Genomic DNA, 72089 nt, shown 5'->3' with positions numbered 1-72089 from the left:
TTTTTAACTTTTCGACAAAAATGGTATGAACTGAAATTGTTCCAAATAAATCGTATTTACAATTATTATTTCTTTTTAACAATTTTTGTCGTGAGGTCGATATTTGAGTTAATTGTACTTACAGTAGACACCTATATTTTTGACTATGATATTGCATGTAACTTTTTTGGTATTGTAATATAATTCATATCCTTCTAACCACTACTATGTTTTGGCTATCTGTGGGCAAATTTTCAGCCAAATCGATTAGGATGTATTTTGGGAATGGGGGACAATGTAAAAAAACGGTATTTTAACGTTTTCTACACTATAAAATTTGATCAAAAACTTGTTTTGAATCAAAATAACTTGTTATAGTGACATTTTTAGGTCCCTTATTAAAATATGTTTTCAAAAATGCAAATTTGTTTAAATAAACACCAAATCACTGTAAAATTGCATAAAATAACATTTTGAGAAAAAAAAGACTTTTTGACTTTAAATATCTTATTTTTACGTCCCACAGAAACTATAATACCAATTTTCACACAAATCTGAGATCCAAAATTGAATGATTTGAGATGGAATCACCCGTTTACTTACATTACAAAAAAATTTCAGGTTCTAGGAGAAGACCTACTACTGGGAAGAAAAAGAGATTTACTCATTGAATGTGTTAATAAAATTGATATAGCCATGGGCTTGAATATACTAAACATTTTTTTTCTTTTTCAGAGGTGGCGGTGGTCGTGATGGCGGCGACCGAGGAGGTGATAGGAGACCCCGGCCATATTAAAAGATTAATGTCCTTCCTTTTGTATGTTGTAACATTGCCGAGTGTAATGGTTTTTATTCAGTGATAATTGCACATTTTTCGGACAATTTATTAACAGTATTAGACAGCGCTAATGATTCATATAGATGAATACCTATTTAAAATTAAGAAAAGATACTGAATGTTTGAAAATTGGCTGCCTGTCTAAAATTGTTCTTCTGAATACATGTAATATTTATATTACGTGAGTGTAAAATCAAATTTTATTTTCCACAGTGGATGTACAAGACTTATTTATAATTTCAGTATGTAAAGTAATAAAATAGGTTAAGTTCAATCAATAATTTCGTTTATTGTGATCTCCACCTTACTTATCCCCACAATGTGTCTTATTATGGTATAGTTTGGTGTTCAGAATTAATTGCCAAGGCACAAGAACACTTATGCATTAGATTTTTTCATACAAAAAGATACTACAAGTCTGAAAGAAAGTCCAAAGGAAGATATTTTCACAAAAACAGTATGAAAATATGGGTATAATCATGAATCTGTTAATTGTAAAGAGGCATCGATCTCAGAATTAGTTGATGGGCTGGTCATGTAACGAAAAAGAAGTTCAAAAAGAGCCTAGATCAGCGATACTCAACCTTTTTTTTTCCCTGGGCCACATAGTAGCTATTGCCACAGCTTGCGGGCCGCAATCTAGGTGAAATATACAGTATGATGCAAATGAAAGGAATAAATTCGTTATTTCGTAAATTGGCTACATTTTTAAATTATGATTTTTTGACATATATGTTATACTAGTGACGTCATCCATCTGAGTGTGATGACGTAATCGATGATTTTTTTAAATAAGAATAAAGTTCGTCTGCTAGCTCATTTGAAAGGTTATTAAAGTCTCTATTCAGCAATTAAACATTTTTTCATTCGCACAGGCATGATCAAGCAAACAACGTGAAAAGCAAGTAAGCGCAACTTATAGTTATTCGGTGTTAATTTCCAGAATTCTCAATATTGATTTGTGTCTCTTTTTTCTTTAAAAATTGCCTCCAGATTTGTATCATCTTTAAAATCCATTAGTTCATCTGACAAATTTGCGCTATTAAATCCCAATGCCGCAAATTGTGTAGTAGCGGCTACTTCTAAGTGCCGGGGATTTTCCACTAATAGAAGATATTTTTCGCAAATCATTAAATCTTTCCTGAAATTCATCGCTCAAGAAAACTAAGTAATTAGAAATAGTAGCAAAGTTTTCTGGAGATACATTAATTCCATCTTGTTGACTTTTTACCTATGTCGAAAAGTTTACAGATTTTTATATTGATTTCCTCGATATACCTACATCTTTGGCTTGTCCTCGAAAGCAAATACTTTATTCTTTAACTGCGAAATAATTTTATTTTAATTATTACCTTTTAATTTGTAAACGACGAAGTTCGCCAAGTTTTCCTGGTATATCGCAGATAAATGCTAAAAGCCACCACCAACTATCTTATCAAGATCAAAATAATTTGATCGTTTACAGAGCCCTTAAGTTTGCCTTCGGGCCACAAAAACTCCAGGTTGAGTATCACTGGCCTAGATAGTGAAATGCAAGGCGCCAGAATAAGTAGTCTACAATATGTGAGATGATGAGTGATTGCAAAATTTGCTAGGCGTGTGAACTGGGAGCAGATCGATAAGGTTGGAAATTGGGGCTCGATTTAGGCTGTTGTACCTATACTAAACTTACAGTCAAGATGCAGTACAGTGCCGTTTTATGCACTGGGCGCTTGGGGCGGGGGCCCGTAAGGACCCGTTCAACTTTTACTTAGGCTACGGCTCCACGGGCGGGAAATTGATGCTAGCAGTTGCAGTAAAATGAACTTAAGGTTCCGCGGAACGGAATGGGAATAGCCGAACTGAACCGACTACCCACAAGTCCTGTAGCCGGTACAGTTCGGCTATTCCGTTCCGCGGAACCTTAAATTCATTTTACTGCTAGCGTCAATTTCCCGCCCGTGGAGCCGTAGCCTTAGTCCTCTAAATAATCTACGTATTTTCCAAAATAGAAAAAAAAAAAGACGACGAAATACCTGCGTTTTCGAAATGGTCTGATTTTAAGACTGATTACTTTATAAAAACTGTGAACTTTTAAACAAAAAAGTGATTCCTTACAACATTGTAAAAAAGTGTTTGAAGATGGAGAAAGTCGTCGCTGGGCCATCGAGGTGTAAACATCGTTAAAGCGCTCCGAAAAACCGGTGATTAAGAATTCTAATTATCTTATCAACAACAATAAAAAAAAACCCATTAGCAATAAGTGAGAAAAACAAAACAATATGTTCCCTTCGGGGAATCTTATTGGGTTCAGAAATGGACAACCAGTTTATCAACAACAAAACATACAGAGTGATCCAATAAATTTACAAATACCACAAGCAACCAATAACCAACTACAGTGGCAGCCAACAATGATGAAGCAACCAGAAAATGCAATGAACATGAATATGCCAACTATGCAACAACAGTATCATACAACTCCTATACAGACAGTAAATACCAACCAGTTCAGCAGCAAATGCCGACATCAAGTAAAAATAGTGCAAATATCGAAGACAGAGAAACTCACTATATGACATCAACCAGTGAAGATGAAGAAGAAAATCAGACAAACAGTAAAAACGCTTGGCAAGTCATGGGAAGCAATAAAAGAAAGAAAATACATAACAACAAACCAAATCCAAGCGAAATTGAAACGGGTAACCGATTCCAACCGCTGTCGAAAGAAACAGAAGAAAATATTGGAAACGTCGAAACCAGCAAAATACCAAAACCTCCACCAATATTTGTACACGGGGTACAGGATTTCAAAGAGATGACAAAGCAATTAGAGGAAATAGCCAAAAAAGAAGAATACCAGACAAAAAGTTTAATAAACAACGTTGTCAAAATAAATTGTGAAACACCAGAAATATACCGAAAATTGGTTAAGGAGTTCAAGGAAAAAAATATATACCATCACACGTACCAACTAAAAGAAGAACGAGCCTACAGAATCGTGATCAGATACTTACATCACTCAACCAATACTGATGACATAAAAAGTGAGCTATCTCAGTTAGGGCACAAAGTGAGAAACATAGTTAATGTAAAACAACAAAAAACCAAAGAACCACTTAATCTCTTCTTTGTAGATTTAGAACCCGCGCAAAACAACAAAGATGTCTATAATATAACAGGCCTACAGAACAGAGTAGTACACATAGAACCTCCACGAACTCAAAAAAACAGTATAATACAGTGCATGAGATGCCAACAATATGGACATTCCAAATCATATTGTAATAAACCATACGTCTGTGTAAAATGCGGAGGCTCACACAATACCACCACGTGCAAAAAGTCAAAGGAGACGCCAGCCATATGTGCGTTATGCAATGGAGGCCACCCAGCCAATTACAAGGGATGTGATCACTATAAGAAACTTACCAAAGGAAGCAATAAAAACAATGGAGAGCATCAAAACCCATCAGCAATCTACACAAATGATATATACACAAGAAACACACAACAACTATCCAATCCACTGCCCCAGGGCATGAGCTATGCTGAAGTAACTAAACGCAACCAAACAGAAGATACAACCACTGTGTTAAACAAGTTTTTGGAAGAATTCAAGAATCTATTCAACCAACTAATCCAACAAAATAGCATGGTCCTCAACATGCTTACCATGCTTATGAACAAAATGAAATAAATGGCTAAGTTTCTTCGAATAGCCCAATGGAATGCCAACGGCCTTCCAAGCCATACAGAAGAAGTGAAACACACTTCACAAACAGAACTTATTTTAACATACCTAAATATAAACTATATCATACTGAGCATCCTGACGGCACAGCCCACGGAGGTACAGCAATACTCATCAAAGAAAATATTAAACATCATGAACTACTGAAGTACAAAGAAGAACACATACAAGCAACGACAGTAAGCGTTGAAGCACTTCCATATAATGTCAACGTAACAGCTGTGTACTGCCCTCCTCGCCATAATCTAAAACGAGAACACTATGAAGAATTTTTCCAAACTTTAGGACCAAAATTCATTGCTGGGGGAGATTACAACAGCAAGCATACCTTGTGGGGGTCACGACTTATAACAACAAAAGGCAGAGAACTGGCACATGTTATACAAAATAAGAATTACTCATTTATCTCAACGGGAACACCAACATACTGGCCGACCGATCCCAACAAAAAACCAGATTTATTGGACTTCTTCATAACAAACGGTATCGGTATAACTTATACAGATATAACACCAAGCTATGACCTAACTACTGACCATAGCCCAATAATAGCAACGGTAAGTACAACAGTTATCACTAAAAAACCAAAACTCCACCTGCACAACAATAAAACAAACTGGGACACTTACCGACAAATAATTCACGATACTATCGAAATAACAACGAGGCTGAAAAAACCGGAAGAAATAGAAGAGGACTATAACAAATTTATAAACATACTACAGTATGCAGCTAAATCAGCTACCCCACAAAGTAGTCCCAACAGAAACATAAGTAATATACCTTTAGAAATAAAAAAACTGGTAGCTGAAAAAAGAAAGGCCAGATCTGCATGGCAACGAACACACACACCATACAGCAGAACAAGATACAATCGCATCAGCAACAAATTAAAATCAAAGCTGCAAGAAGTCAAAAATGAGTCATTTACGAATTATATCACCAATCTTTCAAGACAAGACAACTCTATATGGAAGCCCATAAAAAGTAAGAGAAAGCCAATAACAGCATTACCTCCAATACGTAAAAATTCAACACCACCAGGACCATGGGCAAAAAGTGATAAAGAAAAGGCTGACCTATTTGCCGAGTATTTAGCAGAAGTTTTTACTCCACTAAATGACGACCAAGTACCAGAAGCGAACCAAATATTAGAAGAACCACTACAGATACAGGACCGAATAAAACTATTTACTCCAAAAGAAATTAGAGACGTAATTGCCACCCTAAACCCAAAGAAGGCACCAGGCGAAGATCTGATAACCGCAAAAATGTTAAAAGAAATACCCAAAAAGGGCATAGTTAAACTACTGCACATATTCAATGCAATACTTAGATGTGACTACTGGCCCAAAGCACTCAAAATTGGACAAATAATTATGATACCAAAGCCTGGCAAAAACCCTCTAGATGTCTCATCATATAGGCCTATCAGCTTATTACCAACAATCTCCAAGTTGCTTGAAAGACTTATCCTAAACAGAATAAATGCAGAAATAAATCCACAAAATTGGATCCCAGATCATCAGTTCGGATTTCGACAAAGCCATTCAACGATACAACAATGCCATCGCATAGTCAACGCCATTAACCAGTCACTTGAAAATCAGCAGTACTGCACAGCAGCCTTTATAGACATCAGTCAGGCTTTTGACAAAGTCTGGCATCCAGGCTTGTTATGCAAAATAAAAAGAATTCTTCCAGCAAGTTACTACAACCTACTGAGAGCCTACCTACACGAACGGCAGTTTAAAGTAAAAGTTAATGAAGAAGTCTCGGAATACAAGCCTATTCACTCTGGCGTACCTCAAGGGAGCATACTAGGACCATTATTGTACATACTATATACATATGACTTGCCTACAAATGATAAAACAACCATCGGGACATTTGCAGACGACACTGCTATTTTTGCCAAGCATGACGATCCTATTGCAGCAACACAAAATCTCCAAGAGCATCTAAACTCACTTGAAATATGGCTGAAGAAGTGGAAGTTTAAGGTAAACGAAACAAAATCATCCCATATAACATTCACTCTCCGGACTGGAACCTGCCCACCAGTAACCATCAATCAAATAAAAATACCACAAAGTAATCAAGTCAAATATCTAGGGCTACACTTTGACAATAAACTCAACTGGAAACACCATATAACAAAGAAAAGAATGCAACTTGACCTAAAAACCAAAGAACTTTACTGGCTCATTGGAAGAAATTCCCATCTTTCAATAGAAAACAAATTGCTAATATATAAAGCAGTGATAAAGCCAATCTGGACTTATGGCATTGAACTGTGGGGCTGTGCTAGCAAATCCAATACTGTGATTATCCAGAGAGCGCAATCCAAGATACTTCGAGCAATAGTTAATGCACCATGGTATGTATCAAACCAAACTCTACACACAGATCTAAAAATTCCATATGTAACCGAAGTCATCCGAGAAAACAACAGAAAACACCACAACAAACTAGAAGACCATCCTAATCCACTACTTCATCCACTACTGCAACCTGTCCACAATAGAAGACTAAGAAGAAGCTGGCCCTCCGACCTAAGAGGTAACTGAGGAAACATCGCTGGATGTTTACCTCTCCACGTCACCACATTTACAATAATTTAATTTAATGTAAGACCAACAAATTGACTTATAGATGTTTGTTTTATATCTGATTGTCAATAAAGGGAGATAATAAAAAAAAAAAAAAGATGGAGAAAAAGCTTATTATACAAGATTAAATAAAAGCAACTTTTATAGAGGAAAACCCAATGGAGGCAAAGAAAAGAGAGATTGGCTAATAGACGACGCAAGTGTTAAAGCTGTTTACTGCTACCCGTGCAAATTATTTTCATTTGAAAAAATAGTTTAACTGAGTTTGGATAAACCCACTGGAAACATTTGAATATTTTGCTCAAATCTCACGAAGAAAGTAAATTTCATCGGAACTCTTATGATAACATTAATAATAAGATCATCATTGATTGGAGTTATAGATGCTGCCTTGTAAGAGCAAGTAAAATGCGAAGCTGACTATTGGATAACCGTCCTAAGAAGAGTTCCTACTAAAGAGTCACTACTAAATGACTTGCTTCTCAAGGACCAGCTTTCCGTCGATGCAATGAGGATTTAACGAGTCATCATAAAGGAAATTACTTAAGTTGTCTTGTATACTAGGCTAAATTTGACTACTTCTTAGCTGAGCATTTACAAAGAAATGCGAATAAATGAAAAGGTTCAGTTAGCTATCTGTCTCACCAAATTTGCAATGAATTTTTGGAAGAAATGAAATCAAAGCTTGTAGAAATTTTTGACGCTGTAAATGCTTTAGTTAAAAACTAGGGATCCACCAAACCTATTTTTCCCAGTTAAGCAATAACAGACGAAAAATTAGCAATTAAAAATGATGCCAAGACACTGCAGAATAAAATCTTTGAGACAGCTCTATTGACACTGATTTGGACAGAAACTTTGGAAGGAGTTAATGCAAAAGCAATACGTGAAGAAACTGTGGACTGACACGTGTCAATTGGAGTAGAAATAATGACATCTTTTTTGAGATTTGTTGGAGACATAAGAAATATGTCAAGCGAAATTGAACTAGACGCCAAAAATATATTTTTGCAAAGACGAGGATATAGATATGCTACAAAGATGTTACATCAGCTGTTAGATGATTTTCTACGCCTTAGTCAAGACGTCAATTAATACTTTAATGTGAAATATAAAAAGTATGTTGATGAAACCAAAGAGAACTTGCATAATGAAATTACCCATTCGATAACATTATGCCAAAAGTTGAATAAACATTTATAAAATTTGGTGTCATCCAGGATGTAAAGATTGTAAAGGCAACATTTCCTAATATTTTACCTTTACTGCAAGTTTATTTCACGATACCAACTTCTAATGCATCAGGCGAGCGGTCTTTTTCGGCTTTAAAAAGAATAAAAATATATTTAATGCCAAATTTGGGTCAAGAAAATCTAGACGCATATCACTATTATTGTATTATAGAAAATGAAGACCTGGAGCAACTGAATTGTGATAGCTGACAGATTGCTAATGCCTAGTCAAGCAAAAAAGTGATATAGTTTTTATCGTATGTACTTTTTAGAATATATTTTTTTGTTTGTCATGTGTTGTTTTGTGTAACTTTCTGATTTTTTTTTACATTTTTAAATGTATTTTTTGGAATACTTTTTACGTTTGCTATTCTTCTTGTTTGCTAAAAATTGTGTATGGATTTTACGGGTATAAATACATGAATGTGTTTTCTTGTAAAAAATCTGACAACGAATAGCAATTATTAAGGGGGCCCCTAAATATTCAGCGCCCAGGGCCTGAAGTTAGGTTAAACCGGCACTGATGCAGTAGAAATAAACAAATCGAGACAGGTTAAATGCTACTGGGAGCACTTCCGAATCATAATTTACAATGTATGTAACATTGTAAATCCCAAATCATGATTTCCAAAGTTTATTTGGAATGAAATTTTTCTATAATGAAACAAAGCTGTGAAATATACTAAACAGTAGTAAGAGGAGGTGCTAGAAAAAAGAATGGAACGCAAAATACTGAGAAGCATTTTGGAAGGGATAAGGATGGAGAAGACCAAATTATGAGCGGTACAAGGAGCCTAAAATTTCACTATAGAGGGGAGAGAGACAACTATGAAATCCATAAAAACACCCAAACGGAAATCACCATAATCAAAATAATAATAATTACCCTGATGAGTCCTCTGGGGAAATTATAGAAACAATCTAATGTCTCTGAAATAGATTTTCAAATTAAAAACTAAAAGATACGTTTTTAAAAATCATGGAATAGCACTAAACACTACCCGCGCCCCCTGGTTCATTTCTTAAATTGAATGGAAATCACATTTTTACAAATTAGGATTCTATTATACCTAAAAAATCTGAATCTTTTTTCTATTCGCGATAGATGGCGCTGTAATCAAAGAAAACCAATTCAAATCAGAATAAGTCTGGAAAATCTTTAAATTTAAGGTATTGCAGAATCTGCAATAACAAAGGTGTTCCTATTTAGGATTTCAAAGATTCCGACGGGTGGTCGTAATTTACGTCATTCGATAGATTTTTAAAAATATTGAACTGTTTCCAAGTTTTTAGTTTTTTTATTCCATATAAATTTCGCGAAATATACGGCCGTCCCGCTATTATATGGAACATTATGCTATAAGACAAGCACAAAAAGGGTTGAAATAGCATATTCGAATTAATTAGACCAGTACATTTAGGAAAAAATAAATCGATATAAATACAGCACCTATATAGACTTGCAACTTTTTGCATTGTGCTCAGGATGACGTCAGGAAAAAATCTAAAGTAGAAAAGTGGGTGTAAAATATACCTACATTTTCAGTGCATAAACATGTCAAGATCAGTATGTTAAGAGACAGATTTTGTTACTTGGTGGGTTTTTAGGATCATTGAACATGGATACGCCATCAGAGTCTACCCCCGGAGCACCTGGTGCCGAGGATTACTGCTAATAGGCACATTAATAAACTCTTGAAAAACAACCCAGGCGACCAAGTGACGTCATATAACGTCGAGGAAACGTCAGTTATGATTGAATATATACACGTGTTTGAACATTACGTCATATAGACGTCTTTTATAGGTCATGTTAAATACGTAAGATTAATGACATTAAAATTCGTTTAAAAAACGTTTTCATGTCAGACAGCCTCAGTCTGACGTCACAAAATTGGGAGGAGATTAAAGCTTGTTTGCATTGACTCCAAACAATTTCGTTTATAACGTTGTTCATAAGAAATTTCTCATTTATTGTTTACGTGGTTTGTGTCTTGTGTGATAAAATAAGACTTCTCATTTAGATATTTAGTTGAAGATACGTGTTAATAACCTAAGAGATTTTTATTCGTTTTTGCAAAGTGAGTTAGTTTAATGCAGTAATTCTTCTTGTCAACTATTTGAGGTTATGTTTCTTTGTTTTTGATATATATTTTCTGTTAATGAACTAATTATGTGTTATGGAGTTTAATTAAATTAATTTTTAGCCTACATTTTCATGTTACCTATTTTTTATATTATTTTGAAACATCTGAAAGAGGTCACTTTTTGAAAGTATTAAAGATGTGATTTTACCGACGGCGACGTGTACAAGCCGTCATCTTTTTGACGTTTGAAAATCGTCACAATCTCGACGTGAAAAAAACGTAGGTACGATGACGTTTTAAAATCGTCACAATCTCGACGTGAAAAAACGTAGGTACGATGACGTTTTAAAATCGTCACAATTATGACGTCAAATCGATGAGACAAATACACGCGATTTTCAACGTCAGTATCTACTACGTCATAGAAACACGTCAACTGGTCATTTTTATGACGGTATAGAAACGTCGTTTGGTTGCCTGGGAAACAAGCACATCCTTCCCACTAAAATTTTGTTTTAAGAACCTCAACTTTTTCTTTCAGTCGGCGACCCCCGAGAAAGGCTTCGGGCTTCGAGACCCCATGGGGGGTCGCGACTCGCGACCCACAGATTGAAAAACACTGCTCTAGCTAGAGGTTCTGTGGTGGGCGCTCAATATGAAAGGAGTTTTCAGTGAGTATGTGAATATTGTGGGGAACATGTATGAGAGAGTAACAACTACAGGTATAAGCACAAGTAGATTGTCTTAGTTTAACAACTTTAAGTAGTTCAACAGGCATCTTCTCCAGACTAGGAGCCTATCCTTTTTCCATATTATTCATCTATTATCATTGGTCCGCTGTATGGTTCTTCTCATATTGTTGCCGAGTCGTTCATCATCTTGAAAGATGCCTTCTATTATTATATCCTTGTTCGTATTTTTGTTTCGTTGTCTGCTGCTAATTCTTGTAGATTTTCTATATCACATTTCTCTTTCAGCCAATTTTCTTTGTTTCCCTTATTCTTTTTATTTCTCTGTCGGCCTATGTATACACAGAGAATCTTGTCATGTCTTGTTTTGTCATACAGTTTTAATGATCCTTCTGTTCTCCATTTACTTAAGTAGTATGTCATCGGTTATCCAGTCTTTTCTATTTTTCTGGCACTTTTCATTGAGTTTATCTTTACTTATTTATAACAAAAAGTTCCAGAGGTGTAACCCGGTATACTGGGTAATGAGAAAGTGGATGAGTTGGCCAAAGAAGCAATAAAAAATGGTGAGATTCTAACTCAGATCTTCTCGACAGATGCAATAAATGACGTCAAAGCTAGAATAAATAAAATATGAAAAAAACAATGGAAAAATATTTCAAGCATATCAAAAAATTTATATTTTTCTTTACATCAAGAACTTCCTCCGCCACCTGAATACATATTTAAGTATAACCTGCCAAAGCAAGATATTTCTTCTATCGTCAGATTAAAAACTCGACACGGAAAATATGAGGCACATCTGCACAAATTAGGAATAGTTAATTCATCAGTCTGTTTTTGTGATAATGTTTCGATTAGAGATTTGAACCATATTTTCTTTGAATGCAAAATTAACGAGAGATATACATATCAATTATATTACAATTTACGACAAACACAAGTTCATTTTCCAATTAGTATAGAATATCTAATAAGTTGTCATAAAATGGAAATATTTAAATTACTCATTAACTACTTGAGAGAAACAAATATAGTCATTTAAGTGAAATAGGTATAAATATAACAAAACTAATAAATTGAGGTAAAAATAAAATAAAAATCTGTGGCTAACGGACCCGCATCCAAGCCATTTTTTCTCTCACACACACACACAGAGGTGTAACCAGGATGATCCTAAGGGGGGGGGGTGTTACATCTACTTGAAGGTCTCTGGGGGCTATGGAATAATAATGGTGTTAAGTGTATAGAGCTCAAAGTACATCCAAAAGGGGGTTATAACCCCCAAAACTACCCCCTGGTTACGCCTATGAAAAGTTATTCCACTAAATGTTTGCATCATGAGTTTTTTTGTTATCAGTTGTAACTGGCAGTAGTTCTTGTTGTTTCCCTGTTTCTTAATGTCAGAGACATTTTTCTACTCTCTATTTCCTTGAGGCAATGGCCTTTATATGTATATGTGTAGTAATTTGGTTCCTTCATCAATATTGCCCTGGCAAAAGCAAGCAAATAGCCAATAACAAGCCTTGTACCGCTATGTAGGTGTATTTGTAATATACTTACACAAAATTTTTCTCATTATCAGACTTATCAGGCAAATATGCATATTCAGACGTAAGGAATAATATAAAGTATGCATAGATATGCGGAAAAAATTCAAGATAACATTCAACAATAAAACATACTATGAATTTTAAAACATTTGTTAAATATTTGTTTTAAGTCTTGTATTAAGGCCGAAGGGGCGTATTTTAGCAGTTCTGTAGGTATAAAATACTAGGGCCAGTTGCTGTTATATTATTCTCCTTTTTAGCGCATTTCTTATTTCGTTTTCAGATATATATCTGCAACTTTATTTCGTAAGTTAGGGAGTAAAATACATTCAAAAATCATCATCAATCTGCCAATCTCGTCCACTGCTGGACATAGACCTCCCTCAGTTCTTTCCAGTATTCCTCTGCACTGGGCCGCTTATATTGACTCTAGAACTGCTGCGAATAATTTTGGTGAAATATTGTCTCTTTGTCTTACTCCTCGACCTAAGCTGAATTTTTCTGTCTCTTCGTGTAGTCGTCGTGTAGTTGATGTAGCGTTCTCATAATATATGTTTTTGATTAGTGATGTGTAGGTACCTGTAAACTATTCGTCTTTGCTTTAGGCCTTCGAGTACTGTTTCAAACTCTATCGAATAAAAAGCCTTCTCGTAATCGACAAATGCAAGAACCAGTGGTATGTTGTACTTGATGCATTTTTCAATTAATATCTTTATGTCCTCAAGCCTGCCTGTTTTTTGGGCTGATAGAAATCGAGTTTAGATGTAGGTATTAGTGTCAATTGACACTAAACAGACAGTGTCTTAAGAGGCTGATTGATCAATAATTTTCTAATTTATAGACCCATTTAAAAATACTATACATTAAAAACTTTGAAATAGACAAGCCCAGATAAATCAATCAATCAACAAACTAAATAAACTAGATAATAAAAGATAAAGTCAATATGATTATATTTTACTTTAGAAAATTTTTTTCGGTATCTAACATTTTTAGTAGTCCTTATTTACCTATATCGTAGCAAATCAATGTCTAATCAAAATCCAGCTCATGATACACGTATATCTTACAGGACAAATCGATAATTTTCGACCTTGTCCATCCATTGTTTATGAACAATGACTCGGTAAACGTTACGTGTTTTACCTACATATTAACTACTACTCATCGCTACCACGTCATGCACGTAATTATAAGGCCAATAGATTAGTTTCAAAAACGTTCGATTTTTACCAAATTTATAATTAGACCCGGGTATTTAGAATAAAAAACAACGGAATTAAACGTTTTTTAAATACAGCACATTTGAATTGTGTTCTGATGACGTCAGGAAAAATGCATAATTGCATTTCATCATCATCATCATCATTGGCTCGACAGCCCTTTCTGGGTCTTGGCCTGTTCCAGGATTCTTCTCCACTCTGATCTGTTTCGTGCTTTTTTTCTCCAGTTTTTTATTTTTAAGGTTTTTATATCATTTTCTATTTGTTCTAAATATCTCAGCTTCGGTCTTCCTCTTGTTCTTTTTCCTACTGGCATCTGTTTGAATATTTTGTTTGGTATTTCGCCTTCTTCCATTCTTTCTACATGTCCCATCCAACGCAGCCGTCCTATTTTAATAAATGTTATGATATCCGGATCCTGGTATATTTCGTATAGTTCAAAGTTGTACCTTCTTCGCCAAATTCCATTTTCTTTTGTGCCGTTATATATGTGTCGCAAGATTTTTCTTTCATAGGTGGCTAGCAATGTTCCCTCTCTTTTAATGAGTGTCCAGGTTTCTGAGCCGTATGTGAGTACCGGTCTTATTAAGGTTTTGTATATTTGGCATTTTGTTTTCCTTGCGACGTTGTCTGATCTTAGTTGCCGAATTAAGCCATGGTAACTTTTATTGGCAATAAATATTCGCCTCTTCACTTCCTCTGCTACGTTATTATCAGATGTGACTAGGGATCCCAAGTATGTAAAGTTTTTTACCCCCTCAATGTTGTATTCTCCTATTGTTATATTTTGTGGCTGCCTTATTTCTGTGTTTTTACTTATCTGCATATATTTTGTTTTGTTCTGGTTGATTTTAAGGCCACTATTTTGTGCAGCTCGTTCTATTTGATTGAATGCCTCGTTTAATCATTTCTCTTCTTGATCTTGCGATTATGTCAACATCATCTGCAAATGCTAGGATTTGCACGCTTTTATTAATTATTGTTCCTCGAGTATTGACTGTTGTGGCCCTCATTATTTTCTCGAGTACGATGTTGAACAAGATGCATGATAGAGCGTCTCCCTGGCGTAGTCCCTTTTTCACATCTATTGTTTCCGTTAGTTCATTTTGTATCCGGATTTTACTTTCTACTTTTAGAGATTCTTTTATCAGTTCTATTAGTTGTGTTGGTATATTAAATTTTTTCATTGCTTTTATTAAGAATTCTCGGTTTATATTGTCATATGCGCTTTCGAAGTCTATGAAGAGATGATGTGTGTCGATGTTATGTTCACTTGTTTTTTCGAGGATCTGTCGCAGAACAAATATCTGGTCTATTGTTGACTTCTGTCTACAGAAGCGACTTTGGTACCTGCCAACTATTTTTTCAGCGTGTGGTCCAAGTCTTTCATAAATGACGTTAGACATTATTTTGTATGCTGCATTCAGCAGCGTGATTCCACGGTAGTTTCCACATTCTAACTGATTCCCTTTTTTATGTAATGGTACAATAATACCACTATTTCACTCAGCTGGTAGCTGTTTATTTGACCATTATCTTTGTTATCAATTCATGTATTGTTTTCTGTAGTGCGTCTCCTCCTTCCTTCAGTAATTCCGATGCTACTTGATCCGATCCCGGTGATTTATTGTTCTTTAATTTGTCTAATGCATAATTGCATTTACAATGCATAAAACGCATCCAAAAGTGCATAAACATGTCAAAATAAGTGTACTATACTATAAGGCCAGATTTTGTTACTCGGGGGTCTTTTGGAGTCGTTGAACATGAATACGGTATTAAAACCGAAAAAACGGGAAAAATTAGGAAAAACAGGTTTTTTCCAGACCATTGGAAAAACTGGGAAAATTTGAATATTTTTTAATGGAGATTTGAAACGTGAAAAAATACAAATTTTAAAGTTTTTTAAATATATTTTGTAAAAATCTGCAAAAAAAATTCAGAGTGTGAGCTGCACAACCAACACAAGATATATGATGATATGTTGCATTTACAATATGCCAAGAAGCTTTCATATTGCTCGAATTGTCAGTCACTATTAAATATTAAAAAAAAATTGTGGTCCTATTTCTTGAATAACTTTGATAGGTTCATTACTTATATACGTTCCCGTTTCTTTTTCAGTGCCACGATAAACAGTTTTGTAAAATAAAAGGTATAGGCGTACATATAACAATATTGATTAATCCATCTCCGACTACATTTGTCCAACCATCTGTTACTATTGATAAACTATCGGATTCAGAAAGCTTTTGACTTCGGTTTATCTGTATGTACACGTTCATACTCGGCATTAAGTAAGTTTGTTGACAGAGCATAGGGGCTATAGGTATTTGGTATGACGGTCTTAACATTTTAAAAACCTCTTCCCAATATTTATTTTTGAAAAGAGAAAAAGGAGCACCAGAAGCATAAAGAGCCCTAGCTAATGTTTCATCAATTTTAGCAGACTCTGAAACGGCTATCTTATCGAAAAACCCGCTCAATGTTTGTTGGCAGCTAGCTTTCTTGCATTTTACTGGTGCTATTACTAGAGATTCGGAAGATGATGACATATATGACGTGTCTTAGAGATTCGGAAGATGATGACGTGTTTTTGCTACTTGAAGGGAGGCTGCCCACATAACAATTTCATGTTCTTAGTAGATTCATAGAACATACCAGAAAAAGTATATACTGAGAATGTGCGTAATTACCATTGCGAATGTGCAGAGCAGATACTGAGTATATACTACATTACAGTACTTAAACGTTCTATGTATATACTTAGAATGTACTACCGCACTTCTTTTCAGTATATACCAAGAATGTTCTTTTTAGAACATTCCAAGGACGTGCTATAAACCTTCATGTGTATACTTAGAACATACTACCGCACATCTTTTTAGTTTATACCAAGAAGGTACTTTTTAGAATATTCCAAGGAAGTGCTATAAACCTTCTATTTATATACTAAGAACGTACTACCGCACATCTTTGTATGGGAAGAATATTATATTTTTAAGAATATTCTAAGAAAGTGCTATCAAGTGCTATATTGCTTAGAAGTATGTTTTCAGCATCACCTAATCTCATCTTAGGTTCTACTGGTTCTACCAAATATCTATTTACATATTTTAATTGCAAATGAGAATGTAGTTAGTACCTACATTCTACAATATTACTTAAAAAGTAAGTACATATTTATAAATTTTAGTTATTTATATAAATCATTATATAATATTTAGCTAAACTAAACTATGCATAATGAGTAACTAAAATTTATATAATACTTATATGTACTTACCTATTTAAGTAATATTGAGTTATCAAAATAGATTATATGTATTTTAACTATTTAGAATGGGAAATAATGTATTTTGAAGCACCGCAAACAAAATAAACAGATTATGTATGTTCTTTAGTCCTAGTACTACATCATTCGCCTTCATCCTTAACACTGCATAGATCCATAGATGATACAAATAATGAAATAATGCCTGTTTTCTTTTTCATATTTTACGGTTTTTTCCTATCCCTGATCCATTCAGGTAAGAATAGAAATATGGTCAGAATATGATGGGGGGGGGGGGGGTATGAATGTATTGTGGAATAACAAAATCGGTGGTCAGTGTTGCCAAACGGAGAGAAATTTCCCTTTTTGCGGGAATTTTCAACATAAAAGGTGATAAAGGGAAAAAGTTAACTCAAAAGGGAATTATTGTTCCAGTCCAAATTGTAAAATATTAAGAAAAATTCAAAATATTTGAAAATAATTCAACATATCTTCTCAGATTTTGTAAACAGGAGGGAAGTTTTTTTTATAAAAGTGGGAATTTTTAAGGTAAGTTGACGGAAAAAGCTTACTCGACGGTTGGCAACGCCAAAGACTTTGGTTGCTTTGGTTGTGCAGTTTGGCACGTTTTGGTTCTGCGAAATGGCCTATTGAATTGAATGTACCTAAATTCAAATTCCAAGGATGTAAAAATACTAATGATTCATGATAAACTCGAAATGGTAAAGTCATTTCAATTATGAAAACGAATTTTTAATAGTATCCCTAATAACACAAAACATTCCATGAATGTTCCTAGAATGTACACACAGGACATTGAAAACATTCCTGGAATGTCCCCAAATGCACACGAATGTCCCTGGAAAGTCCCAGGAAAGTGCTGTGTCAGCATTTTAAATATTCTTAGAATGTTCTGTTGGAACATTCCATGAATGTCTACGAATGTTCTTTGGACATTCACAGTCTATTTTTTAGACTGAATGTCTTGTTGGAACATTCCATGAATGTTCTTTGGACATTCACAGTATATTTTTAGACTGAATGTCTTGTTAGAACATTCCATGAATGTCTACGAACGTTCTTTGAACATTCACAGAATATTTTTTAGACATTCACTGAAATATATCGTCAGTAATGTGACAATACCTCCTATGTTTTTTCATGAGGTTTGCAGGAGACGAAAAACATTTTTTAAGGTCACTTTCTGTTTTCGTACGTATTCTGACTTTTTTGTAGTAAATAGATAGTTATTTACTGCAAAACAAGTCAAAAAATATATGAAAACAGGAGGTGGCCGAAACAAGTTTTTAGTCTTACAAATCTCTTGAAAAAAACAGATAGGAGGTATTGTCACATCACTGACGATATGTGGCCATACCAAATAATACATCCTTGATAAATATAAACATTTTTATTGCAAAAAATCTTTACATACATTTTTTAATGTAATTTACTGACATTCCTAAATATTATAAAAAAATGTGTCACATTTGCTTTGTAAACCTTTCTTTTGCTTTTCGTAGCCACATATTCTGTTTCCTTTCTGGTTTTTTGTAGACCACTTCTCTCAGCTGATTCTAAAAGAAAATAAAATAAAAGGTAATTTTTCTATCCTTTACAATTAACAATCAGAAGAAATATTATTTACAGGTAATAATACGCATAAATAATAATAATAAAAAAATAAATATTAAATAATATTTAAATAAATAATAAATAATATTTAATAAATAAAATAATAATAATGAACATTTTGTATTTTGACAACGACATCCGACGTGGAAGTAGAAACCTTAATAAAATTATTTTTTCAAGTAAATTGTGGCTTATTTCCTCATTAGAATAGTTAATTACAAAAAAGCCACAAAGAAATAGATTTTTCACAAACAAATAAGTATTTAGTATTCATTATATTTATTGTTTTTATTATTTACTTTAATGTCCTACTGGTACATTATTTGACAAATAATGACATTTCGAAGTCTGTTAAGTATGATATAACGCCCTTGGGCATTAAATTTAAATAACGACTTAGATACTGTCAAGTTGACAAATATCAACCTAAGTAAAACTATGGTTACCACAATTATGTTACTACTGTTACTGGTAAATGTACTTATTTAAAAACTAATCAATTCAAAATTCATTCAAATTTTTCGCATATAAAGAATAATTTAGTCAGACATTAAACGTTGAAGGCACCACAGGTATTATAATAATAACGCTTTCGGTCAACGTATATCCCTCAGGCCCTTGTTAAAAACACCATTGACCTCAAGCGTTATTATCCTTATAATACCCTTGGTACCTTAATAACTGTAACATAAGATTATACCTTAATTCTTTGGATTATTAACACATGGATACATTGAATATTAATCTGTTTTGTTGTATAATCTACTTCGCAATAATTATGTGATATATTTGACTTAAAATGAATTCAAAAATTTTTTGCAGTTGGGCAACAATGTCAACTTAGATCTCCGATGTAGATAATGAATTACAACAGTATCTATATTGTACAGACTGTATTATTAATTAGGTTATTTATTTATTTATTTATTGAAATATACATCCACCAGGTATAAACCCATAAAGGTGTACATAAGAAAACTACATACATTGACTGAACACTTGATGACAAAATATAAAATAAAATAAAAGAATAACCAAAAATGTTTCTGTTGTTAATACACATACACAATAATAATAAACAAAGACCTTAATAAAGAAAAATAACATGGCATCAATTCGATAAGCTATTGCGTATTTCGCGTTTAAAGATGTTAAAACCAAGAAAAAAAAATGCATATACCTGTGTGACATAAGCTATTGGAACAGCACAGTCTCTTAAACGAACAGATGAAAGTGAAGTTCTGTCAATATCTTTTTCTAAAAAGTGTTTTGAACATACTCCTCTATTAACAAATCTGATCTATACTTCATGTCTTCTTCGCAGGATCTTCTGGAAAGCTAAAAATACAAAATATATGCATTACTAAGCATTATTAACAAATTTTAGTTTTAAATAAAAAATATGATTAATGGACTCACAAAATATTATAAAACAGCTTAGAAATTGTTTATTAGTATAGTCGGTTCCCCAAACTCTGACACAACTGGCTACCCAAGTAGCAATTTGTCGAGGCGACAACGTTGTCTACTGCGTGGCAACGTTTTCTTACAACGTTGTTATTGCCTAAAAGACGACCCTATTCTGCACTGATTTGGTGGACGATTTTTGAGTTGTCTTGACGTTGCCTAGGCAACCTCCTGTTTTAGCAACATCGTTTCGTAACCGTTGCATAAGACAACTGAAGCGACTATAAAAAGCACCTGCGCGTGCAATGGTTGCTCAAGGAGTCAGACTAGTTATGTTTTTTTACCTATATTTTTAACAACTGTATGGTGAATGCGAAAACCAAAAAGTAAACTGTTTTGACATCGTATTGGGTATTTAAATTTATATGATATAAATACATAAAGGACTTATTACCAGATGTGAAATTTATAAACGCATCTCAGATTACCGTCAAATATGGATATTTCACCTTTAAAAAACACACGCGCTGCTTTTTTTATGACATTTTTGACAAAAAATATGCAAATTTAAAAAATCAAATTTTAATATAAAAGTCAAAATTTATGTTAAAGATGTTCTGTATAAATTTAATGTATTGATGGTGCTTTTAAAGTTATCAGAAAATGCCTGCATTTTTATATTCCGTGTTTTCATTTTCTTTACATCCCAAAAATCTCAAGTAAAACCAAAATGGCGCATTAAACAATATTACCAATATTACTAAAAAATACCTAATTACCAACCTTAGACGGATAGACAACTTAGAAGTCCAATCGCCAACAAACCCGGCAGCGCCGACTATCAAAACCATTTTAGAACGCACCCTCTTATTGAGTGACAGAGGTCATGTGACCAGTGTCAAAAGTATATTATTCTCATTAACAGCGTTGCCACATTTAGTAGATTTCTACTTTTTTGGTAGATTTTTGATATTTTTTAAAAAATTCTAGTAGGCAATATTTTTTAGTAGATTTTTGGTATATTTCAACAGAATTTGATCCATTTTTTTCGAATCATCAGGAAACTATAATAAGTCTTTTTGAAAAATTTAAACGCAGAATGAAAGACTGCATTATTTAGAAAAACCAAAACGTTTCTTTTGAACGAGATATTTGGAATTAAAAGTCACTAAAATTTTTCTTTTTTTCACCCCTGTAACGTATTAAAATAAACATTATAGAAGTTTTCAGGGACTTTCGGTCCTCGGTAATAACGTAATCTTTCTTTGTGCGTTTAAATTTTTCAAAAATACTTATTAGTTTTCTAAGGATTCGCAAAAAACGAAAACATTTAAAATACATTGAACATTTTAACAGACGACATTTTGCGCCTATCCCCTTAAGTTAGCTGTTGTTTTTATTATAAAAAATCCCAAATATATCCCAAAATACTTAAGTATATTTTAGTTTTTGATTTAGTAGATTTTAGCTAAAAAATGATAATTACCATTTGGTGGTTTGGAATAATTAGGTTTCCAATTTTGTGGAATTGCTCTTGGGACATTTAAGACGGATGTGCATATCACTGTATTACTGTATATTTACATGGCCTAAAAAGAATCTACTGATTTTGTGAAAACAAAACTACTGAAAGAGTTAAAACTGACCGGGCAACCCTGTCTACCAAAGCAGATACAAAGATGGTTATCAAATCTCAAATCTACTGATAAAACAATGGAATGGAAACCAGCTATTAAAAAAACAAATAAACAGGTTGTTAAATAAATCGAAAATTTCTATCAAAATAAAATATATAATAATTAGTTTAGCATTATAACATTTTTAAGTCGTTGCGATTGTTGAAAAAACTGAATTGTGATATGTAGTTGTCAAAATGGTAATAAATTAGTTGCCCGTATAACTACAGGTTGTAACATCGTAATGTCAGTCGGGGTAGGGGACGTTGGCCGAAACAACTGAAAATGCTCTCGGGCAACGTTGTAGACAGTGCATTTGTTTGTACTGACAACCAATGCGTCAAAAAATTGCTACTTGGGTAGTGATTTTAGTAGGTAATTTTTTTTGTTTTTGGCCAATTTTGCCAAAATTACAGTAATTATTAACTATTTAGTTATTATTTTTTTTTTTGCCAATTTTACCAAATTGGCAAAATTATTTACTAAAATCACTAGCCAGTTGTGTCTGAGACTCAGTAGTACTGAGACTGAGTTTAGCAAATCAACTATAATATTCTGTGTATTCATTAGTTGGTACTGCATATTATAGTGTGTGGTCTACCATCCTATTTATAAAGGCATACATTAGCAAAAACGCAAAAAGAATTACTTTAGTTTTACAAATCCTATTGTTATTATCTCTATTTACTATTTTAGTTAGGAATAAGGGAAGTTTGTGGCTTATTCACAATTATTATTAAAATAATAAATGGATATGACCAATTATTAACTTATAAAATAAAATAATAATTCTTCTGATTTATGCCTTTTATTCACTTTGTTATATCTAGGTTACTTAAAAGATTTTTTATGAATACAGTGGAACCTCGATAAGTCGGATTAATCGGGACCGTGGCTGGTTCGGGTTATCGAAAATCCGGGTTAGCTGGAGAATATCGTAAAAACTAATAAATTACGGTATACTAACAGATAAACTTCATTATTGCAAAAACATGAAATACATATTATGCACAGTACATCTAAATTACGTACAGTTGCATACAGTATTGTTCATATCTGGGTAAACAACTCAGTCGAACCGAGAAAATGTTTATTTTGTCTGATGAAAATCGTTCCGGGTTAGCCGAACTTCCGAGTTATCGGAGGCCGACTTAACGGGGTTCCACTGTAGTATTATTAGGGTATTAATAGTATTAATTTATTTTCTGAAATACAGGGCATGCCTTCGTTTACATATTTGCATACTAACCTTTTAATAGGGCTTTTCATTCAGTCATTTGTTTGGAGCTTCTGTCATAATTGAAACGTTATTCCTGCAGATTTTTTTATCTACATTTGTTTCTGCTACTCCAACTGCGTTAAAAACAGGACACCATTTTATTCACTATGTTAATAATACTATTAAAGCTATTATAAAAGTATCCGAATTAAAAAAATATTCTTAAAAAGCACAAATAATAGAAACAACGATCCACCCACGGCAAAGCAAGGTGGCCAAGATGAAGATGCCAAGATGGCCGAAGCGAGGTCGTTGGTTGGTCGTTTTTAGTCACGTGATGCCCTCTCAAGCGCCATGCACAAAAATATATGCACGGCGAATTTGAAAATGAACGCAAAAGAAATAAATATAAATGCCTCTCTTGGGTTTTGCATAAGTTATAAGTATTTTTTTTATTAACAAAATCGCATTCCAAATTGAATATTCGCGAACAATAATTTTTATTACATTTGTATGTTTATAATATTGTATTAATTGAACTTGGGAAACTCTTTAAATTTGACATATTATTGCACTGTAGGCCTAAAGTGTCACTTAGTTTGTCTGGTATGTTATAAGTAATGTTGTATCTGTTACACGTATGTATTATTTCGCAACTTAAAATATAGGAACATTGGTAGTATGTTCACAGAATGTCTTATGGTAACATTCCAGGAATAATTTAAACAGATGTTCACCGAATGTTCCCTAAATGTCCAGGACATTCAAATATTGATAGAACTTTGGTAGTACATTCCTGGAATGTTGTGTGTTGTTAGGGATCTATGTAAACGTTAATACAATTAATGTTTAAACTTTTTTACCCTACAACAATTTTGAAATGAAATTCGTCCAATACTACCTACATACATAAATTTTATTAATTATGTATTCTAAAAAATAACGAAGTTGATAATCTATAAGGCTAATATTATACTTCCTATACATACAAATTATTTTTAAGATATTTTAAAAGTATCTACTTATAAGTATGTGTTAAGAATGTACTTATAAGTATGTGTTAAGAATATTCGATAAAGGTATATTCTAAGAATAAACTTTTACGAATATTCCGAGATCCTACGTACACGAATATACTTAGTATATTCGGTACGAGAATATACTTTGAAGTATATGCAAAGAACATGAAATTTAGAATGTTTTTTAAGGTAGATGCTATGCTTGTACTACACATATACTAAAAAGAATATACTCCGACGAATGTTGGTAGTATATGCTTAGAACATGATGCGAACATCATTGTTATGTGGGTGGTATCATTTAATATTTCTAGCAGGATATTATCTTTGCCACTTATTTCTTTTTTTCTGCCGTTGAAAACTTCGAACTCGATTGTATTCCATTGCCATATTTTTGTTTAATTTCCAGAGGACACTTTGAACATTGGTTTAATATATGATTCGTCATATGTGAGTTGCGTTTGGAAAGGCATATTTAAAACAACAAAACTTACACACAGCCTTGGATTTTTTATCTATTTTTTCAATATTAAATATAATGTCCAAATATCTGAAGATGGTCGAACCATATTGTAAATAAAATATCTTGCTGCACTTCATCAACTGATCAAATTCTCATTGTAATTGAATGAGTATACAGTATATTATACAGAATGAGTATACAGTATATATGTCATACAGATAATTTAAATCTTCAAAATTAGTAATAGTAATAAAAATATGCATGGAAACTGAAATCACACCTTCAAAACACTAAAAGCTATTCCAAATTTATAAAATATTTACTTATCACCAGAATAAACCAGAATAAACACTTTGGTCAAAAACTAACAATTTTCAAAAAGATAATCAATTTTTACAGCAAAGTTTCACTTATTGTTCACGCATCGACTGCGGATAAGGCTAAACTACTAAAATGCGAGCGTTAAAATTAACAAAACATGCCATTCTTGAAGAATCTCCGAAATTAACCATAGTTTTCCCGGAATCACCGAAAATAGAGGGGTATTTTATTTACCGAGAACTAATCCTACAGAGCCGTACCTTGCAAGTACTTCTGTTTGATTCACATTAATGATAAATTCAGTACTAACTAAAACACTTTTATCGTGTATATAACAAATTTCAATTTTTTCTGGTTTTTCCGGAAAAAAACAGGTTTTTTTCCGGCACCCAATTTTTCCGGAAATTTTAAATCTCTAGATACGTCGCTGACTGCTAAGCACGTCATCTTCTGGAGTTTCGAGGGTTTTCGGCAATAAATTGATACAAACCGATTACTCGTTTTTGGAGTTGTTGAAAAAAATGCGCCCGCATGGAACCGACCTCGGAGCATCTGATGCCTAGAGACACTCTGCCAAGGCACGTCATCTTCTCGAATTTCGAGCGTTTTCGGAGGTCGATTGTGATGGAGTATTCGTGTTCAGCAACCCGCGCCAACAATTCCCGAGTAATCTATTTGCATCAATTTAGTGTCGAAATTATAGGTGACGTGCATATCAGTCAACCTGGGCATTTTTGGTGCTTCGCGGGTCGGTTCTGAGAAGATGACGTGCCTCAATAGTGACCCTGAGCACCAGGGGTCAATTCTGAAGACGTATTCATGTTCAGCGATCCCAAAAACCCTGGAGTAATCTGTATGAATTAATTTAGTGCTGAAACCACTCAAAACTCCAGACGATATATAACTTTTAAATTGAATCTCATCAAGATAAGTTCATTACTATGCTAACGACAAGAAGAAGTGCATTAGCACCAATATGTCACATCCAATATGGCTTTCAAATGGCAAAACATGATCTTCTAAAATGTTTTCAATGTACATATCAGTTGGCATTCGCCTAATCACCTTCACGTGTTTGGTATGTCCTTTCAAAGCAATACCGCTCCATATAGCACTATGTCGCCACCACCAAAACTAACGTTCTGTATGAGGTTACAACTGACATATTACTGTTCGCCAACTCTTCTGTAGACGAAGTCTTGTAAATCTTGCTTCCATATGGTGAACGGTATGCTAGATGTAACCTCATACGGAGGGTAAATTTTGGTGGCGGCGGCATAGTGCTATGGAGTGGTATTTCTTGGTAAGGAGATATTGAACTTGTGGAGGTGATTGGGTGAATGACAGCTGATATGTACATTAAAAACATTTTAGAACATCATGTTTTGTCATTTACCAGCCATGTTGAATAACAAATTCGTGTACAATGACGCAGGTCTTAATGTCGGTAGAATAGTGAATACTTACCTTGATGAGATTCAATTTAAAAATTATATAGCACACATTAAATTTAAATCCGAGTATACCAGTTATATGGAACATTAAAACATCGGATTCTGAAAGGAAATCCTATTTCTATGACACTGGGGGCAGCACAAATTTTTTTATTTCACACGTTAATTTCAAAATATGCAAAATTTTTGTCCGTGAGTGTATATTAGTTTATTTTTCAAATTGGCGCCTAATTTAAGCTTGTATGTCGTGTTTATATATACTAATAATATCATTAAATTGAATAAAGTATATTTTTATACTCACACCCGGAAAAAGAGCACTATCACAAAAGCGTCTAAAAGTGTCAAAAAACGGAAAAAAATCATTTTCAAAGCCTCAAAAAGTGGTCTTAGAGTAGTCAGAAAAATCTGAAAAAAATCCAGGCTAATGTATTAATGTCCCCAAAACTACTTCTGATAGTTTTTGACAGAAAAAAATATTGGAAATACAATATGAATTTCAATCGATGTAAAATACTTACGGAATAGTAGAGCTTTGTGCAGAAAAAATGCAATTCGCGCTTAATTAAAAAAAGAACGTGCTGCGATTTCGCTCTCAGTGAATTTTGACTAAAGAATTATTAATGTTGACGCCGGAAAATTCCCAGTGACAAGACCTCCCACGATAACCCCCCTTCCCGGGAACCGTGCCTCTTTATACTGTGGTACTACCTTAGCAGTTGGAGCCTGTCGATCAAGAAAACGGTGTGTCCAGGATATGTTTGGCATTGTCGTTTTTATTTTGCAATGAGTCCGCTATTTTTGCCAGTCATAGCTCCAGCGCCATGCATCGCTACAAATAGTGATACATTTTTTTCAATCAATATTGTAGTGGCGTGCTTTCTAAAAGCTTATCGTACAAACAATGGCCAGTAGTGATTGCAGGAAGTGCTTTGCAAAATAAGATTTCTTCCGTGATACTGTCATCTGCTGCTTCAAAGCGCACAAATACTACAAACTGTGCACAGTCGGAAACATTTGTAGATTCGTCAACCAGCAAAGCAAAATGTTGGCTGTTCTTTAATTGTTGGCCCGCGAGAATAAAAGATAAACGTACCAAAATAGGAAAAAAATATTACCTAACGTATTTAGTTTTTAATTAATTTATTTCTTTGGTTTTCTATGACACCAGGGCCAGGGGTCGCCAGAATATTTCAACCTCTAAAGGGGTTGCGAAATCAAAAAGATTGAAAAAGACTGAGCGAGATGAACTCTATCACGCACTTTCTCAAGATAAATGAATACCATTTGAGCTTAAGCGTTTGCGTCAGTATCCCTGTATTTTTGCACCAGCTGTTTTTCACCTGTTATTGATATGCATCTAACCTATAATTGTTCTTCGAAAATAGTCGCACCCTGTAAACCGATTTTCTGATTTATTTGAATATTTATTATTAATGCACCGATAGGGTGAAAACTTACCCACTTGGTGTTAGTCGATATATTCCTATCTGATATTATTTCAAGTTTTTCAAACATTCAGTATTGTGGCTATTTATATGATAACCAAATACCAGTTTACCTTCTTTTTATTATTTTCTGTATCGGTCGTTAGTATAATTGGTTCGTTGAAGGTCACTAACTATAACGAAGCAAAGCTCTGCAGTAGTTTAGATAAGAAAGTTATTTCATTGTGCTTTTTTTTTAGAAATTCCATAAATTGGAAATGCTAAACGAAATATTTTGCATATTTGTCTCATTGTGTTCTGTTTATTATGGGATTAAGTTTGTGCCATTCTGATGGGGTATAATAAATATCTTCTTACCGGTCGTTATTTATTCATGCACAATTACCCCTTAAAGTTTGCCATAATTATTTAAAAACACCCTGTATTGATGAAACACATGGCTAGTTATTAAAGTACCTAACTTTTGTATGGTCCAACATAAGCGAATGAATCAAAAATAGAATGTTATTGAGCGATAGCCTTTATGACCATCCTGAGGCTCAAAGCAAACAATACTTGGAGGCCAAATTATGTATTGAATAACCACACAAACATTACTGGGACTATACTTGAGGAATACATCTTTATGATGAACTTAGATATGATATGACACCAGAACTAATCTTCACTGAGAAGATTAACACAATTATACCATCTAGAGAACAAAAAGTCCCAAACATTAATGGAGACTTAATATGGTTCACTGATGGATCTAAAACTGCCCATGGTACTGGATCAGGAGTCTTTGGGCAAACATGTAACTATAATAAATCTTACAGCCTAGGTCAACATACAACGGTGTTCCAGGCTGAAGTTTTTGCTTTGGTGGCCTGCATTGATGAAATAATTGATGAGGACCCTAAAGCTAAGAGAATCAACATTTACACAGATAGCCAATCGGCTATTCTGGCTGTAAAGAACCCTCTCACCAAATCAAAACTGGTGAGAAACTGCAAAGATCTCCTCAATAACCTGGCAAAAGACAACAAAGTGTCTTTAATATGGGTGCCGGGTCATTAAGGGGTGCATGGGAACGAACGAGCAGATATGTTAGCGAAACAAGGCTCGAGAAAAACTTTTGAAGACCCAGAACCTTTCTGTGGCATCACTAAAGATGCTATGAAAAACGAGGTTCAGAAATGGCTGATAAAGAATCATCAAAATAAATGGAGAACCACTCAAGGGCAAATCCAGACTAAAAAAATAATCAAGAATATTGATAAAAAACTCTCGAACAGTTTGATAAACCTCAATAAACGAGAGATCAAAACGGTCACTGAAATGGTGACTGGACATTGTCGTTAAAGAAATCACCTATACAAACTAGGTAAGGTGAATGAACCATGGTGCAGAAAGTGCGAAATGGAAGAAGAAACTGCCATACACATACTATGCTATTGCAGTGTGCTAGGTGATGTAAGGCAGAACTTCACTGGTCAAATGAGGTTTGAACCAGAAGAGATCTGAAAACTACCAATAAGAAAACTGTTGGCCTTCGTTGAGGCCACAGGACTTATTAAAGTTTAAGGAGAAGAACAGGGTTTGGTACAAAGGTCTTATGACCAAGTGCCAGAGACTAACGAGTCTCGCCTGAGTTAAGAAGAAGAAGAAGAATGTTATTGAGAAAACATGAAGCTAGATTTGGGTTTTAATTTCGTAGGAATACAATACAATTTACCTGTCTAGCAATAATATTATTACAGTGATATTGTTAAAGAATAAGGCTATAACTTATTAAAAAAGAATGTGTGTGTACTTTGTACGCACGTAAGAAGATATTCTTCTATTATATAATAGGTAATTTAAACGAAGTAAATATACTTAAAAGGTTATTTGTACTTATTTTATTTAAAAATCAAACTCACTTTCTTATCTACCACTTTCAAAAAAGAAGAATATCTTCAAAAATTATATAATAACATACTTACAATCATAAAATCTATAAAAAAAATAATAACTTGCTTGGGGCTTGAAACCACTTCACGTCTACCGCGCCGTACGAAAGTTGACGGTATTTCAAACTGCACCACATTCGCGTATACGTCATGTGGGAATATACACAAACTAAACGTTTACACCATAAATTTATATGAATTTAATAAAATTATTAGTTTGATTTTTGTCGAAATAAAATACAACAAAATATTAGAGTAAGAAAACGATATATGAGATGGAGATTTGAAGAAAGTTTGTTCGTAATCAGATTATGTAAATTAAAGCATTGCCTACTAATAGGTAACTACATTATTTTGTTTACATTTTCCAAATAGATAGGTATTGAAACTATTAGGTATTTCCAACTGAAACATTTAGAATTACGTGCCTGCGGCTTTTCAAAACTATTTAAAAAGTCACTATAATTGTAAATTTGATTTTATTTCTGTCCACACATCAATAAAAACTAATATTATACAATTTTTTTGTTTACCGATAACCTCCATATTGAACAATTATTGACAGATCATTTCAAAATTTCAACACCCAATCAGAGCCCGTATAACGATTAATACCATACTGTCGGTGTGCGCATACGCGCGGATCAATCAAATTTTACCCTCAATCGATTCGCCGCTAAAGAAGAATATCTTCAAAAATCACTTAGGGAGCGTTCAAGTATTACGTAACGCGATTTTTGAAGATTTTTAACGCCCCCCCACCCCCTTCTCAACTATTTCGTAACGCAATTTTTGAAGATTTTTAACCACCCCCCCCCCCCCAACCTGCGTTACGTAATACTTGAACGGTCCCTTAAGGGGATGGGTACGTATTTTCGGCTGCAATGCTATTCAAATGGGATTCATTTTTTTCGAATCCTGAGAAAACTAATAAGTATTTTTGAAAAATTTAAACGCAGAATGAAAGATTACGTTATTAGCGAGGGCGAAAGTCCCTGAGAACTTCTATAATGTTTATTTTAATAAGTTACAGGGGTGAAAAACTAATGAGAAAATTTAGTGAGATTTTTAATTTCAAATATCTCATTCAAAATAAACTTTTTATTTATTCTAAGGAACTTTCGCCCCTCGGTAATAATTTAGTCTTTCATTATGCGCTTAAATTTTTCAAAAATATAAGTATTGGTTTTTTCAGAATTCGAAAAAAATGAACACAATGTCCATGGTAATATTTTCCAAATATATCTTTGTCTTGCAACGCACTCAGTCGAATATAATATTGTCAGTCAGACGGTGACAATCAGTGATAATTTTGAATATTTGACATGGCATTGGGAATATTTCGAGTTGTTTATTAAATAATATTGATATACAGTGTATTTGATAAATAATTGATTTAAGACGTGAACTTAATAAAAAGTTATTTATTGTGTATTATTTGTGGAAGATCCAAGCAGAGAATACATCAGGATAATATATTCTGTGATCCAAGTATTTTGTTGTTAAAGATGTTCAAAATTGTAAGCGTTCCATAGTAACGATATATTATTAAAAAGTCACTTGTAAAACTTTTCCTCTTTTCTCGATTGAGTATTAGTTTTTGTTGTACATATAGATTATTACAATCACTGAATACATAGTTGGTGAAAAAATTATCACATTTATTAACTGAATTAATAATTTGCAATTATACAAATAACAGTTATCCAAGAACATTCAAAAGCCATCTCTTTAAGTTGAATGATGCCATTTTCAAGTAGAATGATATTCTAGTAATGTTTACATATCCATACCAGTGTGAATTTTACTACAAGTAATTTGCCGTGTAAAGACAGAAAAAGTAGGGATAGCCGTAAAATATTTGCGAATTATGTACCGATGGCCTTAAATCAGACAGGTTTAGGAAATTCGAGACATCAAAAATGACTCATTTTTAAGGTGGGTGGTTAATTTTGCCGTTGAGTGTATGTTTAATTACTTATAGATGAGGAGTTCAAAAACTGTTTTGTTTCTAACTAGGATTTGGAGAGGCCAAACGAATCTTCAGAAATTGAAGACAACTTAGAAAAGATTTTAGAGAACATTTACAAGATTGCAGTCAATTCGGAAGATGAAAACGAGATATGTAATTCCAAGTGACATTCAAGATGTTTATTTTCAAAGATGATACAATTTGGTTTAAGGAACCGTTTCCTTGAACTTCATTTGACCACCACAGTCTCTTTATTCTCATAACTTCTTTTCTGAGGTTTTTCCCAATATTCCAGAATTTGACCAGCAAGTCTCATTCTTCTTCTTTAATTCTTTAGGCCTTTGTTCTAGAAAGAAAAATCATAATGTAAAGCAGAAACTCTGTTGAATTTGAGGCAATTGAATTCCCTCTGTGTCTCTTAATTTCCTTTCTCTCTTGTGCAAGAAGTCCTGAAGTCTTGTATTTTGTCGATCTGTTTATTTTTGAGTAAACTAAAACTTCCATTTTCCATTACAGCCCAGAACCCTCTTATCTTTATTTACATACAGTACCTTATTTATATCTTTCATTGTATTTTTAAGTTTGCTAAGATATGTATCTCTATAATAACTTATCACCAATTCACCTAGCTCTAAATAAAAATGCCACAAATATTACAAAACCCAAACTTTATTTAAATAAATACATCACTTACAATATAAGGATTAATAAAAAATATACACACATAAGAAACAACATTTATTGGAGTTCTAGTGATGATTATTTATTGACAGATATTATATGATCACAATGTAATCCATCCTTTCATCACATTCGCTCACTTGCAACCTCCTTCCTCATTCAGTTCAGTCTCTACGCTTTTTACGTTGTGCCTCCTGTTCCTGAAACAAAGAAAGCAAACTGTCAATAACATTAAAACGACTATTACTAAAAACTTTTTGTATAATATATGTATTAACGAAACAGAACTGATGAAAACAGAGGATAAAAAGAACCCTCAGGAGAATATCATCACCCCCTACAACAAAGAGTTGCTAAGAAACCAAGAAGATCTAACAGGCAGACTAGGTAATATAGCAACGTTACAAAAGTATTCAGAATGGCGATGATGACAGACCCTCGACTAGATCAGGCTCAAGCAGACCTGATCATTAACAAACTAAACAAGCAGTTGATGAGGTTCCTATCGAAGGTCAGAATTGACTTCTGCAGTTCCATAAAATGAAGCTCAACTCGGGACATTTGACAGAAAGATACTGAGAAAAGTACAGGGTGGTTCATCTTATTCGCCTCGGTCTCTGTACGGAAAACCACTTGATATTTTAAAAAAATTTCTTCACAGAAATATACACGGCCTTTAATACTACAATCTAAAAATTATGTGAATTATACAGGGTGCTCCAAGAAAGAGTGGTATATCAAAGTTATATTTTTTCTTATGGAATGCCCTATATCTGATGACATTATTGAATTAACCTTAAAAAATAAGCTATACTTTCATAAGGGTTCCCTATACCTAAATACAGGGTGTTTTGATTTATTTAGATTTTTATAAAAATGTAAGGTTTTAGAAAAAAATAAATATTTACGAATCTAAGAAGCAGTAACAAATTATTTCTTGGATCTTAATAACAGACTATTTAGCATACTTAAACAGATGCTTATGCAACAAAATTTCTTACAGGGTGGTCAAAATATGAGATTGTTCTATTAACAAATTCAAGCTGTAATAACTTACTTATTTTAACACCCTGTATCTTACTAGTCTATCGCGTAAAAAATTTACTTAGCTTTCAATTTGTATTAGGGTTTCCTATACCTATTTTTTACAGGGCGGTCAAAATATTAGATTGTTCTATTAACAAATTCAAGCTGTAATAACTTACTTATTTTAAATGGAACACCCTGTATCTTACTAGTCTATTGCGTATAAAATTTACTTAGCTTTCAATTCTTATTAGGGTTTCCTATACCTATCTCCCTTCATTTTTTAAATATTCAAAGATTTCCTAATTTGTAAGCTTTAAAAATCAGAATTAAATACCTATGTCGTGGTTATGTACAACACATCATCAACACCTCCAATATACTTAAATATCTTAGTCAAAATAGTTTCATTAATAAAATTCACATTATTATCATTTAATCACACAGAGTGTTCTTATTTTAAATGACATACTCGATATTCTATTCTTTATAATGGAAGATACTTAAAATCTCTACAATTCCATGTAAATATTCTCAATACACATGTTATTCTGTAAATATAAATTCCATGTTATTCTGTAAATACCCATTTTTACATATTTTTGTACAATAGGCTCGTTTTCGTCAAAGTAGCCATTGCATTTAATTGTTTGTAATTGTGATTCAAAGATTCAAACAAAAAGTGGTGTTCTTAAATTTACTTAATAACCGTTGGGTCAAGATATGGAAAATATTTATATGGAATGAAATATACTTTAAATATCTTCCAGAATACGGCATCTAATATAGGGTGTGCAGTTTAATATAAACATATTATTCAATGTCACATGTAGGCCAAAATCAACTAAAATAATACAACACTCTGTGTGATTACATGATAACAATGAAAATTTTATTAATGACAGTATCTTGTCTAAGTATATTGCCGGTGTTGGTGATGTGTTGTACATAAACACGACATAGGTACTTAATTCTAATTTTTAAAGCTTACAAATTAGGAAATCTTTAAATATTAAAAAAATGAAGGGAGATAGGTATAGGAAACCCTAATAAGAATTGAAAGCTAAGTAAATTTTCTACGCGATAGACTAGTAAGATATAGTGTGTTCCATTTAAAATAAGTAAGTTATTACAGCTTGAATTTGTTAATAGAACAATCTAATATTTTGACCACCCTGTAAAAAGATAGGTATAGGAAACCCTAATAAGAATTGAAAGCTAAGTAAATTTTCTACGCGATAGACTAGTATTATACAGGGTGTTCCTTTTAAAATAAGTAAGTTATTACAGCTTGAATTTGTTAATAGAACAATCTAATATTTTGACCACCCTGTAAAAAGATAGGTATAGGAAACCCTAATAAGAATTGAAAGCTAAGTATATTTTCTGCGCGATAGACTAGTAAGATATAGGGTGTTCTATTTAAAATAAGTGAGTTATTACAGCTTGAATTTGTTAATAGAACAATCTAATATTTTGACCACCCTGTAAAAAGATAGGTATAGGAAACCCTAATACAAATTGAAAGCTAATTAAATTTTCTACGCGATATACTAGTAAGATACAGGGTGTTCCATTTAAAATAAGTAAGTTATTACAGCTTGAATTTGTTAATAGAACAATCTCATATTTTGACCACCCTGTAAGAAATTTTGTTGCATTAAGCATCTGTTTAAGTATGCTAAATAGTATATTATTAAGATTCAAGAAAGAATTGGTTACTGCTTCTTAGATTCGTAGATATTTATTTTTTTCTAAAACCTTACATTTTTATAAAAATCGAAATAAATCAAAACACCCTGTATTTAGGTATAGGGAACCCTTATGAAAGTATAGCTTATTTTTTAAGGTCAATTTAATAATGTCATCAGATATAGGGCATTCCATAAGAAAATATATAACTTTGATATACCACTCTTTTTTGGAACACCCTGTACATAATTCACATTATTTTTAGGTTGTAGTATTAAAGGCCCTGTATATTTCTGTGAAGAAATTTTTTTAAAATATCAAGTGGTTTTCCGTACAGAGACCGAGGCGAATAAGATGAACCACCCTGTATATGGCCAGTTGCAAGAGGAAGATGGCACATGAAAAATCAAGAGAAACGATGAGATTAATGAATTGAATTGAGGGTATGATATTGTAAGATTTGTGAAAAGTCAAAGACTGTCATGGCTGAGATATGTCCAGAGACAAGGTGCAAAAATAGCAAAAAAAAATATTACAATGGAAGCCGATAGGAAGACGAAAAAAAGGAAGGCTCAGAATGAGATGGTTCTGGGCCTTCCTTCCATCCATCTGGATGATGCAACCTGAAAACCATGAATATAGGACAATGGAGGAAAAGGGCATGAGAGATCTGAATGGAAGGACATAGCGAAACAGGTACATCCAGGCTTATGAATCCAAAAGAAGATGGAAATGAAAGGTATCTGTCATAACAATCAGCATGCTATTTGAAGTAACAGATTAAACATGAGGTTGCTTCCATATTATTCCAGATGTTTATTATACGATCATTAAAAAGTTAATTTTTTTTACTTGATCAAATAAGTATACCATTGTTTGAATGAAAAATTAATTACAATGAATGTTTTAATATCTTTTATCAGTCCTATGTTTTTAAAATGTTATCTATATAGAAATTTAGTTATTTATTATATTTAATTCTGTATAAACATATACTATAGATAGTAAAATGCTGTAATTGTAATCTTCATCATACTAAAAACAAGTTTTTAAAGCAAGTTTTGTACATATTTTTCTGTTATATGTTATCAACACTAATTAGCATGTTTTTATTACATTCTACATTACATGTTCAGAATACAAAATGATCTCGTTGTTTGTGTTTAATTTTTTTGATGATCCTTTTTGACCTGGGAGGGTAATACATATTTAATTGTGTTCAAATTCCATTGAGGTACAGTTACCCCAGGCTATCAGTAAAAAATTATCAATTTTACCTAAAAACCTCATAAGGGTTTTTGAAGGTTTTAAAAGATATATGAGGGATAGCTGTTGACAAATTCTTGAAGATGTACAGATGATTTTTGATCGTTTTTTAACAATCATAAGAAATGAAAAATATTGTTTTTTTGGCGTTAAAAACGTTTCTTATATGTTCTAGAGGAACTGTTGTAGATCTTCAATTTGAGTTTCTAAATTAAAATACATAAATGATTGACTGAGGTAATAGCAAAAAACCCTTATTTTATAAATGTTAATAATTCTGTTTCTTGAATAATGACATGTAATATAACCACTTACAATGAGTATTATTGACAATGACAATTAGTAAGTTATTGAAGGCAAAGACACAAAGATCCATGGAAAGACAAATGCTGAACATTAAACTATCAGACATGAAAAGAAACAAATGGATCAGTAACAAAACAAAAGTGAAAGATGTCTCAACCCAAGTAGCAATTCTAGCAAAGCTTAAATGGACGGGATTCTGCAGAAAAAAACCAAACCACAAATATGTATTTTTCCTATTAACAGTCTCATAGGTTCTAAAATACCCCGTAGATACTTGTGCAGAAAAGAACCAAGCTACATACGATATATATAGTGCCCTCTATGAGCGAAAGAACCAACCAACATTATCGTTGCAGCATGACAGCGTTCTGCAGAAAAGATCCATGTCGGTTGGTTCCTTTATGCAAATTAACTTGTTATTTTGCAGAAGGGAACCAAGCTACAAAAGTGGATTTTTCTTAAGACAACTGTTTTCTTGAATTCACGAGACTCCAGAACAAATTATTAAATCCCAGTAATTTCATATTATTATATTATATTATACGCCTGATTATGTAACTCAATAATGGAAAATAAATGTTTGTTAACTTTGAATTCACTTAAGTTGTTTTGCAGAAGGGAACCAAGCAACAAAAGTGGATTTTTTGTTTAAAACAACTGTTTTCTTGAATCAAACAGTATGTCTGAAATCAAATCTAATGCATATATTGATGATTTTAATGTTAAACCATGATTCTTTTTAATAGAGAATTTTAAATTTTATTCAAAATGTTCAATTTTAATTCATAATATTAAAAAAAATCAACATTGTTATTAAAAAAAAAAGTTTGAAAAAGGACTGGTTTTTTAGCTTTTAACCATTTATAATAACTATGATATTTTTTATGTAAGTAGGCTCACCTAAAAGATGGTGAAAAAACACAGTACCTATTTAAAAAAGAACCTTCTATGGTCAATAGAAAACAGGATAGCATTTTTTCTTAAATCTTATTTCTATTGTTTATTAACATTAAGAGCTGAAAACTAACCAGATTATAAGTGATCTAAATTTTATGGTCCAGTTTAGAGATATCATACAGAAAGGAGTAAAAAGGTATAAACCATAAGTTTTGGTACTACATTAAATAAATAAATAAATTTTATGAAACAAAATGGTTACTATTAATTTGTATTTATAATAACTTCATAATTGAAAAAAGAAAAGAACAAAAAAGAGAAAAAGAAAAGCAAAAAAAAAGAAAAAAAAACAGAAAAAGCAAAACAAAAGCAAAAAAAAACTAAGAAGATGTAAACCTCCGCGAGGTTGAATCGGGTTTACGTCTTAGCGTAGTAAAAAAAAACAAATTATAAAAAATAACAATAAAAAAAAATAATAAAAAAAAACAAATTAACAATACAAAAAAATACAACAAAAAATACAAAAAAAATAAAAATTTACAAAAAAAATGAACAACCAAAACAGAGTATTATTTAGATAATAATTGTAGATAATAATGTTAGTTTGTTATGTATTTAGAGTTAGAAATACAGAAAAAAATTCCTCTGATTGAAAAATCAAATTTGTTTGTTTTTAAAATAACAAAATGTCTGGCTAATTGGCTCGGCCAAGGCCATCAAATTCACTCAAAAAAAAAATAACTTCAAAATTAACTTTGTATTTATAACAAACAATGGGGTAAAGTTAAACTATATTGAAAATTAGATAGTTATATTTACTCACCCTTTGTGTTAAGATGACCAGCAGTCTTCTGAAGATTCCAATGAAATCAACAAACAAGTCCAATGAATGTGCTACGAAATCTCTGCTTCCCAATCTACGTTTCTCGATGATCATTTGGGTATCATAAAGCACAAATCCACACATAGCCAACAATCCCAAATACAGCTGCGTCTGATAGATCCACATGGCTCCAAAGAAGATATTTGCGAGTGAAAGAACCATCAACGTAGTCAACATAGTCATCAAAGTACCTCCCAAATATAACCATCTTCCTCTCTCAGACAACATGGATGCTGCTGAGAATGATACAAATACTGTTGAGGTAGCTACGAAAGCTGTTATGATAATACTGGGTTCTACCAAGATAACATGTTCTAGCAGTGGTCCTAGGCCAACTCCTGTGAGAAAAGTGAACCCAAGGAGGTATCCTACTCTTGTCGTCATTGATTTGCCATTGTCATCGGGTGTGTTTACTAAGAGGAAGAAGAATACCAAAGCTCCTATTGCTGATAGAAATCCTGCTTGCATGATGTTGGTGAAGAGATGGACTGCTGCGCCAAGGGCAGCAGACATTGTGGACATGGCCAAACAGGCGTATACATTTTTGAGATGTTGTCGGACTGGTTGTTCTCTAAAAAAGATAAAATATAATCAACATCAAAAGTCTTTGGTGTTCACCAACTGCTATGTACACCAGGTGGTGAATCATAAAACAGGCCATAGGAAACTCAATGTAAAATTCTAAACTGTTGAATTCCTGCTTCTCTAATTATTTTACATTAAAAGTCATGAGGAACTATTTGTAAAAGGTTGAAATCTGTATTAAAAACAAAAGTTAAAATTGTTCTACCATTTAAACACATTCCAAAATTTTGATTTGCCTCAATAGGTATGTGTGTAAAAGTTAGGCCACATATTATTTGACTGACAGTGCACATACTATTGACTGAATAAAATACCTTTATTATTAATACTTTCTCCTCAACTGAGGATATCTTATTAACTTTATTGTTTTTTAGACAATATACAAGTAATGACATAATGACAGTTTAAATGTGGTTAATATAATAACTTCATTGTGACTGAACACAACCATTACACACATTAGGCGCGTTCCAAGTGACATGAAAACCGTCCTTCGTACTGCCCTCGTCATGCGCATTATAAAAAATGCGTTCCAAGCGAACATGAACGATGATTGGTATCGTACACCGTGTTGTTCCAAGCGATCCATGTACTGGTTCGAAATCAGTAACTGAACGGCCCTTTTGATACATGCCTTCAAGCAGAAACTATTTGTACTGACTTGTGCAGTTAGGATTGTTTTTATTTTTACTGGTCACTGCTATGAGATCAGCTGATGATTCAATAATAGAATAATCCACAATTTACGCTATTAGTACCTGTGAATCTTGATTTCCGTTTAAATAATTATTAATTCTTTTTTTTTTCAAATTAATCTTATAAAAATGGATAATTTATTATTTTCTTTTTTCATAGAAGACAACGATTTAATGTCAGATATCGATTCTGGGGAAGGTTTTGAAGCTGAAGTGATGTTTAATGAACATGTTAAGTCCACTTTACATCAACAATAAATTGAACAAGAAATTGACAAAGTTATTTAAGGTCAAATTTGGCTTATACAAAACAAAATTCTACATCCAATTTTGCCGTGAATAAAAAGAAAATTGACAAAATAAAACATATCCAATTGTTCTATTTCATCAAATTATTTCACTTTCTTTTACAAACCATACATTTTGTACTCGTCAAATTTGGTATTGAATAACTTTGTCAATTTCTTATTCAATTTATTGTTGATGTAAAGTGGACATTAGAAATATTAATTTTTAACCATAACCATCTAGCAAACTACTAGTGGTACAGTGGTACTCGCACTGAAAATGGCTCAGGCGCAACTCGAACTTGAAATGGTACACGAATTCGTTCCAAGAGGGTTACGTACCGGTAATCGGATCGAGATCGAAAGAAAACCGTTCAAGGGCGATTCTGCGCATTAAAACAGTCCAATCGATTTCGTGGCGGTTCAAGGGATCGTACAAATGTGTCGTCTTGGAACGAACCTATTATTACACTGTCTGTGGCCTAACTTTGGCGCGATACTCTGAAAAATGAATTACATTTTTACAAAATTTTGGAATAGGTTTAATTCGTAGAACCATTTTAACATGTTTTCAATCCAGACTTCAATCCTCTACAAATAGTTTCGCATGTCTGTTGATGTAAAATAATTAGGGAAGCAGGAATTCAACAGATTAGAATTTTACATTTGAGTTTCCTATGGCCCGTTTCCAATTCACCACCTGGTAGATCTCTGAAAATTTTATTTTTTTCAATCCTTAAAATTTTTTTAAATACTAAGTTAAGTATAGTATTTTTACTACAAAAGCGATATTACGTAGGTCAAAATTTTTGACATAAGAGAACTGTCAAAACATTAGAATGTGACTTTTCATTATTGCCATGTTTATAATAAACATGACAATAATGAAAAGTCACATTCTAATGTTTTGACAGTTCTCTTATGTCAAAAATTTTGACCTACGTAATATCGCTTTTGTAGTGAAAATACTATATCGAATAATTGTAAAGTATATGGACATAACTCATTGAAGCATTTGAAAGCTTATTCTATTCAGCTACAACTTTTGGGTTTTTTTGTGGAAGTAGTGGCTACTGTAGTCTGTGCAATTTTTGATTTTATACTGATAAAACAATCGGTATACTGAATTTGCTCTATCGAGATTCACTTTGACACTGACGTTAGTAATTTCTTTTTTGGGAAATTCAGTTGTCAGAAGTGACTGGAAATTACTACAAAACCAACGCACCTGCTCATATCCAATATTATTAATAGTAAACAGACATAAAAATAACATAAACCTTACGCCAATCAATAATTATTTATTTGCACCATTATAATGTATTGATAGCAAATGAGAAAATTATTTATTGTGCAAAATAAAAATATTTTGTAGAAATAAACTTCACAAAATTTTATGAGATTTGTAGACACTCCCATATTTCTAATAATTCTTCTTTTTTTAATGAAAGATTAAGTTGATTTGAGTCGATTTTAGCAGTTAATAGTGTGAGGTACGAATTTTTGTGTTGTATGTTTCCTATTCCGAATGTGTCAAAAAAAATCTCACGACAGGAATGTAGTATAAAAATGATTGCAAAAGATTGCAAACATTTGTGCTTAGGATTAAGAGTAGTACAGTCAAACCTGCCTATTAGAATACTGGTTATAGGAATATCCCAGTTTAAAGAATAGAAATTTGAGGTCCCGAAACGTTTCTACTAGCCACCAATGATCTTCTTCTTCTTCATGCACCATGTTTTTTTAGAACATTGATTACCATCATAGCTATCTTAATTTTATTCACTGCCACCCTAAATAACACTCTTGTATCAACAAATCAACACCATATTACTCTTATAAGTTCCTAAACCACGAAGTCTTTCTTCGTCTTTTACTGTGGTTTCCTTCTATTTTCCCTTGCATAATATTTTGTAGCAACCTATGTTTGGGACCTCTCATTACATGTCCGAAATACTCCAGCTTTCTATAAACGCCCAGTGATCTATTTATAGAACGGGCCACAATTTAAAAATGCAAATATTTAAGACAACTCTGTGAATATTTCCATATTGGGAACAATATTATTAATATTTAAGTATATATAAGTAAGATTTTGAAATTTGAAAAAAAAATAACTTGGGAGGTTATGGGTTAAAATTTGTTTTTCAACATTGATACAGCAATGTGAATTTGAAAGTTGGACATTGAAACAAGAACACATAAATAAGCTAGTCATTTGAAATGTGTTGTTACAGAAGGATGTTTAGAATAGCACAGGCACAAAAAAAGACGAAAGAAGTATTGCGAGAAATATGCAAAATAATAAACAATAAAAAAAAAGAAAGTTACAATATCTAGGACAAGTAATATCAGCAATACTTATAGAGGCGAGAGCAATATCAAATGGTAAGACTGATAATACAGGGATAGAGAAGAGGAGGAAAGAATGGGTGAGTTGAGACGACCACAGCAGCTGGACAGCTGAGCCAGCAGTAGCTGTTAGACGTCAGCCGCTGAGAGATTTACTAGCTTTCCCTATCACGGCTGGATACAACCACTCGGCCGATTTCTGCTGACAGCCAGCCGCTATGGTCGTCCGAACGCACCCAATATAGGAAGTAGAGTGTCATGGTTGAAAAATTTAAGGGACTGGTTTAAATGCAGTCCTATAGAACTCTTCAGAGCAGTGGTAGATAGAGTAAAGATAGTGATGTGATGATGATATCCAACCTTGATTGTAAGATTTCACCTAAAGAAGAAGGGTTAACATATTCATAGCCACTTTCTCCAAGCGAATATTGTTTTTGTTGTCAATCTTCAATGTCATGATTTAAAGGGGTTTACAGTTTTGTGACAAACGTCATGTTATGACTCATGTCATTACTAGTGAAAAAATTGTAATTTTTGAAAAATATGACACAAAGATTTTGGACTACAATTATTGTTTTAACATAAAATCTTGGTTTGAATGAATACAAATGTCGAAACATTATGGCACAGTATAATATGAATCTAAAAATAGCATTATGGTGCTCCTAGCATCTAGTGACTCTGGCCAATTTTAAATAATTTCTCTTGCTAGTTTAATTTCATCGTTACTTTAAAATTGTAGAAACAGACAAAATAAGCCTTTGAATATAAATAGTTTACAAATTCAGTACTTACAGTTTTGCATTAAACGAATTTAGAAATGCGTTTGGGCTGAAACGCACGTATTCTGTCGCCATAATGAAAATGATAGATCACTTGTTCGAATTTCAACTGTTTCTCAACGATTCACAATGCTATTGTTCTACTTTATTTTACTTCACTTTAATTTTAATACAATGTTTCACCTTCTCTTTGAAATCGTAACTGCGTTTTGATTGAAGTTAACGATGGTAGATAAACAACCAAAGATATATGAACACGTCATTTATTTCTAGATTTCTCTAGTTTGCGGAGTTTGCCCGTCGTTGTCTTTTGCTATTGGTCCATAAATGTCACGTGATAACAGGTGTTTCTCTTGAACTTATGATTGGGTATTTTTCCTACAAAATGTCAAAATATTATTTAGAATTAATAATAAATAATTTTACAGATGGATTCTATTTAAATTATGAAATCATTAAATGTAAACTTAAAGTATAATTAGAACTCCTTTTAAGTAGAGTAGAAATAGAATTGATATGAGGATGGCCTAACGCTTAACGACTAATAGCTAGATAATCCCAAATACGAACACTTGTAATCATGGTTGTCTACAATAAAGTATTTATAACAAAATGACAGAAGCGTTTTGAATTTCTTATAGATATTTCCAGCCCTCTATTTTAATTATGAGATATTTTGGGCATAAAATAGGACTCGACTAAGATTTAGGAAATTTTTAATAGATGTTTTTACTAATAAATATCGAGTATGTAAAATATTTTTATTTTTTGATAGACCTCTCGTGGACAAATGCTGAAAGTTTAGTTTGTGGTTTAAATCTTGCCTAACAATTGTTGGGATCTCAGCTAAAAATTTAGCTATTTCTCTATAGAGAGCACCACAGTAGAAATCAAGATTTCGGATAATGTACTAATGAATAAATTCATTATTCATTAAAACAATAATAATTATTATTATTGTTTGGATTTTTAAGTTAAAATATTTATGTTTAAACTGCACCCTTTTTGAAAAAAAACTGATGATGGAATACTGTTTACATCTCAGCTAAACATTTTGTTGTTTTTCAATACCTAGATAACGCTTTTCTATTGAAAATTTTGCTTCTATTGCTTGCATTTTCTATTTTAATTTTGTCATTTTTTAATTGTATAGTTTTGTGTTTTAATAATAGATAGGTGCAGAAAATAAAAACCTTTAATTCCTTGCAAGTCTTTAGTGTCTGACTTCGCCAATAAAACTGATCGAGTCATTTACAACACGGAGAAAAACGAAAATAAATAAAATATAGTAATCCATGACCTGAATGATTAATTAAATTATTTTGTTGTTAATATTATTTGACTATAAAAACAACTATAAAAAAGAATATTTTCATTTTATTCCTAGTATCTATGCAACCAGTAATACGAGTCCGAAAAAATAAAATTTTGTGACCTGTAGGTATCTAGAACGGGAAAGGCGAATCCGCCAAAATTTAGACTCAAAATAATTTATGCAACCAGCAATGCATTACTTCCACTGCCAGATTTTTAATTGACATTGACAACTGATTTAACCTTAAATATTACACGTGCAATTTGCAAGTAAATATTAACAGAGTGTGGTATTTTTTACATAGTAATAGTAAATGAGAACGAAAACATAAAATGGGGCAAAAAAAGAAAGTGGGAAAACAGCGGAGAGATAAGTTTTATCATCTAGCTAAAGAAACAGGTTTCAGATCAAGAGCCGCGTTTAAATTGATCCAGTTGAATCGCAAGTTTGAGTTTTTACAAAAGTCGCGAGTATGTGTGGATCTATGTGCGGCCCCAGGAGGTTGGATGCAGGTGGCCAAACAAAATATGCCTGTATCCAGCGTAGTTGTCGGTGTAGACTTGTTTCCAATAAAACCCATTCCAGGTTGTATAAGTTTAGTCGAAGACATAACAACAGAGAAATGTAAGACGGCCTTGGGAAAGGAACTACAGACGTGGAAAGCAGACGTTGTTCTTCATGATGGTGCCCCAAATGTAGGAAAGAATTGGTTACATGATGCGTACCAACAAGCTTGTCTAACACTGAGTTCGTTAAAATTAGCTACCCAACTCTTAAGGCGTGGTGGATGGTTTGTAACTAAAGTATTTAGATCAAAAGATTACAATGCTCTAATTTGGGTTCTAAAACAATTATTCAAGAAAGTCCATGCTACTAAACCTCAAGCTTCCCGTACAGAGTCAGCGGAAATTTTCGTGGTTTGCCAGAATTACATAGCTCCTGATAAAATTGATCCCAAATTTATGGATGCCAAATATGTGTTTTCTGAATTAGAACTCGAACCAAAGAATAAATTAAATTTCTTTCATCCTGAAAAACAGAAGAAAGCTAAAGCTGAAGGATACGCGGAAAATGATTATACTCTGCACCATAAGTTGAAAGTTTCTGACTTTATTAAACATGAAAATGGAATTGATATACTGCAAAATGCATCAGAAGTAAGATAATATAATTGTTTGTGTATATAATTACAGTAAAACCTCAGTTAACCGAAACATCGTTTAACCGAAATGGCTGACAGTTTCAATAATTTCGTAAATAAACAGTAAATTTAAAAAAAAAAGCAATAAAATTAAGCAAAATGAACATGGTTGGAGTGTTTTTTTTAGAAATCTTCTATTTTCTGTTGTATTTTCCTTTGACAACAATGTTTTGCAGCTATATCTCTTCAATATTATGTAATTTGATACAAGAAGAATACAAAAAACAATGTTATTTTTAACCGAAATTCTTGTTATCCGAAACTGTCTCCTCCCCCCAATTATTTTGGTTAACGGAGGTTTTACTGTATAATCCTTACACTATAATTGAATTGGTCATTTGAGAAACCCAACATGTCCAAAGAAAATCTATTTTCATTTTTCTGCATAATATTTACTAACCTTGGATATAGAGTCACTTGTTTCAAGAGAAACCCAACCCTGTTTAACATTCCAAATGAACCTAGAAAGTTGAAAAATATTTCTGAATCAAGAAAAACCTGGCAACCCCGAGATGTTTTTTGTACTTTTCCACAACTTTGCTTTTGTGGGACATGTTGGGTTTCTCAAACGACAGATTTAATTGTGTTAAACATATTTAAGCTTAACTAACTGGAATCTGATTTGTATTTACATCCGAGCATTATTCATTCATTCATTAAGAGTTATAATCTCTAGGGATTATAGCTAATGCTATTGAGTTCAAAATCCCATTCTTGAGTGAGATGGATTATTCTTCTATATCATTCATAGCTTTCTACGTGTCTTTGCTACTGCCACAGACTCTTTTCCATTTTTCTAGTCTTTAACATTCATTGCTCTTGTACATTCTTCTACATCATCCAGCCATCTTTTTCTAGGCCTTCCTCTACACCTGAAGCATAGTGGTATCCAGTTATAGTCGGTTTGCTAAACTCAGATACAACTGGCTAGAGATTTTAGTAGTTAATTTTTTTGTTTTTTGTCAATTTTGCCAAAATTGGCAAAATTACTAACTATTTAGTAATTATTTTTTTGCCAATTTTACCAAAGTTGGCAAAATTACTTACTATAATCACTAACCAGTTGTGTCTGAGTTTAGCGAACCGACTATAGTTATCCTTCTCAACATATCTGAGTGTAGGTGTCTCTGTATATTATGTCTTATCCATTCTAAGAGAAGAGATTTTCTGTACCTGACTATATTTTCTCCTTTTAACTCTTCTACAATTTCGGCATTTGTTTTCATTCTTCTTTCTCCCTCTCTTGTTACATTGGGGCTTAATATCATTCTTACCATTTCTCTTTCAAATTTCAGAAGGCTATCTTCCTCTTTCTTGTTAATTGTTATTTTTTTCTATCCCATATGTAACAACAGATCTCATTAAGGTCTTCTCATCTTTGTTCCCTTACTTAGAGTCTTGGTTCTCAGCAGATTTCTATTCATTCCATATGTTTTTCTGCTTTTCAAAATTCTTTCCTCATTTATTTTGTATTGTGCTGATTTATCTCTAGCCCTATTTTCTTTGCTTCCTTATCCAAGTTTTTAATTGCTCTTACACCTAAGTGTCATCTTCATCTTTGCTATGATGACTATACTAAAAGCCACAGTTAGAATGTAGTACGGGTAGCATAGGGCAATGTATTTCTTATCGGAGAACAGCCAACCAACTTTGCCGGTTTGCTCCGAGCGGTGCATTAGGACCGGATTTAAGAATCATATCACTGGAATATACGCGCACACAACAATCGCCTACGGTTGTATACCCTTGTGCCGACATGAGTGGCGGCATCCATGCCCGGCCCAAGACTAACACTGCATTCTAACTCTGGCTTTTACTTTAGATCATCTGTATATGCCATTACTTGAAGTTGATCTATAATAATGCTTTTGTTTACGAAGTTTGTTTAATATTGGGTTAAACAGTATCAGGGAGATAGAGTTACCTTGTTTCATACCTTTGTTTACTTTGATCTCCTTAGAAGTTGTTCAGTTGAATCCTATCTTTGCTTTGATGTTATTTAGACTCACTATTAGCGAATGTCTTAATTTTTCTGGGATTCCAAGATGCTCCAGCTAGCCTAGCTTTTCCATTATTTTCATCCAATTAATTGTATCAAAAGTACTTTTGAGCACTACAGTTAATGCTTAATTTGTTTATTTTATAATAGAATAACTATTATGTGATTATTTTAGATTATTTTTGATGACCCAGCCATCCTAAACCATGCAAAAACAACAAATGAAATAAAGGAATGTGTCAAGGACATAAAGGTCTTGGGCAGAAAAGATCTACGGAATATTTTAGCCTGGTGGAAGATATTAAATGAAGAATACAAGAAAAGCAATTCCACAGAATCAAAAGAAAGTGTTGAGAGTGATGAGGAGATTGGAAAGGAAGAATCAAAATCAGACGATGAAGAAAATCTAGGAGATGTTGATGAACAAATTGCAAATCTACAAGAAGAAGAAATAAGGGACCAAAAACGCAAGAAGAAGAAGGTGTTAAAGGAAAGAAAGAAATTGAATGAGAGATTGAACCTTAAGATGATATTGAAGAATGACGATGGACCTACTATGGAAGGTAACATCCACTAACTTTCCTAATATTATACAGAATAAGTTTTCCTCATATTTTTGTAATTATTTGTAACTGAGTTCACATCAATATCTTGATTCTTGTTTAGTATACATGCAAAATAGTAAGTTCCTGTGATTTTATATAAGTAAATATATTTTAACATATTCACTTTTAACGAAGCTAAGAATTGCTCAATGTAAGATGGAAAGGTTGATGATTGATTTGCATTGTGGGACCATATCTCAAACGAAGAACTACGATTGAGAACAGGAGTCACAGATGGTGTATGTCAGGTGGCTAAACTTAATGGAACTGGGCCGGTCATGTGGCCCTTCTAGCAGATGGGAGATGGACAAAGATGTTGCTCAAGTGGAGACCAAGAGCCAACAAAAGAAGTAGAGGAAGACCACCCACGCGATGGACAGACTATATAAAAAGAATGACCACAAATTCCACAAAAGAAGACAGTGGACTGAAATAGGGGAGGCCTATATCCAGCAGTGGATGCAAAGGGCTGATTGATGATGATGATGAACATGTTCGCTACCAAGAGGGTACTTAAGTTTCATCCTTATAGACCATCTATTTAAATTGCCAGTATGTGCAGTACAATCCCCAGCTCAAGGGTGCGACACTGGTCTATGCAAAAAATCAATGTGGCTTGTATATGAGTCGCTTGGTAGAGAATGTGTTAATGTAATGTTTATTTACAGACTTACCATTTTTACAAATCAACTTAAATTTAACTAAACTATTAAAGCACAATGTGATTACATAGAAAGGTATTTTCAAAATCAATCATTACTATTAAATTTGTTTGCATTTGTACACATTCTCTGTAAGGGTTTATTTACAGTATAAGTTTGATTATGAAATTCTAAATAAAATAAGTCTTGGGATCTGGTGTCTCTACAGGGAGTACGGAAGTAAACCTTTTCCAAAAGAGCACTAGCATCAATGCTTCCTCATATTAATTTATATATAAATGCTACATCTAGCAATATTCGCCTTTCTTCAAGAGTAGGCAATTTAAGTAACGATTGTAAAACAATGTATTCAATTTCATTTACAGGTATTCTCAATTTAAAAGGAATACATCTTAAGAACTTTCTCTGTACTTTTTCTAATAGATCTTTGTAGCAGTTATAATGTGGAGACCAAATGTTCCAACCATATTCTAAAACCGATCTAATAAGGGAACAGTAGATATTTTTGAGACAATAAATATTATCAAATTCAGAGAGACTACGTTTCATGAAACCTAAAAGTTTCTTGGATCTATTAGAAACGTAAGAAAAGTGGTCCCTGAAGCTTACTGTAGGGTCAAAAATTACCACAAGATCCTTAAATGTTGTGATTACGTCCAAAATATTCGGTCCAATATGGTATTCCAATGAAATCGGATGTTTGTTTCTAAAAAATCGCATTACCTTACATTTATTTATGTTCAAATTCAAAGCATTTAAGTTACACCAATCCAATAATCTACTTAAATCATTCTGTAATAAACTACAGTCATTGGAATTTTTTATGACTCTATAAATTTTTAGGTCATCAGCATAGAGAAGAATATTACTATGATAAAAACAATTTTTTCTATTTACAAAACAATTAAAAAGCAGAGGAGATAAATGTCCACTCTGTGCAACACCAGAGGTTACATTGATAGTAGATAACAAAAATTGGTTAATTTTTACAACTTGAGTTCTATCTGTGAGATAGCTCTCCATCCAGCCTAATAATATTCCATGTAAACCAGCAGTATAAAGTTTAGAGATTAGGACAGTATGATTAACTCTATCGAATGCCTTCGAAAAGTCAGTATAAATGACATCAACCTGGTCATACCCTTCAAGAGCATCCAACAAAAATTCTTGTAGAACTAAAAGATTGGTAGTAGTAGAACGTCCTGGAATAAAACCATGTTGGTCGGGCAGTAAAGTAGGATTCAATAATGGACCAAGTTTTGCAGCTGCAAACAAGTGTTAAAAACATTAGTAATGTCTCTAATGTTTTTAGTAGATATCTCAGTAGTGTCTTTTGCACAATAGTTTTAAAAATAATTGCTAATATGACAGAGAGATTTTGTTTCAATTAGAGAGTTTGCTTACCTCAAGTTTGCTCTAAGGATTCCATAAGGATGGAATATGTATAAGCGAATGGTGGTGTCTGTATTGAAATTAAATCTTAACTGTTTGTCATAAATATATTTTAGTTTGTCTGTCACTAAGAACTGTTTAATAAATTGTTTATTTCTTGTCTAGGTGATGATATGTTTGCATTAAAAAAAGTAACTAGTAGTGTAAATAAAATCCTGGACCAGACTCCGGATATGGTGGTTAATTCAGATGATGAGTTTAGTGAACTAAAACCAATGCCAAAATATAAGAAATATGAGAAAGGCGAGGGACATCTAGATAGCACAGGTACATTCTATAAAGATTCTGATTCGGAACTGGAAATGGAGAGTGACGATGAGGAAGATGAAATTAAAGAAGGGTTAGGTAAGTACTATATGTGTTGGAAAGAATTAGAATATAGGAATGAAAGTAAAACAGTGTTTTAATCCTTATTTCACTGTGTAATATTCAGAAGAGTACAATTGAATGGGTCCGCCACATCATTCGTTTTTAAGAAATCGAACACAAAGTGTTAAAATTATAATAGGTATGTAATGGTAAGTTTGTACATTTTAAGGGTTAGTAGTACAGTTTGTAATTACGAATTACAGACTATATTACTTACTCCTAAAATGTATAAATTTGCAATTATTGTAATTTTCACAATTTTTGTTCAATTTCTTAAAAACGAATAATGTTCCACTTACATCGACAGCTTAAACGGTTATTTGCTTTTTTATGGTATAGATGTCTTATGATATAAAAAATTATCAACTTTTTTAAATGTATTTGGGTCAATCCATATCAGATCACCCAGTCAGTGTTGCTTAACATTTTTAATTTTCCTGATTCTTTTATCATGGATTCCCTATAGGTAGATATTCACAAAAATCAATTTGAAAAAAATTTTGTAAGCTATATTTTTTTTGGCAGCCATTTTTAACATGACGGCTCGACGAATTTAATGAAAAACGGGGTTTGCGAAGAATTTAATTGCCAAGTCATTTTTCAAGATATCAGCATAATCTAAACACCAGTGTGTTCAGCATCAAATTCCCTTCAAAAATATGTTATTTAAATTTCTCTATCATTAAAAGAAGTCAATAAAACTTTCTCCAAAACTTCGGAAAGAATTTAGCAAAATCGTTAATTTTTAAGGCTATTAATTCTTAGGAAGGAGAAGTATCTCACAAATAATAATTTATTTCTGTATTGAATACTTAAAATACTACCAGCAGCTTAAGTTTTAGTCTTGAGAATCAACTCCTTTTTTCCCTACAACTTTTCAAAAATGGCCAAAAGCACGTTAATGACAATTTTCAAAGGTCAATATCTGAAAAGGGACTGAATGAAAACAAGTGAAAATTTTATTAAATGTTCTTTATACTGATAAGAATATCTCGCAAAAAAATTATGACTGAGACTTAACTATGTTTTGAGTTATAGAGTTGTGAATTCCAATAAAAACGCTATCTTTTTAATACACTCGTGCAATGCTAAATTAGCAACTGTAGGCTTAAAATTATCTCGTTCTATCATAAGCTCCTTCTATCATAAGCTTTGTGTTTTGGTGATGTTTGCAAACACATACACTATGAGTTCCCGATGAACCCGGAAGAACACACCACTTAGGTCATAGAGCGCAAAACATAGAACGACCAATTTTGTGATCTGGATATTTATGTTTATATATGCTGTAGAGTTAATTTAGTGAGAGAAGAATTAACCTTTTCTGTTTGTGCACCTTGACATTGTCTATCACAGTTGAAACATATTCCTTTTTACCAGGGCATAAGCGACTATTTTCGTCATCTTCATAAAACTCTTTAACACAGTTAAAAATAGCTTCACCTATTTTGTTGCCCTGTCTTTTTGAAAGATGTGGTAAGACACCTTGATCCTTTACTAGCAGCCTAGTTAACTTTACCATGTGTTCAGATGCACCAAAGTCCTCAACTATTTTTTTCTTTGACCATGAGCTTGGTAATAGACTAATTATCTTAATTTTATCATCTTTACTAGACACTTTAAATTTTTCTTTCAGTTTAGTAATGAGTATGTCATACTCACTAATAGTAGTTTCTGAGTTTCTAAGTCATTATAGAATGATTCTTCTAACTTTCGCTTGACCGTGCTCATAATTTTGTCAGTTTTTCTTTGCAAAGCTGACAGTCGTTCTTTGTTAAGCTTTGTTATTTTACATAAAGGAGACAATTCCAAAGTTTCACAAATGGATTCCACTTGATGCAAAGGATTCTCCTGTACTAATTCAAAAGGGCCAAGAAGAAATTCAGGATCATTTTGAACATTTTTTGTCTCTTTTTTGGGCAATTTTTCTACAAATATATTTGTTGCACATGTTGGACATAGAGCCTGTCCAGGAATTAGTTTAACATCCACATTTTTTACTCTTGGAAAGGTGTTCAATTAGTATTTTACGCAAACCATTTTTAATTGGCCTTTTATGACTACTAAATGAGTCACAACATTTTTTCCCAAAAATGTGGTTGTACTTGTCTAAATATTTATCTCTGTGGTAATGGCAGATATTGGTAATTTCATTTGAAATTCTTAATTTGAGCAAACATTGTTCTTCAGTTAGCAAGTCACTTACACTAATAAAATTTTCAGACACTTCTTTCTTGTAGTGTTGTTTATGACACTGTTCACCCACAAAACAACTCATACTGGATAATTAAACAATCAATTAAATAACATTACTAATATAAGTAAATTTAATTAAGCACATCAATGTAGTGATACAATTCCAAAACTGCACTAACAGGACATGTTCACTAGTCAAATAACTATCACCAACTGAGCCTCATCAATACCAAAGCAATGGTGATTGAGGTGGGGGGGTGTTCATGTCTCCACTTGCAGAGACATGTAGGTGCAGGTGTTATTTTAAAACTCTAATAATAATATATAGATTTAAGCATCATTTAATTTTGAAAATTAAGATAATTTTAGCCTTGAGTTGCTAATTTAGCATTGCACGAGTGTATTAAAAAGTTAGCGTTTTTATTGGAATTCACAACTCTATAACTCAAAACTTAGTTGAGTCTCAGTCATAATTTTTTTGTGAGATATTCTTATCAGTATAAAGAACATTTAATAAAAATTTCACTTGTTTTTATTCAGTCCCTTTTCAGATATTGACCTTTGAAAATTTACATTAACGTGCTTTCGGCCATTTTTGAAAAACTGTAGGGAAAAAAGGAGTTGATTCCCAAGACTACAACTTATGCTGCTGGTAGTATTTTGAGTATTCAACACAGAAATAAATTATTATTTGTGAGATACTTCTCCTTTCTAAGAATTAATGGTCTTAAAAATGAACGATTTTGCTAAATTCTTTCCGAAGTTTTGGAGAAAGTTTTATTGACTTTCTTTAATGATAGAGAAATTTAAATAACATATTTTTGAAGGGAATTTCATGCTGAACACACTGGTGTTTAGATTATGCTGATACCTTTAACAATGACTTGGCAATTAAATTTTCCGCAAACCCCGTTTTTTCATTAAATTCGCCGAGTCGTCATTTTAAAAATGGCTGCCAAATAAAAAATATGGCTTACACAATTTTTTCAAATGGATTTTTGTGAATATCTACCTATAGGGAATCCATGATAAAAGAATGAGGAAAATTAAAAATGTTGAGCAACAAATTATATTTATATTGGGTGATTTAAAATGGATTGACCCATTTAAAGTTTTTTTATCAAATCGATATGATTTTTGTATGAGTTTGATCTTTATAATAATATATTTAACGGGTATTTCTTGGTATTTGTGATGTGTAATAAACCTATTTATTTTTTTTTTATAAATATTTAATTTTGTTTAAGGTTTTGATGAAGAAGATAGTGACGAACAGCCTTCTAAAAAGAAAACCAAACGAAAAGCAAATCCAAAAGATAAAGAAGACCAATCCAATCCATTAATTACAGATCTAGACTATCGAGACAAAGACAAGAAAAAAGCCCATAAAGCAGAACTGTGGTTCGAAAGAGACATTTTTAAGAACCTAATTGATGAAAAAGATGAAGACGCTGATCTAGACAAAATGGTAGAAAACTTCAAGAAGAAAGGAGCAAAAATCTATGGTGAAGAAGATCCGAAAGTAGACAATATCGTCAAAGCTGGAAAGAAAAAATCAAAGAAAGAGATTACAGATAGTGCTTATAGTTCTGATGGAAATGATACAGATACTGATACTGACTCCGACACAGATTCTGACTATGATGTAGAGAAGGAAGTAGGCGCTCCAGTGAATAATTCTAAGAAGGATGGATTTGAAATTGTAAAAAGTGTAAGTACAGGTAAGAAATGTAATGTTTTATTATTCATAAGCCAACGTTGTTCTGAAGCTATTTCCTTGTGGCATTTTTATAATTAACTATTTAGATGGGAAATAAGCCACAATTAAATTGAAAAAAATAATTTTATTAACGTTTCGACGCCCAAATCGGGTGTCGTTGTCAAAATACAAAATACTACTAAATTAAACAAAAATGTTGTTGCTTAGTAAAAAATTCTTCTAATAATTTATTTAATTTGACTCATTTATATCGACAATTCAGACATATATTATACATTTTAAAGTAGAAAACTTTAAAATGATATTGCCAATATTTATGAGACGTTAATAAAATCATTTTTTTAGTTAAATTGTGGCTTATTTCCCATTTAGAATAGTTGATCATAAGTCAACATTTAGCTATTTACTTTATTAAGCAGTGGTAGTAAATGGATCAGTGCGGAGCATTCACTTTGGTGTGAGTAGTCAAGTGATTTCATAGATCGAATCTCAGCATGGATTCATCCATCTATCCATCATATGGCTTTACAGCTCAATTGCCCTGGATCCCTCAGCAAAACTCTGAAATTTTATCTTCCTATCAATAAGCAATTTTTTAATTCATAAACACTCTTGCACTGCTGCCATTAAAGCTGCTAATTGTGCTCCTTAACTTGAAAAGACAATTTTGTTTTCAAGCAAACAAAATTTTTTTCTTGTATATTTCTTTTTAAAAGTCAAGTATATACACTCCGCCAAAAAAGTATCGCATCCTTAAAAACGGGACATTTTTAATGTCTCATATTTCCTAAACCTGTTGTTCGATTTTAGTGATTTTTTTAATATGTTATAGCCTTATTCTTCAAGAATATCGATGTAATAATATTGTTGCTAAACAGATAAGTGTCATTGTATACCGGGTGTAACAATGATAGTCTGTTTTTCCTCAAAGTTTGGAACAGCCTCTGGAATATTCTAGCGTATATAAAATATTGAAATTAAAACTCAACTGTAGCCTTAGGCCATCTAAACATTTTGTTTTTTTATTCATTCGCTTATGTTGGATAATAAAAAAGTTAGGTATTTTAACAACTAGCAACGTTCTTCATAAATACAGGATGTTTCTAAAAAAAGAATGTGTGTGTACTTTGTACGCACGTAAGAAGTTATACTTCTATTATATGATTTCAACGAAATTAATATACTTTTTATTTATATTTTGTTTAAATATTAAACTAATTTATACTTACTACTTCTCAAACATTTTTATTAGAACAGTGCCAAAAATTAAAATAATAAAAGAATAAAACACACACAAACACATTAAACAAGCCACAAATGATGTCTGAAAATTAATTGTCGAAAATTTTTTTAATACGTATTTTATGAAAATACAATTATATAATAAATATACTTACAATCATAAAATGTATTAAAAAAAAAACAAAAAAGAAAGTTTCTATTGGGACTCGAACCACCGCTGATAAGAGCGGTTGGTATTGGAATTCATTCGCCTTCTCCGCTTAGCCACGGACACTATGTGTCATTATTTACGAAGATCGACTAACTAAACGGATTAAACTCGTGATATTTTAATATTTTGAAAATTGATCAAATTATTTTAATTTTGAATTGAAATGATTTAGAATTGAAAAAATACAACAAAACATAGAGTAAAAAAACAATATATTAGGTGAATATTGATAGAAATTTTGATGGTAATCAAATTATATAAATAAAAGTATTACATACTATGTATTTTGGCAGATCAAATAGGTAGGTTTATACCCATGATACATTAACAATTATTACGTACCTGTTGCTTTTAAAAACTATTTAAAAGTCACTACAATATTATAAACTTTTTTGTTTCTGTCCTCACAACAATAAAACTAATATATTATACATTTGTTTACCTTTACCTTTACCTCCAAACCACAGCTGCCATATCGGATAATTTTTGACATGTCATTTGAACATCCAATCAGAACAAAGTTATAATGCGCATGCGCCGGGCTGATAGGTTTTAACATATAAAAAAATCACCCTCTATCGCCGGTAAAGAAGTATAACTTCAATAAGTGCGACAAACTTTAAGGGGTAATTCTGCATGAAAAAATAATTTGTTTACCAGTATAATTTGTTGACAGTTTGCTTTATACACATATGTCCGCAAATGCTTCGTTTCCGAGATACGGGATATTGAATTTTTCCTTACAAACTGATGATTTATTTATTGCTCTAAAACCGGTTGAGATATGCAAATGAAATTTGGTAGGTTTTAAGAGGTAGTTATTGCGCATTTTTTGGCATACAATTAAGAATTTTATATTCACCATTGGCGTGCATACGGGTCTCTTAAAACCTACCAAATTTCATTTGCATATCTCAACCGGTTTTAGAGCAATAAATAAATCATCAGTTTGTAAGAAAAAATTCAACATCCCGTATCTTGGAAACGAAGCATTTGCACACACATGTTTATAAAGTAAACGGTCATTATTTTTTCATGCAGAATTACCCCTTAAAGTTTGTCCCACTTTTAGAAACACCCTGTATTGATGAAGAACGTTGCTAGTTGTTAAAGTACCTAACTTTTTTATTAACCAACATAAGCTAATGAATCAAAAAGCAAAATGTTTAGATGGCCTGAGGTTACAGTTGAGTTTTAATTTTAATATTTTATATATGCTAGAATATTCCACACGGTGTTCCAAACTTTGAGGAAAAACACACTAACATTGTTACACCCGGTATACAATGACACTTATCTGTTTAGCAACAATATTATTACATCGATATTCTTGAAGAATAAAGCTATAACGTATTAAAAAAATCACTAAAATCGACCAACAGGTTTAGGAAATATGAGACATTAAAAATGTCCCATTTTGTCCCAAGGTGATGCGATAATTTTGACGCTTAGTGTATTTATAATGCCATTTTTACTATCGTAATATATTTCTAAACCAAGAAAATTTTTCCTTTGTATTTAATTTCTAATTTTTTAATTTTCTTGTCTACCTCAAGTCTGTTCAAGTATGTTCCTGTTATTACAATGTGTTCAAATTGTAATCATTTTTCCTACTGATGAGTACAAATCTTCATAATCAAAATTCTCCTTTTGTGCAGAACCTCTGACAACTACTCTTGTCTTATGTATCTTCTTCCTTGACTTCCAATGTTTTACTTGCAAATACCCACTTCATGTTCAAAATCTCTATCTTTTCTGTTATTTTCTTCATTTTTGTCCATGTATTTGTTTTCTCAATTGATTCTGTTTCTCTCTCTGTTGCTTTTATTCATAAATTTTTATCTTGTCTACCTTTTAACTCTTCTATATCTATATCTGGAACTCTTTTTACAAAAGACATGACATCAAAAGCCATATATAATTCACAGTAACTGAATTTCTCTGGTATTTTTACCTTTCTTTTGTGCCCTTCAGGTAAAATTACATTTGAAATAAATGAAAATGATTGTCGACAACAATTCAAGCAAGCTGTTAGCATAGATATATAAATATCAAACAGATGATGCTTAGGAAAAATATTACATCTATTTCCTAAGCGTCGTCTGTTTGATATTTATATATCTGGGCTGACAGCTTGCTTGAATTGTTGTTGACATTCATTTTCATTCATTTCATCATTCCCCGTTAGAGGTCAGTCTAACCATACTCCGGTGTAAATATTTGATAATCTACACCAACCTCTCGGTGAGTTTTTATTCAAATCAGTCTTCTTGCGAAGCCTCTTTGATAACGGGTAGACCCAGAAACACGGTGTCGGAGGATGGCAAGAGACTCGATTTGAATCAAAACGAAACCGTTTGTTTTGATTTTAAAATTACATTTTCTTTGGCTGCTTTACTTACTTGTACTCTCATATTCTTCCGTTTCATCTCCACTAATATCTTCCATTATATTTCTACAGTCTTCTTTATCTTCATCACTTTGATCTTCATGAATTTTTGTATCTGTGCCTTCCCATTATTTTCCTGATTGTAACTATTTCCTCTCAATATCTGTGTAATTTCCTTGATTTGAAGATCTGTCATAATTGGTGCCACTACCTCCTCTCTGGTATCTAAAACTCCATTTGATCATTTCTTCTGTATCCTTTATTAAATCATCTCATAGGTTCTCAATTCTATGTCTCTGCTCCCGATACTTTCTTAAAATCTTTTGTCTAGATAGTCACTTTTTTCATACCTTTCTTGCAAAGAATGGCACATATTACCTTGACCATTGACCTACAAGTTCTATCTTTCTGTTTTGCGCTAACTTTTGTGTCTCATCTTTATACCCTCCTTGAACTCAGTAACTAATCAGTATATTTAAATTGTAGGTAAGAAGGGAAAGAAATACAAACTAAATTCAGAGGAGCTCGCCATGGGTACTATGATGGTAAACAGCAAAAAAGCCAAAAGGGATTTAGTTGATGCTGCTTGGAATCGCTATGCATTTGGCGATGAAGGATTGCCTGACTGGTTTAAACAAGATGAGGAGAAACATATGAAAAGGGAAGTCCCGGTTCCTAAAGTAAGTCAATGAAAGTTCATTAATTAATTAAGCATTACAATCCCAAGGGATTATAGCTAACGCCATGGCATTTAGAACCCTATTCTAAGGTGAGATGGATTACTCCTCTATGTCATTTATAGCTTGCTTTGTGTCTTTGCTGCTGTAGTGACTCTTTTCCATTTCTTCTTGTCCTTGCACTGAACTTTCCAGTCTCCATTCAGCGATCATTCAGGTCATTCATTGCTCTTGTATCTTCTTCTATATCATCCAGCGATTTTCTTCTAGGCCTTCCTCTACACCCGGGCCATACTGGTGTCGAATTAGTTATCCTTCTCCACATATCTGAGTGTGGGCGCCTCTGTATATGTCCTTCTCATTGTAAACGAAGAGATTCTTCAATTCTTCTTCAATTTCGGCATTTCTTTTCAGTCTTCTTTATCCCTCTCTTGTTACATTGTGGCCCAGTATCGTTCTCATTATTTTTCTTTCAAATTTCAGAAGGCTCTCCCTTGGTAATCCTTGTTGTTTCCATCCATATGTAACAACAGGTTTTATTAAGATCGTATATAGGTTCATCTTTGTTCTATTACTTTCCTTTGTTCTCTCTTCTCTGTTTTTCCCTATTGTTACTCCCAATAGCTAAAGGTGGGTACAGTTTCAAATTTATGGTTCTGTATTATTAAATATTTGTGAGTTGTGTCGTCCTTACCTATCATCATGTGCTTTGTTCTGTGCTGGTTTATCTCTAGCCCTATTCTCTTTGTTTCCTTATCTACTTTTTAAACTGCTTTTATTACGGCCGGTTTCACAAAGTCAAGTTAAGAGATAACCAGAGGTCACCCCAATATATTATAATGGGGGAACCTCTGGTTATCTCTTAACCACAAGTTAACTTTACTTTGTGAAACCGGCCGTAAGTGTCATCTTTTTCTTCACTATGATGACTAGATCAACTGCATATCTATTAGTTTTTTTAGTAATCTGTAGTAATGTTTTTGTTTGCGAAAGTCCTCCTTATTATTGCTTCCAATATCAGGTTAAACAGTGTCGGGGAGATAGAGCCACCTTGTTTCACGCCTTTTGTTTACTTTGATCTCCTTAGAAGTTGTCAATGAAAGTTACTACACCATATTTGTGTGTTTTTACACCCCATTTATATTATCCTAGAATTATTTTTATCTTTTAATAAATAAAATAAGGGAATTTTGTATTATATACTATTATGCTCTGTATTTTCTCTCTGTTATGGGATTGATCAGCATCTTATTAATTCAATTAATTAATTAATTATTTTAATTGCTATTCTTTTTCTCATGATCATCTTTCAGTGCGTCACAGTTTTTCGATTTCTTTCTAACGCATTAAATTGTATGTGACAGAAAAAAACGCACGTCGCTGATTACAGACATTTACAACATTTATTCTAGTTATTCTAGTTGTCGATAGATGGCGCCATAATAAAAATGATAATTTTTTTTTAATTAGATAATAATATTACAAATATCTGTATAATTTATAAGACTATACAAATCAAAGAAAATACCATTTTATAAATGCAAGAGACACATTTGATTTGTTTTTATTCCAAATTGAAAATAAAATGTGACAACTGTCAGATTTAACCTTTAACTACACGCGCTGGCGTATTTTGTACGCCAGATATAAGAATTCTACTGCAAATATATTTAAAAATTTAGTTTTTGACCTTGTTTATGTCTCTAACCTATCACTGGAATGTGCTTTACAATTTGGTTTTAGTTTCGTTATAATCGGCGTTCTGGGAAGATCGTAATTTACAGTTTATTATTTGTTTTTCTCGGTGGTGCACAATATGCGCCACGATTATATTAATATAAGTAGTAATATAAGTACATATTTCAATTGTTTTTTAGTCATTATGGCACACAATATATTTTTCTTTATAAACAATACTTTTTCTCCCGTAAAAAATCACATTTTAAAAAATTTTTTATTAGCAATTTTATTTATCATGGAATCCAGTTATTCCGTAATTCCAGTTATAAATCCCAATTGGCTTATCGAGGAGGAACTCCAAGTATTCAGTGATGCCAAATAAGGTTTATAACAAGCAACTAAGTGTATTTTTTCAAAAAAAAAAAATAAAAAAATCCGCTGTTATTGTGTATTTTCTTGTGGCGTATGAAGTACGCCATGCGTGTAGTTATGTCATAACTTGATGCGCGGGTAGTTAAAGGTTAACTAAAATATCATGTTAGAATAAATGTCATAAATGTGTGTTATCATGGACTTACCCTTTTTCCTATCATTTGTTACGCACTGAAAAATGCTCATGAAAAGGACAATACTCATGGAAACAAAACCAAAATTTAATAAAACTTTCCAATGAAAATTATTCTCTGGGCTAATTGATTTTAATGTATCACCTTTGGTTTGTGGCTTCTAGTATTTCTTGTTGCTTACTTTATCCAGGACAAAACAAGGAAAATAAATATACTCAAAATCATATAAATTTTATAAATATTATTTAGGTATTTATACAGGTCCAGCGATTTTTAAAGGGATCATAGCCAATACATGTATTTCGGCTCTAGGCGGTTGGCCAACAAAATATTTTCAAATAATTATTATATTATACAAGTCCAATACTTCAGTCGACTGCTGGATTCTGAACTAAGCTACGCAAATGCAAAAGCCCGCCTACATTTACCATTTCAGTCTGTTTTAGCCGAACGAGTCTAGAGGTGGGCTAAATTCGATACAGTGATATTTTATTCATTGTGATTTTTGTCTGTAACTGAATCAGTCATTGTAAAAACAATACATGTTACAATGTGTAAACTTTTAAGGAAACGTAAAAAAATTTTCATTAATAGTTGGATATTCCGAGATAATACAATATTTTATATAAGTATTATGGGTTATAAATGAATCTTTCTGGAAGGCAAAAAAAGTTTAAATGTTTATGTATATATTTATATGTAAATTTAATGGCGTTGAAAAGCGTCGTCATTTTACCCAAAATATGGTCTTAGATTGTTTTCGCAATGACCGATTCAACTGTGATTTAACAGAGCAACGAAATATTCGTATGTTAAACTCCTAATAAAAAGTGTTACCACTATGGACCATCGTAAAATTCTAGGTCACTATTACAAAATTGGGTTTGCTACTAGAACGCATACCATGCCATTAGTGCCAAACAAAAATAGAAAAATTTAGTAGTTTATGGAACGTTTTTATATAAGTGGATGATAATTATGCATCATGCAATATTTGTAAGATAAAGCTGTCTTATAAAACTTAGGGAACTTAGAAAACAAAATTTTAATACATTATTGTTTCCTATAATGCACAAAATGTTAAAGGTGGTACACAAAATGATGTGAAAATGAAACATTTTGGATGCTTTGCACACAAAATAAATAAACTTTATTTTTAACGATGGCTTAAAGGATGAGGAAATCAACCACAATTTAACTTAAAAAAATGATTTTATTGACGTTTCAACTTCAACCTCAGATGTTATCAAAAGTGATATAAGAAAATCATTAAAAATTTAACCAAAATAAAAATACCATTAGCCACTTTAAAAAGAGTTCTACAAGCAACTGCTAAACTTTTAGATTTTCAAAAATCCAGGAAACGGGAATCCTCTCAAATTACTGCAAGATGTTTCCACATGTTGTAATTCGACATTTTATATGTTGGAAAGATTTATTCAGCTAGAAGAAATTGTTAAGGCTATTATAAGCATAACAAATATGTACGTAAACACTAGTTCAACAATGTATGAGTGGAATTTTATTAAACTGTCGATTTCAACTTTTCTTGGCAAAATAAGGTTTCGACTAATTCCTTTTAAGGATCCAACAAATGCGGAAATAGCACAGAAAATAGAATCGCTCTTATTGCAGAAAAATTGGAATGGAACAAAAAGATAAAGGATTTACGACTCAAATTTTATTAGAACATGAGAAAACATCTGCAGATCCGGATGATATTATGGGATCGTAGGGTCAGCCACGAGGCACTACGACAAGCAGGGCAATAATAGAAATGCAAAGATTTAGGGAATGCGATCGGTTGCCGCGAAATGAAGATTCGTTAAAAAAGCGGAGAGAAAATAAATATATTTTTCCTTATTACGCACAAGTAGCTCAAGAACGCCTTAGTGTCATTGGAATATCAGTGCCTTGCGAACGGTTATTTCCAAAGATAGTCTAATTATTTCTGATTGAAGAACTCGAGTTAATTATAAAAAGGTTAAAAGGCTGCTATTCTGAAATTTTAATTTAAAAGTAACAAATAGTAACTAATAAGTATTTGTAGCAAATACTGGTATTTAAAGTTTACTTAGTATTTCGTTTTTAAGAGGGTAGGCGCAAAATTTCGGGACAATGCTTTTTAAATGCATTTATTTCTTTCGAATTATAAGAAAACTAGTAAGTATTTTTGAAAAATTTAAACGCAGAATAAAAAATTACATAATTACCGAGTGCTGAAAGTCTCTGAAAACTTCTATAATGTGTATTATAATAAGTTAGAGCGGTAAAAAGAAGAGAAAATTGAGTGTGATTTTTAATTTCAAACATCTCATTCAAATGACACTTTTTTTATTCTAATGGACTTTCGGCCCTCGATAATAATGTAATCTTTCATTCCGCGTTTATATTTTTCAAAAATACTTATTATTTTCTTAAAATTCGAAAAAAATGAATGCATTGAGAAAACATTGGCCCGAAATTTGGCGCCTATGCTCTTGTTAGATTTTCTAATAACAATTAAGACAATGAAAAAAAACATCAAATTATTTATTAATGCAATATTATTTTCATTACAAAACTACTTTTTAAATACAATTATTTCTCATTCTAACAGACCTAATTTTATAATCATGATCTAGACAAAATAATAACACCTGTTGAATTTTTTTGAACATTTTTAATTAGGAGTTTAAAATACGACTATTTTGTTGCTCTGTTAAATCACAATCACAGATAAAAATTACGATCGGTTACATGATTGCAAATACTTCTAGCCCACCTCTAGGTCAGAATCAGGTATTAGGACCGGTTCCTATTTAAGGGTCCGCATCGCGATCGCGCCAAGGAATAGAACCGAACCGACGTGACTACATGCAGAAGGCGATTGCAGAATTTGCAGTTCCTTCTAGCTTTTTGTGCATACGCGGTACGAATAGATTATTTTATTTTTATAAGTTTATGGATACGTACCTATTTAAAACATATTTTTTCACCTAAAATATTGTCTGAAGCTATTTCTTTGTGGCGTTTATGTAATTTATTATTATTCTAAATACGAAATAAGCCACAATTTAACTTAAAAAATTATTTTATTAACTTCTATTTCGAACGTCGTTGTCAAAACACAAAATATTAATAAATTAAACAAAAATGTTGTTGCTTAGTAAAAAAAATCGTGTAATAATTGCCGATATAAATGAGTTAGAATAAATTATATTATTAGAAGAAATTTTTTTACTAAGCAACAAAATTTTTTTTTAATTTATTAATACTGTGTATTTTGACAACGACGTCCGAAGTGGAGGTCGAAACGTTAACAAAATCATTTTTTAAGTTAAATTGCGGCTTATTTCCCATTTAGAATAATAAATTACACAAATGCCACAAAAAATAGCTTTAGAACAATATACATAATATTATGTATAATGCCAATCATCATCATCCATAAATAGATACACATGAAATATTTAGCACTATAAATATTAAAATAAATATTTTAGGTTAAATTATATATTTTAAATACATATCCAAAAACTTATAAAAATAATAACCCATTCGTACCTATCTGCAATCGCCTTGTCTGTGCATGTAGGTAGTGGGTTCGGTTCGGTTCTATTCCTTGGCGCGGTGCGGACTCTTAAGTCCGATTATCTACTTTCGGCTCATTCGGATGAGCTCGCTATTTTAGTAAACTCCTAAAAAGAGAGATAGAAGTAGGAGGTTCTAGTTCAAAGATATTTTCTACATGCCAATGTTAATGTTGCTATGATTTCTTGTTTTAATGTCTGGAACTTTTATATTGGTCCACTATCTCAAGTGCAGTTCAAACACTGTGTCTTAAAAAGCTATGTTCCATATTTCTATAATTTATACTGAATACTATAGGTACCATAAATATAAGATTCAAAATGTATGTTAAAACTTTATTCTGTTGTCAAATTCTGTCAATTGTCAATGTTCTTATTATTATTAAAAAAAACAAATTTAATTAAAATATATTATTTATCTCTTCTATGAATTTATGAATGAATAAATTATGCTGTAAAACCTGTTAAATTTGACAAAAAAAAAACAAATATGGTATGTAATATACAACAACTCTCTCCTATTCACAAATAATCTGACTAACCTTTTTATCTTCTTTACTTCTTCTCATGGATTGTGTTGTCCTCGGTTCTCCCACACGTGCTCCTCAGATGCTGCTACGATATTTCTCTTCAAAACTGTTTCACAAGCAAAAAACAGCACTCTCTCGAAATCTCTCCTCTATTTAGTCTCCGACTCGATACAAACAATATCAATATTTATAATTCCAAGATTTTTTCTCTCACTTTGATATCTTGTGCAAAATTGATACAAACCGGCTATTCGTTCCAGACAGAAACTGGAATCTATTCGCACATGAGGAGATTGTACTTCTCGACTCGATCACGACTTCGTCTCAACACGAATCTGCTTACACGGCCACCAAATTCACCACTTTACACAAAATTACTACTATTCAAACTGGACTGCTCCCTTCCGATCTTAATTACACAGTAAAATAACTTTTTTCCTCATCAATCTGAGACTCAACCACTCTATTCTCCCTCCATCAATCTCCCGCCAATCACAAGCATTCTCTCTACACATTAAATCCCTACTTTCATTTCTTAAGAACAAATAGTGTTGTATACAAATTTTCTGTCTTGTCAAATTTCCAGGAGATATTAAAGTTAATTTTTTTCTTATATCCTAGAAAAACCCTATATTCTAAAACTAAACAAAATTTTACCGTCGGCGTCGTTTTCTTTCTAGGAAACCATTTAGAAACATTATATTGTCTATTCCAAAGCGGCACATTAACTTTCTAAATCCGACCGTAATTTAGTTCATTGTTTGAATTGCATAAATCCGTACGTAGAATCTTTATCACTAACGTTTTTCTCTTTCCACGAAACACTGCTTACGGCTAAATCATATTATTTACAAATTTTAGCTATATACAGGGCGATGAAAATTTACGATCTCGTGGTCTTCGACATAAAATTAATTCTCTAAATTCTCCCCATAAAAATTATTTAACAATACATATAAAAGTTTATTTTTTTAGGAATTAGTTGATGAATACAACAAGAAATTAGAAGAAATAAATGTGCGACCCATAAAGAAGGTTATTGAAGCCAAAGCTAGAAAGAAGAGGCGCGCAATGAAGAAATTAGAAAGAGCTAAGAAGAAAGTTGAATCTGTCCTCGACAATGCAGATATATCAGAAAGGGAGAAGGCCAGACAGGTTCAACAGTAAGTGTTTGAATGTTTTGTATATCAATTCGTGAAAAGTGTCTGTAACATTATTATACTTTAGAGTGAATGACTGTTTTTTAAAACATCTTGTTTCCACCTGGTTTTCGGCCCACCTTTCTTCTTATTTCCTCCTATTCCCTCCATTACTATTTTTTTGGGAAGTCTCGTGTTTGGCATCCTTTGGATATATGTCCCAACCGAGGCCAATCCAAATTTTTGTGGTTTTAAATTTTTGTCCTCTACTATACTTGTCGTTGGCTTTTATTTCATGTTCATATTTCTCCGTCTATGATTAGTTTCTGGTATTCTATTTGATCATTTGCATAAATTTTTAATTCCTGTATTTTTCCTCCTTTATCTCCCCAATTACTCTATTTTTTCGTTTGCTGTGTTCATTTCTTTTTCTAATTGACCTATTTGTTTTATAGATTTTTCATTTGTTTCCCACAGCTCTCTTATTTCCCCTTTGTGGTAGCTTTTTTGACCTTTTAGTTCTTGAATTTACCTGTGTGATTTCATCTCCGCATCTATATTGTTCTTGTTATCTTTGTTACATCCATTATTAATTCTTTATCATTTCAGCCTTGGGTCAATTCCGCTTGTGTTTTCTTCGTATCTTTTTTTGCCGAGTTCTCGGTTCCTAATCTAACCTAGGTATAACTTAATATGTCATTTTAACAGGGCCGTAACTACCATTGAGGCAACCGGGGCAGCGCCCCGGGGCCCCCGACCAAGGGGGCCCCGTGCATAGATTTTAACGAGGAAAATAAAAATATGTATTTTAAAAGCCGATCACAACGAAATATTTTCAAATGACACCATTTTAAAAAGACCGCAACATAGTTTTAATTTTTCACTGGGGAAATTAGTCTTTTAGACTAAAATGCAATAGGAACAGAACAGGCCTGAGCTAAGCTGGGGCCCCCGAGACCATAACATAAAAATTTAAATTATTACTTAAGAAATTAATTATTTCGGCGTAATAAAAGCTAAAATGCCATTGGAAGAGGGGGATCCGGGCTAAGCTGGGGCCCCCGAGACCTTTCGTAAACATATAAATTGTGACTGAGGAAATTAGTTATTTTGGCGAAATAAAAACTAAAATGCAACCGGAATAGGGACTCCAGGTTCCAGCTACTTTGTCTTAATCAATTTACCCCAGACCACATCTTGGTATGTGAAAGGAACCACATATTGAAAAGAAAGGTAAACATAAGATAAAATGAGCAATTAGGATCAGCCCCACCAGTACACTGACCATCTTCACTGAGTGTGGTTGGCTCACACTGCAGTAGCTTAAGGCACCTTAAGGTGCTTTTAAATCAAAGTGAACACGAACGAGGGAACGAATTCGTAGGTGTTCGCTTGGCTATTCGTTCGGTACAAAGTAATACCATTTACATTGTAGCGAACGAACGCATTCGTTGATAATCTGCAGATATAGATGAAGCTGTAATCATTAGCTCTGGTAATTTTATAGTTATCGCAGGACATGCTGAAAAAAAAAAGAAAGAGAGTGTGGTGTTCACATAGGAGGGAAAATGCCCTTTCAAGGGGTTAAATATCAAACATTTTTCCGGACCCTCCCCCCTTGCGCTGGGGGTAAATTCCCTACCTCCCGGTAGGGGGACCCCAGATCACATTTGCCCCGGGGCCCCCAACATCGTAGTTACGGCCCTGCATTTTAAATCTGTTTACTATTTAAGTACATTATCATTATATAGAAATCAATCTTTAAAAAATCTGTTATTTATAGTAATATACAATAATTCATAATCCTTTTTCAGATTATACAAGAAAGCCAGGCAAGAACCCAAGAAAGAAGTTACATACGTGGTAGCTAAGAAACACATGACTGGCAAGCGAGTAGCCAGGCCAAAGGGGGTTAAAGGACACTATAAAGTTGTAGATCCAAGAATGAAAAAAGATATAAGGGCGCAAAAGAAGAAAATGAAAACTATGGGTAGGGGTAAAAAAGGTGGGAAAGGTGGTAAAAGCAGTAAAGGACCCTCGAAAGGAAATAAGGGAAAGCAAAAAGCGCAGGATGTACATACTAAATGATTAAGTTAATGAATTAAGTGTATTTTTAACTTGTGATAAATCAAGTGAAGTTGTTTTGAACTTTGTTAATAAAATATGTGAAGATCTTCTGTTTTCATTTTAATAAAAAAACGCTTGTTTGGCCAGAAAATGTTCTCAATGCAATTGGAAACCGATATAAGTCACATGGCACAACATCTGGTGAATAAGGCGGTTGGTCCAACGTTGGAATACTTCTTTAAGTTCCATCTTCTATCGAAGGTTGGAAATCATCATGGCAATGCGGACGCTGTTGACTGCCGCTCTAAATAGCTCTGCACTACTGCATTCGAACCATTCCCGTAAGTTCTTAAGCCAGGATGTTCTTCGTCTTCCCACATTTCGCTTTCCTCGGATTTTGCCTTGCATAGTAAGTTGTAATAATGAGTATTTTTGCCCTCTTATCACACATGCCCCAAGTACTCAAGTTTTCGTTTTTTATTCGTCTTTTGGCACTCTTTGGAATACTGTACTTTGCTAAAAACAAGCAGTCTTAAGATACAGTAAAATTCTTTCTTGCGTATCGGAATCAAGAATAAATGCCTTGAACAGTTCAAAAGCAATGAGATTACTAGGTGTGCTGTTAAATAACGAGACTGGGGCTGTAAAGCATTTTATTTTGATTGCTTAAATATCAGCTTATTATCACCTTCAGTATACCAACCTTTCCTAGCACTAAAACGTTCCATGGGAATTTTGTTCAAAATAGTGCTGCACCTTTTTTTTCAGTCGGCTACTTCAGAACGCGTGCCATTTCTTCCTTCACAATTTCGTTTTAATGCCGATTTCACTTTAGGGAAACAGATGAAAGCCGCACGGCGCTAAATCCAGCGAATAAGCTGGATGGTTCAACTTTGGAACGCTGCACTGCGATAGAAACGAGCAATATTAAGATATGGTAAAACTTTTGTGTCAGGATCAAGAATAAACATCCTGGAAAGCTAACAAGTAGTGAATTACTATGTGCGCTATTAAATAATCGGACTGTGGCTGTGAAACATTTTATTTTGATTTTAAATGTATTTACTTATTATCATCTTCAACATACACCACTCTTCTATCACTAAAATGTTCCATGCGAGTTTTACATTGTTCAAAATTGTGCTGGACGTCTTTTTCTGTCAACTACTTGAGGACGCGTGCTATTTCTTCTTTCACGGCTTTCTTGTAATGCAGATGTCACTTTGGGAAACCGATAGAAGTCACACGGCGTTAAATCCGGAAAATAAAGTGGAAGATCCAACGTTGGAATGCATTACTGTCGTATAAACGAGCAGTATTAAGATACGGTATAGATTTTACATGTCAGGATTAAGAATAAACGTCCTGGAAAGCTAACAACTAGTGAGATTATTAGGTGTGCTCTTAAATATCGAAACCAAGGCTGTAAAACATTTTCTTTTCATTATATATGTATTTATCCATTATCACCTTCAATATACACCCCTCCCCTATCACTAAAACGTTCCATGCGAATTTTACATCTTGAAAATAGTGCTGGAAGTCTTTTATGTCAGCTACTTCATGTTATTTCTCTTTCACAGCTTCCCTTTAATGCAGATTTCGCTTCAATAAATAGATAGAAGTCACACCTCGCTAAATCAGGCGACTAAGACGGATGGTCCAACTTTGGAATGTACTGCGGTCCAAACGAGTTATATTAAGATGCGGTAAAACTGTTAAGTGTTAGGATAAACATCCATAAAACGTTCCATACGAATTTTATAGTGATCAAAATAGTGCTGGGCGTATTTTTCTATCAGCTACTTCAAAGGGAAAAACAAAGTTGGCAAACCGAAATTAAGATTCGATGGCAGAAAAGTGAAAATGCCCCAGAATAAGTGGCAGAAAAACTGGAACGATATATAATTTTATACAGAGAGAAAAGTTAGATAAACTGAAATATTAGAAGTTGGAAACTCTTATTTGTATTGACTAATATGTAGTTGTTAAATTGTATAGCATATTTTTAATTATGAAATCCATAAACTTTGGTTCATTATCTATCTGACCTTGTCCTTCACGATCTATTTTTGAATATTGCACATGCACAAATCGCATCGGGTCATACCGATGAAAATAACTCTTCCAACAAAATACTTACGTAAGAAAAAAATACGTTATTTAATTATATAAGTCGCAGTTGCAACGTCAATGCAATGTAAAAAATTATTCTAATTGCTTTTTTTAAAACAACGAACCTTTTACTTTTTTTACATAATTTCAATGAAAAACTAACGGTCAAGGCTTCCCACACCGGTGCAGGATGTTATAGAAAAAGTTTGCAAACAAGATAAAGCAATGATTCCTTGCTACTTACTTCCGGGTTATCAGATTATGTGGTAATGTCATTGCTTTTAATAAAAACGTTAATTTTATTTTTATATCATCCGTGTCAATCTTAAACTATTTTTATGTTGTTTATTTCCAATCAGTAGGAACTATTTTATAGATCATAACTTACTGTCTAATTTCATCTAAGAGTCACCCAGTGGTGCATTCTTAGCATGTTCTAATTTTTAAAGCACTTTTTTCTTGTGCGCCAATTACAATAGCTTTTTTCACTTTACTTTGTTCTATGCACTACACTAACTCGTACGGCTTTGTCCTCTTGAGTCTTCATTTTTGGCTGTAGTTATCCAGAAGCTGGATGGCCCCGACGTTTTGGTGCTGTAAAAGCCTTTCTATGTACTTCCAGGCGATTTTTTGTATTTCTTAAGTTATTTAAATACATTATTTATATAAGTAAAATCTATTTCGCTGGAGAACAAATCGAACAAGTTAGGCAGTTTAAATTAGTGATGTTGATTACGATTACTTTCGAGTATTCGTTACAAATCGTTACTTTTGTATAAAGTAATTATTTAAAGTTCGTTACTTTGATTACTTTTGTTACTTTTGTATTTGAGTACCGGTAATCATATCGAGAATCGCATTTCTCAGTACATATTTTGTATTAGTATTAGTAGGATATTTTGATTACTATGATTACTCTTGTATTTGAGTACCGGTAATCATATCGAGAATCGCATTTCTCAGTATTTCGTATAAGTATAAGATCCGATATAACGACCTTCACCGATCTATTTAATGGATAGAAATTAAATGATATGTAATTGTTCTATCATTGCCGCTCCACAATATCAGTAATCTCGAGTAATCTGTTTGCATCAATTAAGTGCCAAAAACAAACCCTCGAAACTCTAGATGACGTACCTTAGCAGTAACTCTGGGCACC

At 32.6% G+C, this 72089-nt stretch overlaps 3 protein-coding genes and 1 long non-coding RNA gene across 4 annotated transcripts in view; 2 read left to right on the top strand and 2 right to left on the bottom strand.

Annotated features, from left to right (window-relative positions):
- The window catches only part of LOC114335496 (RNA-binding protein cabeza), a 25657-nt gene extending 24559 nt beyond the window's left edge, over positions 1–1098 (top strand). The window contains exon 9 of the mRNA XM_028285740.2: positions 715–1098. Within this exon, the coding sequence (XP_028141541.2) occupies positions 715–775 (61 nt within the window). The 3' untranslated portion in view covers positions 776–1098. The remainder of the gene's footprint in view (positions 1–714) is intronic.
- A 17518-nt stretch (positions 1099–18616) lies between these two features.
- Positions 18617–23585, bottom strand: LOC126881733 (uncharacterized). Its single transcript, XR_007696975.1, has 3 exons — positions 23188–23585; positions 20036–20193; positions 18617–18797 (listed from the first exon to the last, which is right to left on the bottom strand). It is a non-coding gene; the product is annotated as an uncharacterized LOC126881733 (long non-coding RNA).
- An 8834-nt stretch (positions 23586–32419) lies between these two features.
- Positions 32420–43748, bottom strand: LOC114335492 (bax inhibitor 1). Its single transcript, XM_028285732.2, has 3 exons — positions 43234–43748; positions 38460–39090; positions 32420–32649 (listed from the first exon to the last, which is right to left on the bottom strand). Exons 1-3 carry the CDS (start codon positions 43293–43295, stop codon positions 32614–32616), a joined length of 729 nt encoding a protein of 242 aa, XP_028141533.1. The 5' UTR covers positions 43296–43748; the 3' UTR covers positions 32420–32613.
- A 1011-nt stretch (positions 43749–44759) lies between these two features.
- On the top strand, positions 44760–68922 carry LOC114335491 (pre-rRNA 2'-O-ribose RNA methyltransferase FTSJ3). Its single transcript, XM_028285731.2, has 7 exons — positions 44760–45692; positions 47911–48298; positions 50560–50799; positions 54267–54740; positions 59068–59261; positions 66582–66769; positions 68560–68922. The coding sequence occupies exons 1-7, from the start codon at positions 44868–44870 to the stop codon at positions 68831–68833; spliced, it is 2583 nt and encodes an 860-aa protein (XP_028141532.1). The 5' UTR covers positions 44760–44867; the 3' UTR covers positions 68834–68922.
- The last annotated feature ends 3167 nt before the right edge of the window (positions 68923–72089 follow it).

This window comes from Diabrotica virgifera, chromosome 3 (genome assembly GCF_917563875.1).
Source record: "Diabrotica virgifera virgifera chromosome 3, PGI_DIABVI_V3a".
Classification (NCBI taxonomy): Eukaryota; Metazoa; Arthropoda; class Insecta; order Coleoptera; family Chrysomelidae; genus Diabrotica; species Diabrotica virgifera.
Note: the sequence above shows the minus strand (reverse complement) of the source record. Positions and strands in the feature narration are given on the sequence as shown.

Excerpts from the sequence above, each read along its gene's own strand:
- LOC114335491 (XM_028285731.2), top strand. The coding sequence starts at position 44,868 with ATGGGGCAAAAAAAGAAAGTGGGAAAACAGCGGAGAGATAAGTTTTAT. Across the intron at positions 45,693-47,910 it reads TACTGCAAAATGCATCAGAA|ATTATTTTTGATGACCCAGC; the intron begins GTAAGATAATAT and ends TGATTATTTTAG. Across the intron at positions 59,262-66,581 it reads GGGAAGTCCCGGTTCCTAAA|GAATTAGTTGATGAATACAA; the intron begins GTAAGTCAATGA and ends TTATTTTTTTAG.
- LOC114335492 (XM_028285732.2), bottom strand. The coding sequence starts at position 43,295 with ATGGCGACAGAATACGTGCGTTTCAGCCCAAACGCATTTCTAAATTCG. Across the intron at positions 39,091-43,233 it reads AATTCGTTTAATGCAAAACT|AGAACAACCAGTCCGACAAC; the intron begins GTAAGTACTGAA and ends TATCTTTTTTAG. Across the intron at positions 32,650-38,459 it reads TGGTCATCTTAACACAAAGG|GAACAGGAGGCACAACGTAA; the intron begins GTGAGTAAATAT and ends TCTTTGTTTCAG.